Below are 64,201 nucleotides of genomic sequence, written 5' to 3'. Positions count from 1 at the left end.
GTGCAGAGTGGATAGACAAGGCTGAGGTGGGCACAAAGTGGGCTCAGTCAGGCCAGCTGCACCCAGGCCACCCTGATGGGGTGAATTACCACACAGCTTGTGGCACATGGTATCTCATGGGGCTTTGTTGCCCCTCTAGCACAGCTGCAGCCCAACCCAGCCCCTCTCCATGACACTGATCAGCCCCCTCTACTTGCAAGGCGCTTGCCATGGCTGGGGTGGTTTGCAGCTATTGACTAAAGGGACTGGATCAATACACAATCTGTCCTGCCTTTGTGGTTGGGAATCCTTCAAAAAACAGTTAAATGCTTGGACAGGCCCAAAGGAGGATGTTGCAGCTGGGGTTCATGACCCTGGCAGATGCCTGCTCCTGTGAGGCCACGCTGCCTTTCCCAAATAACCCCACGGGGGGATTCCCAGCTCATGGGAAGGATTGAACGGCACAGGCGGGGCTCGGATGCCAGCACAGGGGTATCAGCTTACCATCCTGAGGCAAGGCAGCCCCGTGTACAGACCCAGCAGCTACCATCTGGAATAATCTTCATTTTGGGCTGTGATTCCAACCTTAGGCCTTTCAGATGCACCAGTGTCCCAGGAGAGATGAAAGCACCGAGCCATCCAACATCCTCCATGCCAGAGCTGTACAGAGCTGCTTGGAGGTCAGAACCACAGCCTCTAATCCAAGAGGCTCTGTGGTCCACGATGCTTTTAAAACTTTTTTTTACCTGTTAATTTTCCTAGGAGAAGCCTGTGGCTTAGAGGGTTAGTAAGAGCATCCACTAAACGGGGAGGCAAATGGCACAGATGGGTTTCAATGCCACAGCTTCCTGCTAGAATTTCCAAGGCATTTTTGTCAGCTTATGCTGACAGCTTAAATCTTTCAGCCAATCCTGTGTCAGTCAACCTGCAGCTCGTAATGCCCAGCCTGAGTGGAAAGAGAAGAAGCAACTTCTAAAAATCGCAGCTCCGAGTCTCACTGCCAGCTCGGGGCAAGGCAAGGAGCTGAACAGACCCAGAGAGAGGGCAGGGTATGGGATACAGGGGAAGAGCAGGTGGGGGGGAAGATGCCTTTGGCAAGGAGAAAAACAACAGAATAATGGAATTTTTTCCTGTGGTTGTTTGAGTTGTTTCTCAAATGGGGACTCCCTGTGAAACACGGGCACTTCTCAAGGATCTTTCCCGGCGATGCCCTATCACTGGTGATGCTCTACCATTAAAATCACCATTACTGATCTACTAAACAAAACACACCCTTGCCTCAAGCCTGGCTGGTGCACCAACCTCCCCTTCATGGTGCTGATGTTGGAAAAGCAGAACTCCACCAAACCCCTGAAACAAGAAGTTCCAAAACGTTGACCCAAGAGTGAGGATCAGCTGCACAACACCCTCCAGAAAGAAGAATCACCTGGCACATCTCTGGAGTGATTAGAGCCCAAAAACAAGGTGATTTCCTAAAACTTCAGGTCTGTGTTTTGTGCAGAGCTCAGACATCTGGCAGAAGCATGAGGGGCCAGTGGTGGCCAGCTCTGTCCCCACTGCTGGCCAGCGAGCTGTGCTCATTGAAACACTGACCATGATTCTCATGCAAATGGCTGGACTGCGAGAACAGATGTGAAACGTTTGTTTCTGCTCTTGCTGGCTTGTAAAGAAATAATGCAACTGGAATGGGGTTAAAAAAGGGGCCAAGCAGGGTGTGGGGAGAAAGTTTATAACAATGGCTCTCCCTTGGTGGCCCAAAGTGATGGAGTTTATGTCAGGCTGTGCCAAATTCCTATCTCTAAGTGAATTGGACCAGGCCTGTCAGGCTTTGAGGTAGGGGCAATACACAAATATTATAAATACGGGGAAGTGTAGAAGCTGTGTCATGTCCAGTGTGGAGCCATCAATCATCCTCTTCCCGTCCTCAGTTTATAAAGTGGTTTTTGATGGTGCTTAGACAGTTTACGCCGGCCGTGTGGACTGGCTGGAAAAGCTGACTGCATGCTCCAAGTATGTCGTGTCTGCTCTTGGGGAGCAACGGTGATGAGGTGCCCTGGCAGGTTTTGTTGATATTAGCAGTCAGAAAGAAGTAAAATCCATCGAAGCAAAGAAACAGGCAAGTGGAAAGCACAGCCCATGCCCTGGCTGATCTGATGGCATGGGGTGCCCATCACCTCCCTCTCGACCCCATTGTTCAGTGCACGGGATGGGGAAACCAGGCTGGTAGGAGAAAAAAATCCCAAAGTGACACAGTGATGGTGCTCCAGCTTCTCCGAGACGTTCTTCATTGTGGCTCTGGAGTTGTAGTCACATTCAGATATAGGTGTGTCTTAAATGGGTGTGAGGCCCTTTTTCTGGGAACATCCATGCAGAGAAACCCCTGAAGAAACAGAGCCCTCAGTGAGAACATGCCTGGCAGGCAGATGCTCAGAGCTCACACAGCGCAACCGTGTAGGTGTCCCCCACAACCAAATGCACACCCACACCTCTGCCTGTGCTCCTGAGGGCACTGGAACACAAATATTTACACACAGACAGGAGCATCCCTTGGCACGCACACAGATGGGATCCTGAGCTTCCCTTTTCCCTTCTGTATCCATGTGGATGCCTCTGAGCTGGGACACAAGCTCATGCAGTGAAGGGGAACCTCAAAGCTGAGCTTTTCCCACATTCAGTAGTGCCTGAGCCTTCCCACTGCACTCCTGCAGGTGCTTCTGACAGCTCCCAAGAGGGAGAAAAGGTAAATGTGGAGGCCAGGAAGGGAATAGAGAGAGTGGGAAGGGGAAGCCTGATGACTGGGAGTGCGGCAAAGAGGGCACATCTAATTAGTGCATGGCAGATGCCAAGCCCCTGAATCACAGAATTACAGAACCACAGAATGAACCAGGTTGGAAAAGACCTTTGAGATCATCAAGTCCAACCTATGACCCAATACCTCCTCATCAACCAGCCCACGGCACTGAGTGCCACATCCAGGCTTTTCCTAAACACCTCCAGGGACAGGGACTCCTCCACCTCCCTGGGCAGCCCATCCCAGTGCCCAATCACCCTTTCAGTGAAGAATTTTTTCCTGATGTCCGACCTAAACTTCCCCTGGCGCAGCTTAAGACTGTGTCCTGTGAAGAGACCCCACTGGATAACAACAGATCTGAACTAACCTGTCCTCCTCTCATCCCTCCTCCCCGAGGAGGAGGTGGCCACGTCTCCCTGGGTATGTCCAACTAAGGCTGGTTGGGAGGACCTGTCCAACCTCCCCCCAACCCCACTGCTTCCCTTGGCCAAACCCCACAGGCTGCTGCGTGGAGGAAAAGTGTCTGCTTGTGTTCCGTGAGGCACTAAAAATCATGTTTGGAAACAGCCGAGCTGACGACTGCTTGTGCAGCTCAGTAATTACACACTCGGCGCCGTGCTGAACATGCAAATTAGGCCTAAATTGACGCCGGGATGCTGTGTGCCCAAGCTGACAAATGCTCAGTGCTGGGACTGCCTCCAGCACCTGGGACACTTACTGGAGTAAGGGGTCATGAGCTGCACCTTGCTCTGCTGGTCTCCAGACCCATCCTAGTGGGGCAGCGGGCTGGGAGTGGATCCCCGGCAGAGGGATGTGGACACGCTGCCAAGCACACAGCAGGGCAGTTTGCCCTCCCCCGGGGTTCTCCAGGTGCGTTTAGCCCGGCCCTTGCCACTGCTCAGCCATCCTCAGGGAGCCTCAGTGAGTGCTCCAGGCGTGACTTCACCCTCTGCTGAAGCCCGACCATCTCGGGGCTGGCAGTGGCTTTCAGCAGTGCCTCCCAGGAGCGCCGGCTGTCTGAGGGTGGGGTGCTAAGAACACAGTATTCAGCCCAAACTCTCAGGGTGATGCAAGCAGGCCGAATTTCCCATACAAGGCAGGAATGTGCATCACTTGTTCCCCCTTCCAGCAAGAACTAACGCTGTGTTACTGCTCTGCTTCCTTTTAAAGTGCTCTCTTCAGCCCAGCAAAGCCCATAAGCAGAGCTGTCACCAGCTCAGCCGGGGTGGAACAGGGGGAGCAGCGGTGCAGGGTCTCCAAAGAGGGGGCACCCAGGGATTTGCCGGCTCTGCTGCTGGTGTGCTGGGGGTGCATCACTGCCCCTCTCCCTCTGTGCTTACACCACAGGGCTTGGTGTTTTCTGGGTGTTACAAACACCCCGGGAGCACTGTGGGACTCCGGGCTCCGGTCCTGTTGCTGGGCCAGTTGTTTCCAGCTGTGGTTTCGTCCTTCCTGAAGGGAGTGTGGTATTCCAAAGGTATTGCATGAAAGGAGCAAGGCATGAGGATCAAGTCAGTGCCTTCACATTCAACCTCCACGTGTACCTTTGCTGTACGAAGGGCAAATTTTCCCTAAAGCCTGCTGTGAAGGGAGGAAGCCACGGGTTTTACAGCCAGGCCCTCACTGGTGGGTCTCTGGCTATTTTTTCCAGCCTTTTGGAAGACTGATTCAGCCCTCAGCGCTCTCCAAGCATTGCCTGATACCCAATTAAGTCCATTAAAAGACTGCCCTTAGCTTCAGAGCTGCTCAGTTGAGCCTTCACAGAGAGACAAGGCATTCTGTGGAGCACCAAAGTGAAGCTGGAAGTGATCGACTCTCACCCCCATTTAGGGTACACTTTTTCCCCAGCCTGGTTCTTTGGGGTCATTTTCTCCAACTGGAATGCCCATCCTGGATCAGGGAAACCTTACCAAGAGTGTGTCTTCATCAAAGCCAACCCCACTGCACAAAACACACCACTTTCCCCAAAAGCATATTTTTAGCAGAACCAAGATATTTTATCAACAGTTAGTAGCCAGCCTTCCCTGTGTGTTTAATGCAGAACCATAAATGCAGATTTAGGGTTTAATTTTCCCTGTATTGTTTTCATTGCCTGACTTGGCTTTTTTTTTTTCTTTTTTTTTTTTCTTTTTTTTTTTTTTAATGGAGAATAATATTAAAAAGCACAAAAGGCCTGGAAGGTATTTATTGCTGTTCCAACCCATAGCCACTCACAACTGTATCAAACCCAGCACAAGGAAGCACGCAGCGCACAAATAAAGCGAGACACAAACAAAGGTAATAAAAGAGACAAGTATCTGTTTCAAAAGCACTGGAAGAGCAGCAGGAATGTAACTACTTCATGTTCCAGCTAATATAGCTGTCTGGAGTGATCCTCAGGAAGCTATACCAGGGAGCAGTTTATAGGTTTCCCTTGGAGAGCCCTTGTAAATATTTGCCTGCAGTGGCTGAGGGCTGTTGGGAACACCGGGGAGGGTGTTGGGAACACCCCGGGCTGCCAGCCCCACAACAAAGCCACTGCTTGGGGTGTCCAGAGAGCACCCCCAGCACTGCACCCTGTAGGCATGGATGTGGCTTCACAGACTATTCAGGATGTGCCCAATGCTAGGTTATTCCAGGAGTGGGCTTTCCATGGATGAGAGCTGCTGATGCAGAAGCGCTGGGGTGTAACAGGTTGTTTGAGATGTGAGGCTTTGTGCTGAGCATGGAGCATCCATCCCCATCCCTGCTGCCTGTCCTGGCTCTCTGGTTGGCAGTCCATTGTTTCCCACAGCCCCCTGGTGCCCGGGGAGGGGTGGATGTCATTCCAGCCAACGCAGGGTGATGTGATGCTTTTTCCCATCTGGGAAAAGCCAAGATGAGAGCTGGGCTCAGCACCCAGACCACACAGTGTAGCTCCCTGACCTCTCAGTGTAGTTCTCAGCCCCCTCAGGGCAGCACACAGACCGCTCAATGTAACACCCAGCTCCCATTCCCAGACCTCCCTGTGCAGCTGCTCTCAGGCTCACAGCCCTTTGCACCAAGCAACTCCCACCATGGCCCCACAAATCCAGCCTGCCTGCAGTAAAGGAGTTCTTTACCTGCTCTTGGGGTGCACAGGGGGACATTCAGGGTGCAGAAAGCCTCCCTGGTGTGGACAGGACGGGTGAGTGCTTGCCTGTGGGATGTGCTGACCCAACTAACTTGTGTGTTCCATCTGGGCTAAGGCACCTCGCAGACGTGGTGCCAGTCCCCTGAGGTCACTGGCTGTGCTAAGTGCCACGTAGTGGCTGAGGTCCATGGACTGTCCCTCCTCTGGACCTGCCTCTGGCTGGGCACCAGGGGTGGGCTGGCTGTGCTGGCAAGGTCCCTGGTCACTCGGTGGGCTGCAGAAGGAGCTGGGCTGAGCAGGCACCAGCTGAGTATCACAGCCAAGCACCAAGGCTGCTCTGCCATGTCCCAGCCTGTCCCACCATCACAGCAGCCTGAAGCAGTGATGGGCCACCAAAACCACAGCTGGGAGCTGTGGCTTCAGTCAAGAGGGGAGCAGCACGATCCTGCTGGCCCCAGGGAGCCGTGGCCCACTCCAGCCTTAGGGAAGCTCTGCTGCAGCTGCTTGCACGGGAGGCTGAGCCACCAACGAGCTGACAGCAGGCTCTGCCCTCCTGCACGGCAGAGGCATCCCCCTGAGCGGGATGGCCACTTTGGGAAGGGCAGGTCCCGAGGTCAGGACCTGCCCACAGCAGCCGGGCACCGTGGCTGGCAGCGCTGAGCTCCCGTCAGGGCTCTGAGTCCAGCTCAGTCCCCTCCTCTTACTGGCTCTTATTAATTCATGCTCCTGATCTGAGGCCTCCCAGATGTCCTCATGTCCTGTGCCAGCTCTCTAATCAAGTTGGCCTAATCCCAGCTGGGCAGGAGGTATCACAAACAAGGTGCATGCACTGAGGGCCATGGCCAGGCATCAGGTGCAGAGATACGTGCCCTCCAGCCCCAGCCAAAGCAGGACTCAGATTTCACCCTCTTTCTGCTCACAGGGCTGCTTGCTTTTGGGCACAGGCATTGCAAATGATGCAAAACAGACCAACTCATTTTGCCAGAGTTAAGAGAGTACAGAGTGAAAATAGTCTCTCAAAACTTTTTTAAATATTTTTTTCCTGGTCTACATGGTATTTCCTGTGGATACTTCTGTCCTTCCAAAAGGAAAAAAAAGGTACTAAAAACCAAAGCAAAATCCCATCCCTATGTTTTTAGTGTCTCTGGCTCAATATTTCAAGATACCTTTTCAACAAAACTACCAGAACTGGAGATGCTGATCAGATCTCCAACACCTCTCCATCACCTGTCCCATCTGCTTGGACGCTGTGCTGATGCTCCACGGGAATGCAACTCCTGTTCCCAGGGCCCTCATGGCTCTGCTGCTGCTCTGAACACCCTCAGCTCATGCTGTGCTTAAGGAGGCCCTGCTGGCCCCCTGATAGAAAGACCACCATTCCTTTTTTAATAATTTGACAGCATTTGACTCTGCCAGGCTCTGGGCATCCACACAGACTCTGCCCCGGAAAGCTCAGTGGATTTGGAATCCCCCTGGGAGCCAGCTGGGACAAGGGCAGCAGCAGTGGTGCTCCTGCCACCGCTGCCAGCCCAGGCTGGGGACATCCCAGGACACAGCAGCAGCTCACCCCTGGCATCTCAGCCTGCTCTGGGGCACTCCCCACCATCCTGTCCCAGCACACCTCAGCAGCTCTCGAGAACAGTGCGTGTTCCTACAATCGAAAGGCAAAAAGTCCTTGAACTTTCTGTCTGATTTCAAGGGGCGGAAAGCCCAGGAGATTACTGAGATCAATAGAGGATTTGGGTAGAACAGGACCCGTCATTGCCTCCTCCCTCTCCTCTGGCTCTCAGATCCTTGGCCACTGCTGGCCTGTCCCCATTAGCCATTGTTCCTATTCATTTTAGATGAAGGGGCTTTTGTTGTAGGAGCCTATGTGGGGTCACATCACCCCTTGGTTATCAATCTGTTTCACTCTCCTCTGTCCCATACTCCATCTCCCCAGTACAATGGGATGTTTTCTTCAGCAGCAGCTTCCTGACAGGCAGGGGTTCCCTTTCCCTTCAGACCTTACAATCACTCGTTAAGTTGCACTAGCCTCGGGCTCCCGATCCCTTTTCCACCATACTCCCAGTTTAACCCCTGATCCCAACTGCGCTATGGGTCACTGGGAAAGCGGAAAACATACAGCCATCCCGGTGGGGCCAGCACGGGCTGTGCGTGCACAGAGCATCCAGGGTGGAAGCCTTCCCCTTTCCCAGCTGTAAGAAAAGCACCTGAAAACATCAGATGGCGAAAGCAAAGCCTTCAGCTCCAGTTTGCCAAGGGGACAGCAGATTTCGGTTGCTCAGTTTAAGGCTCTGCAGACTCACGTGCCAAAGGGCTCTTTTGGTAAGCAGGTCTGTTTCTTCAGTGCCCCGCCATGAAAGGCATCCCAAATCAGCCCATTTGGGGTAGGAAACCTTGCTGCTGCTGCTGCTGCTGCTGCTGCGGAAAGGAGGATTTTGGTACCAGCCATGCTGGGAGATGAGCCCCACTCGCCCTCAACAGCAGCACCTGAAATGACTCAAGCAGTGGAGGATCCCTGGGGTGGAGGCAGGGGTGGAGCAAGCAATAAAAGTGTAAATAGATAAAAGAAGAAAGGAACAGCAGAGCAAGGTAAGGAGCAAGTGCAAACAGGACCACAGAGCAAAGCCTGCCAGGACCATCCCAGGGCTGAGCCCACACCAGCAGCAGGATTGGTGCCAGGGAACTGTGAATCATGGCCGTGGTGCACGCCGAGGTGGCCACACTCCCCTCCACCCTGCCAGCACTCTGGGGACAGTGACCAAATGCCCATGGGCCCACCATGGCATGCAGAGCTGCCCTGGACCCCCAGGGATCCAAGCACCCCTGCTGCTGCCAGGCTTTGGGAGAGGCATGCTGAGTCTGTGATGGGTGTAATGAAAGGCTCTGAGATGGGCAGACAGAAATTTAAGGGGAAAAGAAAGAGGCTGCACTGAAAATGTTAAGTCAGTTGTGCAAGAGGCTGAGTAAAATGAAAAGCAACTTTTGCTCCAAGCTCTCAGTCATTAAAAAACCCTTACGTTATCCCTGAGAAGGGTTATTTTTGCAGCAGGGCTAAAATAGATAAGACGTGTAAGTTCTCAGCACTTGATGTCATGATGTCAGCCACATAATTTTACTGGCTTTATAGTACAGCGTTCATCAAACGGTCTCTGTAGCAAGAAAAACTCATCCAAAAATAAGGCCCAAACCAGCCTGCTGCTAATAAAGAATCTCAGATTTGCAGCTGTACTAACAGAGTCCACAGCAGTATGGGTGAAGCTATACACTATTTCCCTGTATTGCCCTTTCTAAAGAATTAAGACATCTTCCTTCTTGGAGAGCTGTTCCTGGCTGCAGAACTAGTGGTGCCTTCAGCCCCAGGAGGCAGAAACCATGAGTCAGGGGCTGTAAAAAAATCACAAGTTTGCCTTAAATATTGTAGGGTTCTTTTAAATATAGATATATTTAGCTTATTGCTTTCTAGACACTGAAACTTTTTATATAGGCTCTGGTCATATTTTCCCAAGTCAGCTAGTGACTCTTTAAAGGAAAGTTGAGATTCACACCAGTATTTCCAGGAAAAATGCTGCAAACATAAGTCTTGCAATGCAATCCCAGCAGATACACACCCTATGCTCTTTCACACCGATTTCACTTCTCTTTTCTGTTTTTCTCCATTTGAAACAACCATTCTTTTTTCGAACAGAAAGTGTAGCCCTGTTCTAAGTGTCTAGGAAAAAAGTATCATAATGAGAATAATAAGAAGTCAAACCACTTTTGCCCTTCTGCAGGGCCCAGCCCAAAGCCCATTGATGTCAGCAAAGTCTTTTCATTGACTTCAATGAGCTGGATCAGAGCACAGATTTAAAAAGGCATTTAGGTTCCTAATGATCTAAGCAGTTGCTTAGAGGTGTTGGGGGCCTAACCTGCTTACAGAGTTTTGTAAATCTGCTTACCTGTTGGAGCACTGAAATACCTGAAAGCTACAGTGTCTTGAAGTCACCAAACACACCAAGATCTAGTAGAATAATTCATTGCAAATAGCATTTGTTATTAATTTTGGTCTGTTTACTATTTGGAAGCACATTTTTATTAGCCAGCCAGCTCTGCAGATGGCTGGTTATAATTCAATGCAATTTTTCTCCCCTCTTTTCATTGCATAATTTGTGGATACACCAGCTTTATTTCCAAGTAGCTGAAGTTTAATTCCTCAGCTAGGTCCACACCAAACGGAAGGGAAAAAAAAAAAATCTAAGTCAAGTGTTTCATGTGCAAGTTTGTTTAAAAATTCTATAATCTATGACAAACATTTCAAATTAAAAGGGCATTCCCACAGGCAATGAAATAACAAAGCCCTTAGAATCAGGCAGCCGAGGCATGAAGCTGTGAGCTATTTCCACATTTTATGTACTCTCAAAGGAGAAGAGCAAATTCCAACCGCAATATCGTGTTGTGTTTTGTAGATATTTCTTACCAGCTGTGGGCCAGATTCTGCAGCCAGCCTAAGGGCAACTTGTGCAAGTTAGAGGGGAAAAGTCTGATTTGGGGTGTTTCTGTGCTGTGTTCAGTACAGAGCTCGGTGTAACTGAGCTGTGACACCGCGAGTGTGTTTCACACCCCTGTCTGTGGCTTCGCTGAGTTTAAGGGGGACCGTTCTTCCATGTAAAGGTATGTCTGTAAGGGTGGATTATTGGGCGTATCAGGAATTTGTTCTCAGGTCCGGCGGGGCTAGTTCAAAAAATCTGAATGGACGGACAGGCAGGTGGACAGCGCGGTCAGCCAAACACCAGCGTCTCGGAAAAGGCCTGCGGATTTCGGCTGCCAAAAGAGGCTGTCCCCGGGCAGCGGGGTGACCCTCTGGGGCTGGAGAGCAGTCAGCACCGAGAGAAAAGCTAACGCAGATCTCCTCCCTGCCCTACGGGATAGACTCAGGGCATCCCTGCGCCCTCCGCGACAGCCTCTGGGGCACCCCCCGCACCTCCCGGCACAGCCTCCGGGGCATTCCTGCATCTGTCTACCTCCGGGACAACCTCCCGGCCATCCACGTAGCCCCTGGGACAGCCTCCCGGCGGGTTCCCGCATCCCCTGGCACATCCCTCAGAACATCCCCGCGCTCCCCCATCACATCCCCCAGAGCGTCCCCGCATCCTCCGGGACAGCTTCCCGGACCCTCCCGCTCCCCCCGTAGGGGCTCGGCACCGGTTCCCCAGCGGGGCCCGCCCGCCCCGGCCGGTCCGGGGGCGGCTTTGCCCCCCGCCTCCGCCGCGCCATTGGCCCCGCTGCCGGCAGCGCTCCGCCCCGCGCCCGGTGATGCCTCCGCCGAAGTTTTCCGCGGCGGGCTCCGCACGTGGGAGCCCCGCGTCGAGCCCCGGTGCCGCTTCCCCGCCGACCCCGGAGCGGCAGCGGGGGCGGCTCCCCGCTCCCCCAAACCCGCCCCCCTGCCCCCGGCGGGGGATGCCCCCCTGAAGCGCCGCTGCGGCGTGGCCCCCGCGCCGGGGATGCGGCAGCGCGCAGCCCCCCGGCACCGCGGAGCGCAGCGCGGAGGGGCCGCGCCGGGGGGCGGCCGCGGAGCATGGCCAGGGCGCCCGGCCGCCGTCTCGGGGTAGCATGGCCGTGAGCGCGGCGGCCGCCCCCGCCGCCGAGCCGCTGCCCCGCAGCATCTTCAAGAAGTTCCTGGTGATGCTCTGCTCCCTGCTCATGTCCCTCTACGTCTTCTACTGCCTGGCCGACCGCTGCCAGACGCTGCCCGGACCCATCATCGCCGCCGGCGCCGCATCAGAGGAGGACGAGGGCGGCGGCGGCGAGTTCCTGGGCGGCTCGGCCGAGCTGCCCCCCTGGCAGGCGGCGGCGGCGCGGCGCAAGCGGCTCCTGCAGCGGCTCAAGCAGCGGCGGCGGCGGCAGGAGGCGGCGCCGGGCGCGGAGGTGCCGGCCGGGGGCGGCGGGAGCCGGGCCGGCGGCTCGGGCGGCGGGGGCGGCGCGGCGGGCACGGCCGGCACCCTGGCTCTGCTGCTGGGCGAGGGCAGCAAGCGGCTGCCGCAGGCCATCATCATCGGCGTGAAGAAGGGGGGGACGCGGGCGCTGCTGGAGTTCCTGCGGGTGCACCCCGACGTGCGCGCCGTCGGCGCCGAGCCTCACTTCTTCGACCGCAACTACGAGCGGGGACTCGCCTGGTACAGGTACGGGACGGGCGGCGGGACGCGGCCGGGGCCGGGGATGCAGCGGTGGGCGAGCCGCCAGTGCCCCCCGCTGGCCGCTGCTCCCGGCAGCCCCGTCTTCGCTCCCCAAACCTCCCGCCGATCCTTTTCTCACCCACCCCGCCAGCCCCTGTCTTCGTTCCTCCGTTCATCGGGCGCTCTTTCCCCCAGCCCCTCGCTCCACCCGTTCTTCCCGTCCCTGCTCCCAAATCCTCCAGCCCTCCTCTCCCCGCGTCCCCCCTCCCCTCCGGCTCCCCGACCCTCCTCTCCCCCTGCCCAGCGCACCCCCAGCCCTCCCGCAGCCCGGGTGTCGCCTGCGGGGGTGGGTGACACACACAAAGGGAGAAGCGGTGGGTGCCCCGCTGGCCTGAGGACTGCGCGGGGATGCTGAGGCAGAGCTAAACCCCGCCACGAGAAGCACAGGCCCCCAATAATCTTTCTTTTTCTCGGCGTTGGGGGGCTCTTTGCAAAACCTGTGGCTGAGCCCTGACTCTCAGCCGAGCCACCCCGCAGCCCCGGCTGCCTCCCCATCGGATCGTCACCTCCCGCAGCTCCCAGCCCAGCGCTGCAGCCGCCAGAAGCCACTTTCCTGTAGCCAGTGTGGACAAAACCCCCCGCCCCTCTTTCCCACGTAAATATTTCAGCATCCCGGTAATAACTAAGCGAAAATGTCGGTTCCAGGACCGTACCCCACACGCTCACCTTGCCTAGGAAATACTAGCAAAAGGTAAACGGGGTGGTTCTTTCAGTGAATTAAGTGTTTTGTTGAACAAGCCAGTAAATGTTAAAGCCAAGAGGGTTCTCACTGAAGTTGTTCAGGTCTTTTTTTGTTGTGTGTTTTAAAGTTGGTAGAGCAGCGTCCTTCCGGCAGATTCCTATGGGAGGGCTTGGTTAGGGTGAGAGTGAAACTGCTGTCTTGCGAAGTGTGCCTTGTGTTTGTGGCTTTCTTGAATGAACGAGCAAACAGGAGAGGGTTTTGGGTACCCCTGGAGCTTTTTTTCCTCTCGTGTTAAGACCAGCTATTAGCAGAGAGAAGAGATTTTGGCTCGGCTTGTGGTGACAGTATTGAAATGTGGAGTAGGGTAGTACTGACAGTCCGAGTGTTTATGTAAAAGTCTTAACACGTGGAAGGGATGAGCTTCCTTGTGTGTCTGCCAATGTCAGAAACACGCTGGGTTTCTGCAGGCTGCAAAGTGTGGGTTCTCTGAGAAGAAAGATCTCCTTTTGTGTGGGCTGAAGCTGTCTACAAAATTGTATTTTTAGTCAGCGCTTATCCAGTTTCCACATGCTGACCCTGTAGCAGAAAGGAAACGTTAAAAATGAATCTGAAAAACCTCAAGAACTCTAATCAAGTCTTGACTTTGAAAAATAAACACATGGCTGTGGGGTGGCATCTACTGAAATTTATGGTGGATATGCAGAAAAGCTCATTTATCAAAGATGCTCTCGAAGCTTTGAGGAGCAGATGGCAGTGGGATAGACCTGCTTCTGGAAGCAGTCCCTGAGCGAGGAGTGCAGACCTAGACAGAGGAGGAGCCACAGGCATTTAGGGCATAGTACAGTCCTCGGTGTCGGGGATTTAATTTTCCAGAGGTTTGGTCTTGATCTTGCAGCTCTTATTCATTGGACGTGCTGTCCCGTGTGCTGTTTGTGTAATCATTATGTTTTAGCAGTTGGCACATGAGCTCTCCCATTAATTGCTGCAGTTTGTTTGTTCTGGTATTTGATGTACTGAGTTTCTTTCTTTTTTTTTCCCTTTTTTTTTTTTTTTTTTTTTATTAGCCCTGTGGAGGCTGAGGTACAGTGAATTCTTTGTATGGGATTATTCCTTTGAGACCTAATCTTGCTGGCGTTGCTTGTATGAGTAATCTTTGCTAACACACGGAGCCCCGGCGCTATGGCAGAGCTGCGGTGCCAGCATTGCTGGTCACCAGTTACCAGCCTGTTACAAAAACTCATTTAAAAACCTACCTGTCTCTCCCCATGGCTCGTTGTAATCTTTGATGAGGGTTCAGTGCTGGGGAAATGGCCAGATGTTTGCCAGAGGTCCCGATTCCTTATCTTTGGCATCAGAGGCTTAGGTTTCATGTGCGCTGCTGTTTCCCAGCAGTCAGACTAAACAGCGTCATTACAAGGTATAAACACTTGGGTTTGTTTTCAGCGCCCGCAGGAAGCCGGCACAGGCAGCCGGCGCTCTGACCCAGGCAACAAAAAGCTGGTGGCTGTTGCAGAAATTGAAAAAGCAGCCAGCCTTTGTAGCTGGTGCTGTTGTCACTGGGGCACGGAGGTGGCTCTCACCAGGACGCTGCACCAGGCAGGGTGCCTGTGGGATTTTGGGCATGAGGAGAGCCCTGGTTCCCCCTGGAAACAAAAGAGAGTGGGGGAACAGGCTGAGCTGTGGCTGCAGCAGTGGGATGATGCTCCTGGAGCAGCCAGTCAGAGGTACCTGTAGAGGCAGTGGCTCGTGAGGCACGGGCTTGGTGACATGTGGGTCACCTGCTGGGGTCCCATGGGCTTGGTGACATGTGGGTCACCTTCTGGGGTCCCATGGGCTTGGTGACATGCATGTCACCTTCTGGGGTGCCATGGGCTTGGTGACATGTGGGTCACCTGCTGGGGTCCCATGGGCTTGGTGACATGCGGGTCACCTGCTGGGGTGCCACCCAGTGCATGGAAACATCACCCAGTAAATCAAACGGGGTAATGGTGTACCTCCCACAGCCCGAGCTGTGCCTGGGTAAGGGACAGCTGTCCCCCCGAGAAGCTGACTTTGTAAAAACCATCTGTGGGATTTAATGTGGTGAGTGTGACACCTCTGTGTGGGCCCGTGTGTGGGTTGAATATCAAGGGGAGTTGTGTGCCGAAAGGAGTTTTTTCTGTTTTGGGTTTGAGTCCCCTCAACCAGTGGGGACAAAAGGAGGGAGGGGGCAGCCCACAATGCTGGCATTGACTTCAGTGCTGCGATCGCTGCTGCAGCCCTGAACAAGGCTATTGAGCTAACAGAGTTCAATAGCAGGTGAGCTTGGGCTCTAATAGAGTTCAACTGCCATCCCCCACCCCAGTACAGCCCGGGGAAAACTCCCAAGAATAGGGGCTGAGCCAGTCATGTAAAAAAAAGTCTGGATTAAAAGAAAATATCTGTGTTTGCGGGTGATACTGCGAATCTGGCTCTTTCCCTCTGATCTTTTGTTAGTCTCGCGCTGATTGAGCTGCCTGTTGGAATGCCATTATACTGTCAGTCACCCCAGGAACATTTATTTCATATGTTTTAATCTCTCTGCTTCTGCAGCTCCAGTGCCACTTTCACTAGAGTGAAGCCGAGTTAATGTCATTAGATTACATCTGATCCAGGGGAAGATGAAAGATAATTCAAAGTTACTCCGTCAGGTTGGGAGTTTAAGTATCCCTCCTCCTCGATGCTTCCAGAGCTGGGGAGTTCTGACTCCTAATTAATGTCCTCTTGGGATTTTTATCCAAGGCTTTTTTTTCCTTGCTTCTTTGTAATCTACGCAACCACTGATACTTCTGAGTCAAAGGGAACAGAGAACATCTCAGCTGCTGAAGAGGTCTGGGATGGAGGAAAAGGAGGATTGTTGGGAGGGGATATGCTCACAGCAGCTGCATCCCACCTCGTGCTGTGTCCCATCCTCTGTGCCTCAAATCAGGGTGTAATCAGAGCCCTGGGGATGGGGGAGTCAGGCTGCTCCTGTAGTAGGGGCTTTGAGGTCGTTGTAATCCAGCCGTGTTTTCTGTGAGTGAGTGTGGGAGGGAGGGTGGGAGTGCCTGTGGATGATGTTGGAGGACATCAGGGCAGTGAATACAGTTTATAGAAGGTGGAGCAGGACCGGGTGGCCTTCAGGAGGAAAGACCTTGTTGCAAACTCCCCTGTGTGAGGGAGATGCTGTGGCAGGAGTTGCCTTTCAGTGATCCTCTCCCCTCCTTTCTTGTGCTGTCCTTGCTGCTTCTGTGAGAAACACCAGCTCTTTGTGTTCAGGGTGTGCCCAGACCAGAACGTGGCTTGTGTTACTGGACATTGAGTTTAAACCAGTTTGGGCTTTCCACTCCCTGCTGCTTGCCTGCCTCCATGTAGGAAGGTCTGGTTTAGCAGTTCCTTCTCCTTGTCCTGGGAACATCTTATCTCCCAAACACATTTGAATTACTAATATCATCAAGCACAGCCTGCAGCAGTTTCTCTGGAAATTGCAGCCTTGGACAGCCCCATGCTGAAGAGGATCAAGGTCCTTGTTTATTTATTAGCTGTGTAATCAAACACCTCCTGTACTGAGCTCACAGGGCCAGGTACTGTATAAAAAGGGAACAAAAGGTGGTCTTGGCCCCAAAGTGCAGATAATTCACTGTAAACAACAGGTGGAGATGGCACAGACAGTGGAGAGTGCATGTGTTGGTTGGGCAGCATGGGTCTCCTGGGCAAGGAGTCCCTGGAGATGGAGGATGAGGTGGGTCTGTGGGTGGCTGAGGGCACCTTTCTTTGCTGAGGAAAAACAAGAGGGAAAAGGAGCTGGAAATGCTGGAGAAATCAGGGCTGGAGTCATTGAATCTGTATGAGACAGTAACTGGTTCTGGTGCTCACGTGTGTTGCTGCTGCCTTTGTGTGCAGTCTGGACATGGATACTCCAAGGAATTTCAGTAGAGATCTGAAGCAGTCTGAGAGTTGGCACCTGGCTGCTGGGGAGATGTCCTGGTGTGCCTCAGTTTGGCCGTGTGTAAAGGGGAAGGGAAGTGACTGCTCTGTGCTGCACGGATGGAACCAGCAGGGCTGTGATGTGACACCTCTCTCCAACACAGACACGAGGAGTTATATGGGCTCTGATGGGCTGTGCTGTGGGTTGAATAACACCCAAAGCAGGTGAACCCCACCAGAGCTGCTGGCAGAACAGCAGTAGCCTTGACACAGCTTTGACTGGCTGTCCTCTTGCACCTGGATGGACTGTGCAGGGATGGCACTGTACAGACACACACTCCTTGCAACATCTTCCTGCAGAGACCTGGGGCTGGGCTCTTTCCTCTCTTACTCCTTAAATAGGGTTATTATTTTTTGGATGGTTCTTTCAAGCATTTTGTATCTCTACCTATCCTTTCTGTTTTCTGTTAATGGACAAGTTCATACCCGGGGTTTGTATCTGTTCCTGATGTTGGAGTGAGCTCCTGAGCTGGTGTATTAGGAGAAGTCAACCACATTCCTATCAGAAAGCGTCAAAATAAATACTTAAGGTTTTATTGGACTCTTCTTTCCAGATGCTGTGGTCTGCACAGGGATAAACTGGGGAGGTTCAGAAGTCTGTAGACCCATCCTCCTCTTCAGTACTGCTTCACACCCTGATCCTGGGGAGAACAGCACCTTTCTCACCCACCTTGTGGCTCTGCCTCGGCCCGAGATGTTTGGAAGTAGAGCTCTCCTGGCCCTGTCTGCTGGTGCTGAGCAATTGTGAAAATACGGCCTTGGCTGTCCAAGATGTTGTCAGTAAAATTCTCGGAGCTGGCTCTCGTGGAGAGCAGCTCAGAGCTCCAGCTGGCTGGGGTGAGAGCTCATGTATGGCAAAAACTGGGACAAACTTTTAGAGAAGCAGCAGATTCACCTGCTTTAACCACTAGGGTTGGATTTTGTGAGTCTCCATCTCTGCACGTAGCCTGTCCTGCTGCCGTGGCTCTGCTGCCCTTGTGGGGACTCCTGGGAGTCATTACATCGAGTCTGGGGTCCAGGGCCGTGCTCTGGCCACACCATCACCACCAGGATGTCTTTCCCACAGCCCAGCTTGGATTTCACCCTGACCTTTTGAAGTTTATAATAGGAGCAGTTAGGTCTGGGGAGGGGGAAGGGAGCTGGTGCATCTCCAAAGAGTTCAGAGCAAAGAACCAGTGATCAGAAAAGCTGAGAATAACCCCCCATGAGCCCCCTCTGTGACGCAGGCATTGAAACTCCTGAGCTGCTAATTATGCCTTTTTTTCCCTGGAGAATTCTGAGGTAACCCAAATGGCTTTCACAGGGAAACAGCAGATGCTGGCGAGGGGCAGCAGGGGCGGGTGTTGTGGCCATAAATCTTTGCAAATTCTCATTACATGCAGGTATTACGGGAGGGAAGTGAATTAGGCTGCAGTTAAATTTGTGTTGCTGGGGTTGGATACCTGGATCTTACCCTGTTACAGAGCCCCAAGTGGGGCAGTGGGGATGTCCAGGCAAGGTCTGGGGCCATGCCAGGGACCATGACAGGGGCTGGTGTTTCTGCCTTTCTCCTGCATCACCCACCTCCTGGGGAAATTCACTTTTTCATGGTTTGGAGTTAAACATGTTCCGCTCCAAACCGCACCCACCTGAGCCCTGTGCCAGGAGCTACGTGAGCAGGATGGTGCCCGCAGTGAGAGTATAAATACACTTGCTCGAGGAAGTGAATTATTCCTGGCATTTCTTCCATTGAATAATGTGATTCTGCAGGAGGAAATTTTTCAGTGAAAGAAATCGCTGGTTCCCTCTGTGCGTGGCGAGACCGACCATCCTTCTTGCTTCCTGGAAGTGAGGAGATGCGTTATGTGCTCTTTCTGTTGCAACACCATCTGTTGCAGAGATATGAAGTTCCCTGCTCAAACTCCCCCAGGCTGCTGGGTATGTCTCTGGTGGGAGATAGAGGAGAAGCTTCTCATTGCTGCCCCAGGGGAGCTTTGGAAGCCTGGTGTGGTTGTTTTCCCCATGGCCGAGCAGCTGTGCCCAAGCATCATGTAAGAAAATCCCACTGGGGTGATTCCAGGCATCTGGGCACCTTTCTTGCACCAACCCCTGCAGTTCATGGATGCCAGCACAGCAGCTTCAGCGGGATGGGATCCTGCCTGGCTCCCAACTCTACCCCTTGACTCCAGTTGCTGAGCACAGCTGGTGGCTGCAAGCTGGGATATTAACAGTTGGATTTCTTTCCACAACCACACCTCCCACATCGTCCCCTGGGGAGAGATGTTCAGGTTCAAGTGCAACATCATGATGAGAAGCTGGCTGTTTATTTACTTAATTATTTATTTCTCTCTCTAGTGGGGTCTTTTTTTTTTTTTTTTTGCTAAAAATTCCTAAAAACCAGGCTGATTTGTTCTGCCATTGCCCGTTGGAAGAGGGCTCCCCCCCATAAACCATGCTCTCTGGGGAAGCCGTTTATGGAAAACCACCAGATCAATAGTTTTGCCTTCTGTGTTTTTCCATGAGTGGCTGTGTGTGCTCACATCTGCAGCTTTCGGCTCTCAGTGTTGCATTCTGTCATTACCATTTCACTTCTGCCTTCATGGTCTTGTTTTGTAACACAGAGCACCTTTTGACATTATTTAAACACTTCTGCACTGTCTGAACGGGACTGCTTGGGAAGCCTGGTTCTGGGGAGAAATCCCAAGCATTGGCTCAGTAGAAGAAGTGAGGAAACATCTGGATTTCCCACCTGGGTGGTGCTCTGTGTCCTGGCTCCTCCAGCAAAGAGTTGGCAAGTGACAGGCTGGAGATGTTGTGCCAAGGAGGTGCCTGGCTCAGCTGAGACACCCAAAACACCCTGCACATCAGTGACCCCACAGTGCTGATGTGCTTCAAGCCCCTGTAGCTTGCCAGCTGGATTTGCTGCTTCTCCCATTTTGCAGCTGGACTTTGGCTCCAGAGTTGTTACCTCAGTCAGAAACCTGCTCCTTAAATCTCTTTGGTTTCCAGCATTGCTGGACTCCAGGTTGTGCCTTGCCAAGTTTTGTTCTAAGCCTCAATAAGAAGATGTTGGGAGGTCTCTGGGTCTTCAGGTTCATCAAGACACAGCTTTCCCCTGCTCCTGGGGTACCTGTGCCCACGACAAGGTCTCCAGGCCTGGATGGGGGAAGCAATTAGTGGGTGCAATTAGTATTGTGCCATCAACGTGCTGTGATTTGCATTGGTAGAACTGGTGGTGACGGGAGGAGCCTGGGTGATGTTCCAGAGACACAAGGGAGGGAGATCTCCCTTCTGTGAGACACAGGCACTGGGTCAGTGGCCTCATCTGGGGTGTTCCTCACTGTCCAAAACCTTGCTGGTAGAAAATGTTGGCAAAGCCATGGCACAGCTCATCCCACCCCCTGTGTCTGGCGGCTGATCCCTGGGTTAGCATTGGGGGGATGGAGGATGCTCCACTCTACCAATGGGGAAAAGAGGCAGAAAAGCACCCAGAGCCTCTGGCAAAGTAAGACTAAGCACATGGGACCTCTTGGCATGTGTTCAGCTAGTGTTGATCTCCCCTAACTGTGGTGAGGAGGGAGCTTGGATGGTACAAGCATCGACCATGGGTGTCCGATGTGTGCTGAGCTTCCCCTGGCACCAGCCACACCCTCTGGCTTGCTCCTCAGCCTGTTGCTTGTGCTGAAGGTCAGGGAAAGTTCCCCTGACTCCTCTCACAAGGGTTGAGGGTGCTAATCCCCACGTCTGGGTTAACTTCCATCTCAGGTACTTCTGGTCTCTGCCCCTAAAAATGAACTCCACGGTTTTGATTGGCTCTGGTGGTCTTTGTTCCCTGTCCATGGACCTGCTGCTGGGCACCACACTGCTGGCAGAGCCCCACCACAGGGCTTGGGGTGCTTGGCTTTTGATTGCTGCCAAGTGGTTGTTCTGAAAGACAGTTTGGGTTTATTTCCTTGCAAAAGCTGCGTGTCCCAGCAAGGCGTAAAGTGAACGCTGTGCAATAATCCCGTCCTCTTGCACTGCTGAACTCTGCTGTGTGCGTACGAATATTTGCCCATAAATGTTTGCTTGGTATTCAGCATTCTTGCACTTGTGTGGCAAAGGTTGTTACTGCCTTCATCACCTCTGAAGGAGGATAAAAACACAAAAGGCAAATCTCATTGCCTGCAGCAAGCAGAGCACAGGCAGTGACACGCAGAGCTGGGCCAGAGGAGCGTGGTTTGGGGTTGACAGCTGGCACAGCCACCTCCTGTGCAGGGCTTGGGGAGCCCTGGCTTCTTCTGCATGTTCATTGCATGGGTCCAGAAGCCTCTGGGAGGAGATTTCATGGGGTGGTTACGAAGGCAGCGGCTGTCCCTCCTACCCCTCTCATGTCTCCATCTGTGCTATCAGCAACAGGTTGGAAAGAAGCAGAATTAGAATTAGAATATGTATTTCTCATACAGTGTGAGATTAAGTTGTGAAACTGGCTGCCACAGGAGGTTTTTAGCTGAAAGAGTCTAAAAAGGGCTCTGGAAGTGCTTGGCAAAGAGCAATGAATGCATCAGGAGCTGCTCAGCGTGATGGACCAGAAGCAAAGTCCAGCTGAGGGAGTTGCTGAGTCTCACCTGGGAGGGACCCAGGGGTCTGCTCCTGCTGCTGGCACAGGAATTAGCTTGTGGATCGCCACGGGGTGACCCAGGGAGGCTCATCTTCCCATAGCTGTTACTGGGGAGAGCTTTGGTTGGTGCTATTTGGTTAAAACTCCAGCTGGTGTACAGGGATGAATTTTCCAGTTGGCACCACGTGGCTGGTGGTTGGTAGTGCACTTTGCACCATGGTCTGGGTAATTTGGGTAGAAATGACCATCAAACCCCTGCTCCCTGTCAGCTCTTGTGCTGCCTGGAGGTCATTAGCCCAACTCCTCTGCCCCCTGCAGACCTGCCTGGGTTTAAGAGCTGCCAGAGGTTTCTGAGCAAGCACAAAAAAGCCCCAAAACACTGCGTGGGTGGCTGTGAATGGCTGAGAGTCAATGTGTATCCCACAAAACACCCAATGTTCCTTGTCCTGCTACTCAGCTGGACCCTCCTTAGGACCAGAGATGGGATTTTTTTGGGCACCTGCAGAGAAAGAGGTCCAGGGCACAGCATGGGCATTGCCATGACCTGGACAGCATGTTCTGTGTCATGTCCTGGGCAGCTGAGGAGGCTTTGGGACACACACAGCTGGCTGGTGGTGAGCAAGGGCCTGATGAACTCACAAAACACTGAGCTGGTTGCTAAAGGTGCAGCTGGGAGAGCTGGGACTGGGCTTGCTGCAGCAGTGAGCACCATGATCTATCCCTCCAGCATTGCCCTCCCCGGCTTGTATTTGCTCTGATGCAGAAGGTGCCCAGAGGCTTGGACATGGGAGTCACATCGGGTTGAAATCTTGTTCCTGCATGCCCAGGGTGTGATCCCTGATCAGCCCAGCGCAGGCCCCCAGAGCTGCCTTTGTCACAAGTCGCGATGCTGCTCTGCCTGCTCCTGGCCCTGCCACCCGCCCTCCCCACCCTGGCAGATCCTCTGGAACGGCCTCTGGAAGAATTTAGTGGGACATGCGAGCAGTTAGAGAGGCCGAGGCAGGGGAAGGACTCCCCAGCCTGACCCAGATGCAGCACACAGCCGTTAATTGAGTTTGACCACTGTCAGTGCCCCGGGTCGGGGTCAGCCCTGGGCGGCACAGCCTGGCCCCGGCGCCAGAGCTGCTTTGTTTGGTGTTGGACAGGTTGAGCTCTGCCCTGACCACACAGGGGGCCGTGGCCCCCTGTCACATCCTGGGGACCCGCTGTCCCCACAGCCCCGTGTGGCGGGGTCAGCGGGATGAGCTGAGCTGGGCCTTTGGAGGGGGCTGCGCCGCGCAGTTTGCAGCTTCATCTGCTCGAGGCTTCCTAATCGTGCTCGAGCTTGTTTGGCCGAGTTACAGCAAACCACTGGGTCACAGCTGATGCTGGGGTGTGTCCCTGCTCTTGGTGCTCCCATCTCTGCTGTCAGGCTGTTCAGGGGGCTTTTAGGGAGTAAATAGCTTTCTGCTATTCGGGGGGCTTTAAGAGAGGAACACCCAGCATTCGTTGTCTTCCCTTGCAGCCTGCCCCAAAAAGGAGGTGGAAGGAGGAATTTGGTGCTTCCTCATTACCTCTTCTGGACCGTGTGCCAGTGCAGCATCTCACTGGAGCCAGGCACCAGCATTGCCCACAGCTGCTTGCAGCAGGAGGAGCCGTGGGCTTGATTTATCCTTCAGGACCCACCGCTGCTCCCAAGCCAAATGTAAAACCTCTAGATACTTTGGTGTATGAGAAATATGCTATCACAGCACTGGAATCTCAAAATATTATTTATTTTGGGACAATATAATCATCTTCCCAGCATGTGCTGCTGCTGCTTTCTCAGCAATGTCCCAGCCCTGCTCTCACTCGGAAGCTGCCTGGGCTCAGTCATGTTATAGCCCTGAGAAGGTAGATGGGAAAGACATCAAGGGTGGTGACTGCAAAGAAAGAATGTGGATGTGTTTCCTCTGGAGTAAATCTGTCTTAAAATTATGAGTGACTCTGGATTTTAAGCCCTGAAAGCAGCATTTGATTTTGTTGGTCAAAGAGAGCAGCCCACACCGAGGTGAAGGAGCCCAAGGTGGGGCGACCTGCAGAGCTGTGCTGCTTCCAGGGATTTCTTGGCCATCACCCCCTTGGCCATCACCCCTGGGGACATGTGGGGGTGAGTGGCTGGAGGAGTCTGGACCCAGGCCCGTGGGTCAGAGAGGCCCAGTTTTTTCCTGGTGATATTCCTGCTGGAGGGGAGGATAAGCCAACATGGCAGATACAGATCTACCTGCACCCCCAGCTTTGGAGCAAAGTGAGGGCAGGGACAGTGGGGACATCCCCCGAGCCCTTCACACTCTCTGCAGAAGGACTTTCAGGCACAAGCCCATGGGTCACCCTGACAATGCTGACTCAGCCATGGGCCCTTCCCTCAGCAGAGATTTCCAGGAATGCCGTCCGTAACATCTCCCACCAGGCAAATCATGGCCATCATATGGTTAGGGAAAAATTGGATTTACCCTGTAATCTAATCAATGTTAAATAACAGTAATTCTAACTGCGAGCTCCGTGTTTAAAGTGCTGTTGGTCTCTGGGGTTCATTGGAGTTATTTAATCTAATGAAATCCCCATTACTGTCTCACGAGGGTGCACCATGGGGATGTCTTTCCTAGGAAGAAAAGCAATGGTTAAAGAATTGGCAGCCAGGGACAAATACCCAGTAGGGGAAAGGGGCTGAGTGCAGTAGGTTGAGGGTTTCCCGTGGCAGGAACTCGGAGCACTTTGGCTGCCTGGTTCCAGTGGTGACTGTCATTGCTCAGGATGTGGGGGTGGCGAGCACATGCCCAGGTTCCTCCCATCACCTTCCTGGGCAGGCTGTACCACACTGGTGCCACCTTTTCCCTTTTCCTGGCCCAGACAGGAGTTAGGAATCTTAACCCATCTCAGTACTCTACCCAGCATCACGCTTGCTGTGCTTCCTGCAGTGGGTTGTTCTCAGCACTGGCTCTCCCTGTGCTGGTCCTGGCTGTGTTGGCCACTGGGCTTTCACAGAATCAGAGAATCAATGGTTTGGGTTGGAAGGGACCTTACAGACCATCTTATTCCAAGCCCCCTGCCATGGGCAGGGACACCTTCCACTAGCCCACATTGCTCCAAGCCCCATCCAACCTGACCTTGAACACTTCCAGGGATTTAAGATGGGTTCCCCCAAACCTGCTGTACTTTTTCCATTTGCATTAGGCACTTTTTCCTAATCTGCTTTATAGACAGAGATAGGACCTCTTCCAGGTCACATTGCCCACGCTGGCTTTGTGACAATCTCTAAGCCTTCAATCGATGACATCACAGCAGAGTCAAGCCGAGCCTATTGCACCAGCTGCTTTCCTGCAGGCTGAGCTTATTGTATTCAAATATCTTGGAATTGTATCAGCAGAAGGCAGGGACTCTGCTGCTGTCAAATACCAGCAGGGCAGCATCCTGTGTACCGGGGGAGTGTTCTTCCCCTGTAGTGCCTGCTCCAGTTTCCCATTATTACTTCTTTAATAAGACTGATACTTACTCTGCATCGCTCATTTGCTGCTAAAATTGGAACCATTAGAGCAGTAAGTGACAATTACCTTTTGAGCAGTGTGGGGCAGGAGCCCAGCGTGGTGCTGCCCCAAAGGAGGGGGATCAAACCTGCCTTTCGGGAGTAAATTCCTGTCTCACTCGGGAGCATCTTTCTCAGGACAGTTGGGATGTCTGTCAGGGTGTCCAGCATCCTCTAGAGGAAGGATTGCACCCATAGGTGCTGGGAGAGGACACATCTGGCTCAATGTCTGTGGATGATGGGGATGAGAGGTTGTGGCTCCATGCTGCTGAGTTATCTTGGGATGTCTCTGAGCTGCCCATCCCCAAGGAGCAGCTTCTTTCCTCGAAAACCATCTCCGTGCTGAAAAAAAAAAAAAAATCAAAAAGGAGCATGTCTGGTAATTTAATCATGTTAAGTGCTCCTAAAATCACATCTGCGCTGCACAGCAGCATGCCAGAGGTCTCTGGAGGAGCAGATGTGGCAGGACCTGCAGGTTTAGGTGCAGAGAGACGGGCCAAAGGAGGGATTTCTGGAGGAGGGAGGGCGAGACGTGCCCCATCCTTCGTGACCACAGCCGGGCAAGCACTGCAGGACCAGCCCTTGCCTGCTGAGAGGTGGCACTCTGTCCTCATGGGTGAGCCTGGCAGGGTCCCCTCGGGTGGCGTGGGAGCACAGGCCAGGCTGGGTGTGCTAACGAGGAGGTCGGGAGCCGCGGGTCCCCGCGGGCAGCGCCGCGGCCACAGCCGGGATGTCTGTGTTCATTATGCACATCCCTTTCACGCCGCCTTCATTATTCGCCTGCTATCTAGTGTCATTAAGATATCAAGTTCATTTAGGTACATCCACATTGGCAGTTTAATTATGTCTGGGTACTACTCTGTATTTTATTCATGGAGTATCTGGGGGCGGTTGTCAAACACAAGACCAGGAGATAAAGGTTGGGTGGCTGCAGAATGCTAATGTCCTGCTGGTTCCCCTTTGACAAATACACATGCCAGTTATTACCAAACTGATTATTTCATTCATTAACACCACATACATCAGCTCCCTTCAGCCGGTATTATTGTATACATTCATCTTTTCATAAACAATTACCTGACAAAGTTGAGAAAGGCAAGTATTGGGGAATTAATGCTCTGCTGGGAAGTTGCTGGTGTGGGTTGGCAACAAGGTGCTGGGGGTGTGTAGAACGCTCCGTTAGCGTGATGGCTTCATTAATCAAATTAGGGACAATAGCATGTCACATGTGTGCCGTGTTTCCCAACAACCCGTTTGCATTGTGACGGGGGCTCAGCGGACGGGGCCCCCTGACCAGTGTGTGGTGATGAGGTGAAGGAAATGAAATCCAAGGGACCCAGTGGGAAGGCTTGGAAAGCAGCCGGACCATGCTCTGCATTTCTCATTATTATTATTTTTAGTAGTGCTATTGTCATTATTGTGATGAGGAATATTTGCATGAAGACAGGTTCTTTGTTTATTGCTTCTGTCTTTTTTCCAGCTTCCCAATGCTGTTTTTTTGGAGCTGGAACCCTCTGCAATAGGATTAGAAATGGTCATAGGAATGATTAGGACATCATGAGCATGTAAGCAGCTGGGGAACAAAGCCCCTGCCGTGTCTTCTTTCTACAGTTTTTGACTGTAAAACGCTGGTGACAGAAAACAAAAATATCAGGGAGATGTGAGCAGTGAAGAGCAACCAAAGTCATGAAATAAGTGATTCCTGCAGCTTTCTTAGAGATGGTGGTGAGACCTGCAGCTTTCTTAGAGATGGTGGTGGAAGGACTGGGGATGCTGCTTGCCCAGATGGAGATGATTCACAGCATCCTCCAGCTCGTTATGTCCAGCACAGTCAGACCTGGAGCTGCCCCCAGCGATCCCCTTGAACACACAGCCCACATAGTTTCAGTGTGGTGTCTTTCTTGAAATACTTTGTACCCTCAAGTGTTTCCCTGGGCAGACTTGCTCCCTCCAACGTGGAGAAGGAGCAGCTGCAGGAGGCCACCAGTACAGCCAGAATCAATTCAGCTTTTCACTCAAGCAGACACGCTTGGAAAGTAATGCTTCAGGGGTCACACTGCTGCACTGCTCCAGCGCAGGATTTGCAAACTAAATAAAGGATCTGAGTGAGTTTTAAGTGCCTAACTCCCTTAGGCCCCTTTGGAAAAAAACCCCACTGGAATAACTAAGAAGCTTTCGCTGTGCGTTTGCAGAAACATTAATCCTCCTTGCTATGTCAAGTCTCTTTGATCACACTTCAAAATCTTCATCTCCAGGGGTCCTGTCTGGGCTTTCCAAAGTGGCTTAAGAGCAGAAGACCTGGGCTCCCAAGACTCAGAATCCTTTTCCAAATGCCTCTGTGGCTCTCCACGTTGGAATGGAGAGATCACACCGTGCCAGGGGTCCCAGTGGTCCCAGTTCCCTGCAAGGTGAGACCCCACCACGGGGTGATGGGTGACTGTCGTGGTGGGCCGTGGTGTCAGCAGAGATTTGAAATCCCTGCTGATGTAAAGAGTATCAGCGTGGGCTTAGCCAGTTCTTCCTGTGTTTCCTTACGTATTTCCAGGGAAGCGTGATGGAGGAGGAAGCACACTCAGGCTGGGTTTTCTCCTTTGGGATGCTGAGAAATGAATGGTGAGGGAGGGTTGGTCTTGGTAAGCAGGCCCGCCCTGGAAAAGGAGAGGCTGGGAGTCATCTTCAGGAGCTGATCTGAAGCATCCAGCCCACTCCAGTTCAGTGCTGAGTGAGGAAGAGGAGTGTTTATTGACCTGGATCCGAATGACTCAGGTTGACTTATGAACCGGCGGCCACTAATTGGGGTTTTTACATCCATCCATATTCTGGAGAACATTTCCTCTTTCTTTCCTTTTTCTTTCTTTTTCCTTTTCACGTTTTTGAGCTGTATTCACTCTGAGCAACCTTGCTGTCACGCTAATGCCCACACCTCGGCCTCCACGTCCCTTCCTTGGGACATGAAGGTGAGCATGGCACAAACCTACAGACCAGCTAGAGCTGAGCTGGCTGCTGTAGCATTTACTCCTGAAATTTAGATCTGCTGCAAACTAAAACTTCCTGAAATCTGTCAGATGACTCCGATACTGGATTAGACAGTGATGCATTCCCTGGGAGAAGGTGGAAGTGCTGAGCACAGGGAAGAGCTCCTGCTGCATAATCTTGTGAGTAGGGGCTAAACTCCCTGCCTTGACTGTGGGGCTGGAGAGACCAGCATCCATCTCTGTGCAGCTTCCTCAGCACTGGCCCTTGTCAGAACTTGCAAATTAGGCCAGGAAGAATCTTTTTAAGCTTTCTATTTCCTGGAGACTTTTGCCCTCTTTGCACTTGACTGCTTTGCTCCAGGAATGAAAGTACGGAGCCCTTTCCCAGCCATTAAAGTTTCATTTAGCAAAAGGACAAAGAATTGGCACAGGAAGGATGAAGAACCACTGCAAGAGTAAACTTGTGTGACTCTATATATTTTAGATCATAGCCTGAGGTCAGGCTCCCTTTTTTGTAACACAGACAGAGGGTTTTTTGGCCATGCAGCAGGAGGAGATGTGTAGTGATACATAAAGAAGTCACTTCTCAGCATAATGGGAGGAACAACCTCTGTTCTCAGCAGCGAGGTCCTTTGAGGTGTCTGGGTCTTCCATAAAACTCTCTGCACGCACAGACACACAAACAGACCTACACACACCACCTCCAGCAGTACAGGGCATGTCACAGGAATTTCCAGAGCTTTATAATAATCTCTGCTGAACTGTCTAGGACTCCACAGCAATATCTTGGAGGACAGATCCTTTTACCTCTGCAGATAAGGGAGAAAATCCATCTCTTTGCTCCCCAAACCCCGGCAGCCAGTTCACAATCTCCAGAGACACAAGGGTGGCCAGAACTCCGCAGGTGTGGCTGTACAGCCCGGTGGGTCCCAGCCTGCTGCACCCACTGCCTGTTTCCAATATTATTTCCCTACCTCCAGCTTCAGCTGCTTTAATTTAGCCAGTTTGGTCCCTGCACTCACTAGGTCCTGATTTTCAGTCTCTGAGATTTGGTGGCATTTCTTCCGAGGGAAGGGGAATGAAGGAACACTGTTTTTTTCACAGATCACCTCAGTTTAGTGGTTTTTCTGTGTCCTTCCAACTTCCAGACAACATTTTATTCCCCTTTACATTGCCTGCCGCTTCTCAACCACCACCCCTCTCTCCAGCTCCAGTTCCCATCCTGACTCCTCTCCCATCCTTCTCTTCTTCCGTGGGAGGAGCACATGCACTGCAGCGAGCGTGCGTGGCTGTGCTTGCACCTCTGAAGAATGAGGCAGGCATGGAAAATGAGCAAATTGCATTATATATTGCAGGCAATAGCGTAGCTCCCAGGGGACAGAGATAATACAGTGAGAGACAAAGGAACAATAGACTTTGCTGGCCTGAGCCCTCACTTGATTGTGGCCTTTTTGGAATTATTCCTGACTTCTTCTGCCTGAGTGGTGAATCGAGCCCCAGAGCTGATAAGGGATCAGGATGTGGGCAGGGGCATCCCCCAGCACCAGGGATGGGGATGATTTATGGCTGGGATGTTTGTGGTTTGTCTTCTGGGCGACTTTGACCGGAGAACTGATGGTTTGGGTTCCCTTTTATTTACTGGTGGGGGCAGATGATTGGCAGTGGGAGGGAAGCAGTGGAGATTCCCTGAGTTTTGGGTCAGAAAGAGGCATTGGGATGAACCTGCTGGCATCAGCCACGCAGGGTGTGTGTCCCCAGGCCACACCTGAGTTAGAGGTGCTGGCAGGACACAACGGGGCTGGTGATCCATGGGTTTGCAGGACACTGAGCTGTCCCTGTGATGGGGGTGGCTCTCCTCAGCAGCCTAGGTGGTGAGAAGCTGTACAAATCAAAGCTCCACCAGCTTTTGGAAAATTCCCATCTGGGATGTTTGCCTGGGGGCTCCCCAAGGTCCCTCTACAGAGACAGCCAAGGCTTTGAGATGTGCTTTGGACTTCCCCTTCCCCTTCCCCTTCCCCTTCCCCTTCCCCTTCCCCTTCCCCTTCCCCTTCCTCCTCTCCTGTCCTCTTCTGTCCTCTTCTGTCCTGTCCTGTCCTCTTCTGTCCTGTCCTGTCCTGTCCTGTCCTGTCCTGTCCTGTCCTGTCCTGTCCTCTCCTCTCCTCTCCTCTCCTCTCCTCTCCTCTCCTCTCCTCTCCTCTCCTCTCCTCTCCGTTTTCCTCTCCTTTTTCCTCTCCTTTTTCCTCTCCTTTTTCCTTTTGATCTTTTTCTTTCCCTCTCTCCCATCTTTATTCTTCTCTTCTGCTTTTTCTGTCTGTCTTTTCTTTCCACCTTTCTGAGACATAAGCAAATTCCAGGAAGGCATCAGTTGTCTTTAACACCCAAAGGAAGAATCGAAGGGAAGGGTTCAATTACTCGCATGAAAAATGAGTCTCCTAACGGAGGTCTATCCATTTGCTAGTTGTGCTTGTTTTAAAACTGAATTATAGAGACTGCGCATTTTTCCAGAGACAAATGCATTAATTTTTCTCAAAACAGACAAGAGTGAAGCAGAGGGAAAATAAGATAATAAGAGTTTCCACAGTGATTTATATGCCTTTGTGAAAAATAATGGGGGCAGACAGCAGTGTGCTCCTGTGGCTGGGAGGAAGGGGCAAGGGGGGTGGCAGGGACAACTGCAAGGAAAACTGCCAGAAGTCCAAGTATGATTGTTGGTTTTAGATGATATAAGATCACTTTATGTCTCTGACTGGCTTGAAAAATCTCTTTTTCTCTCTCTCTCTATATACACATATAAAATATAGACCATACAATGCACTTAAAGCCAGCACTGACTGTAGTGTTTATACAGGAAAGGATTGTGTTTCTGGCCGACCTCTCCCCAGCCCTCCTTCTTCTGACAAAGGATAAACTGGGACCTTTAGAAAACAAAGTGGTGGCTGCAATTTTTAACAGATTTGCTCTTGTATATATTTATACAGGGCAGGGGAGCCCTTCCCCAGGGCCGTCTGCCTGTGCCTGTGGGCAGAAACCAGGGGGGTTGAGTTTATTTTTTTTTTATCTGTTCACTTTGGTTTGATTTATATGGTAAAAGAGATATTTTTATTATAGTGCACAGTAAATTGGGTTTCTTTATTGCTCATGAGAGCTGTTTTCCAAAATTGGACTATTTATGTAGTACACTGATTGCAATGTATTTCTGATCTCGATGTCTAACTGTAGGGAATAAAAAAAAAATTACACTGAATCAGATGTTTTTTAAGAAAACCTGCAGCTTCTCTTGAAATAAGATGGAATGGGTAGCTTTTTCTCGAGGCAAAGATGTGGCACTCAGCAGCTCCCAGGAAATCATCTTGGTTTGGTGACTGAAGGCTTTTGGTGGGAACTGGAGACTCGGGAAGGTTTTGAAGCGGTTTTTGCGGTTTGTCCTTTGGTGTAATCCACAGGAAGCACATCCGGGAGGCCAAAGGCCACCAGGGCTGTGGTACCTCCACTGATGTTTCTCTCCAATTATAGGAGTGATTCAATGAATTAATTCCCAATCGGTTTCCCAGCAGAAAATCCTGCAGCCTTCAGATGGATGTGAGAGTGGAGGGGGGCTGGAAGTGATGCTTTAAAGCAAAACTTAAAGCTGTTCCAGGGCAGATGGTTAATTGTGTAGTTCCATTTATTTGCCTAATGCAAATCATGTCCCGTTTGCCCACGGCACCAGGAGAACCAGATTCCTGTTTGTTTTGCTAAAAGCTGAGGTTTCAGGGAATATTCTGCAGCTCCCATGTGAGCCTCCTGTTTGTGGTCCCAGAGAAGGATGACTGTGCCAGTTTGGCCAAATTTAGAAATATATCCTCTGAGAGAGGGCAGGTTACAAACCACCCTTCTCCCACCAGGTTTGGGGAAAAAAACCTTTTTCCTCGAAGGAAAGTGAAAGAGATAAAAACTATTTATTTAACAAACACACAGGGAAAGGGTAATAATGCTAAATAATACAATCTCTTGCTGTGGAGAAAAATCCTGGGAAAATGTTAGAGTCCTCCCTTTGGTCCTTCTCCTTCGAGCTGGGACGGGGTGGGGTCCCTCCTCCAGGGGCCAGGGCCCTCGGTGGAGAACAGTCCCAACGTGTGTTCTGGTGTTGAAAACAATCCAGCAGAGAAATGGAAAAATCCGAAATTCCAGGAAAAAAACAAAGTTCAGCTCTCTGGAGGAGAAAACCCCCGAAATCTGGCTGAACAAGCAAGCAGGGTGCTTCTCTGCTCCTCTCCCCCAGCAGCAGAATGCAGAAGCCAAAAAAGAATGCAGAGAACGAGAGTGTGTTATCTCTGTCTGCGTCCTTGAGGGGTTTTTTCCTCTCTCTGCTCAGGCTCAGTTTAAGAGCATAGGAAGGTACATATACTAACTGCTGGGCATAGTGCAGTGCTGGGGAATACAACATCAAGTCACCCCAAGACTTGCACAGAGGACAAACAGTGGCTCCCATGGAAAGGGGCTGGGATGGGGATAAGCTGCCAGCGCCCTGTTGGTTTGCAGGATTCAACCTCTCATCCTCATGGCTCCAGACCTGAGAAGGTGCTTGAGCATCCTCTTCTCCCATTCCCAAACCAGGCACCAAGAAGGGTCTGTGGGGCTGGATTCTGCCTGCCTTGGGCCGGGAGGGTGTTTCTCAGGGAACTTCCCAACTTCCCAAAAGGGCCTAATTGATGCCTGTAGAGATTTTTCACAGATTCATGGCTTTTCAAAGGAGAAATTTGCATATTAATAAGAAGCTGTTCAGACTGATTGGCTTAATGTGTTTGGGGTAAGTATAATTAAATGTCAAGGGAAATATATCATGAAGTAATGAAGCTGGAGTTAATTTATCAAAAACCGAATCCTAAAGAGGAGAACACTTCCAATAACAAACAGTTCTTTAACCTTCCTCCTTAAGATGATTTGCTTAGTCAGGGCTGGAATGTGTGGTCTTGGAGATCCTTGAGTGAGAGAGACATGAGCTGGTTTTTGGTTTGGGGCTGGAGGTTTTTCCATACTCCCCCAGTTGGAGACCCTGCTGTCCTGGCTGAGCCCATCAAGAAGGTTCCCCTGGGTCCAGGTGGGGGAAGGGACAGTCCTGGTCCCTCCCAAGACCAGCAGCAGCGCCTGGGAGGTTGTCTGGGAGGTTGTACCCTTGTAAGACTTCAGGGATGCCTTTAGGGCGGAAGAATGAGATTGAGATTTATTTGTATCAGGTGCTGGGCCATTTGTACCCATTTTTTTCTCATCCCACGGTCTTTACTCTTTAAACTTTAGAACATGTGCCATCTCCTGCTCTATTCACATACTAGCTGGGCATAAACCCCAGCCCACACCAGCATATCTTTAAAACAAACACCAATTGCAATGCAGGTGCTGAAACTGGATGGTTTAAGAGGTAGCTGAGGAAGGTGAGGTCCAGGCTGAAGGCTGTGCTGATCCCTGTCAAGGCTGTGACTCCTGGCATCCTTCTGTGTGATGGAAAGAGGTTGTGAGCTCCCACTCCATGGTGCAGACATGCAAGGGACAAACAGGCAAGGACTTCCCAGCAAAACTCTGCTTTAGGTGAGTGCTGGGTTCATGGGATTCATGTCCAGCCATGTCCTCTGCTGTCCTCTTCCAGCAGTGACTGACCCTCGTGCGTGGTGGGATGGCAAAAGGGAGCTCTTGACTTGCACTTGCAAGGGAGAAGGGCAGGCTGCAAGGGTGTGAAAGGATCCTGTCCACTGCCTCAGCTGGAAAATCCTCCTTTGGCAGAGGATGACACAGAGGGGAGTCAGCAGGTTGTAGAGTGATGACAGAATCAGAGCCACAGGATGGGTTGGATTGGCAGGAGCACTAAAGATCATCTTGTTCCAAACCCTTACCATGGGTCACCTTCCACTGTCCCAAGCCCTGTCCAACCTGGCCCTGGACACTTCCAGGGATGGGGCAGCCACAGCTTCTCTGAGCACCCTGTGCCAGGGCCTCCCCACCCTCACAGGGAAGAATTTCTTCTCAATCTCCCATCCATCCCTGCCCTCTGGCAGTTTGAAGCCATTCCCTGTGTCCTGTCCCTCCATGCCTTGTCCCCAGTCCCTCTGCAGCTCTGCTGGAGCCCCTTTAGGCCCTGCAAGGGGCTCTGAGCTCTCCCTGGAGCCTTCTCCTCTCCAGGTGAGCCCCCCCAGCTCTCCCAGCCTGGTTCCAGAGCAGAGGGGCTCCAGCTCTTAGAGCATCTCGTGGCCTCCTCTGCACTCGCTCCTCCAGCACCTCCACATCCTTCTGCTGCTGAGGACCTGAGAGCTGGAGGGAGCTCTGTGGGTGGGGTTGCACTGAGCAGAGCAGGCTCCCCAGACCTGCCCTCCCGTGCTGGTGATGCAGCCCAGGACACAGATGGTTTCTGGGCTGCAGATGCTGAGTCATGTCAGCCTCTCGTCCCTCAGTGATAGTGGCATCTGTAGAAGAGAGCAGGAGTGTCTATTTTCATTAAGAGGCACCACAGTTACAATAAAGCAGCACCAAAAAGTCAACAGAGCCAACCACCAGAAGCCTGAATTTACCCAAGCAAATCTGGCTGGGAAATAAAGAATCACTTTTCATTTGGGAACTACATTGGAAATACGATGAAATCACTGTGAGCCTGATTTTCTCCCTTGTGAGAATCAGCTGGTGCTGCAAGAATTTGGCAGATGGCTCATGCCTTATGTGTGGAGCTCTTCCTGCTGCTGGGGTTCAGCTGTCACTGGGAGAGGTACATGGTGCTGGAGAGACCAGAGGTGGTGAGTGTCGGGTCCAGGTCTGATGGGGACAGGCAGAGTTTGCTCTGCCCCACTCACTGGAGCTGCTGGGAGTGCTGTGAGAGGAGCTTAAAGGGTTAAAGAGCTCATGGCCAGCCCAAGGGGGAAGCACTGCAGAGATGGCTGATGAACCCAGCCCCAACCCCAGCCCTGGTAGAGAAAGATCCTTCAGAAGATGCCTGGTGGTGTCTCCATGCCCATAGTAAGGATGGACACATGTTGAAGGGGCTGTGACCAGGAGCCCTGGGGCTCTTCATCTGCTCCTGGTAGGCAGAGGGCTGGGATTTAGCAGCAATTAGCCATTGGAAAGAAAACAACTACAAAACGCCCCTTTTCCAAACCCCAGCTGGTCAGCCCAGAGGAGGTGGTGGTGCCACCTGTGATTGCCTCAGCTCTGATGAGTTTCTTGTTCCAGCAGAGAAAATCAATGGCTTGCACATCTAATGACATCAGGGAGTTTCTGCTTGTCAATAGCACTTAGGCACTGGAGGTCTCCAGATGTGCTTTCCAGCACCATGGATTTTTGGGGAACCTCTTGGCACGCTTTCCTCTCCCAGCCTGGTCACGGGATGCTGGGACATCGGGATCACTTCTCAGCACCAGGAACCAGGAGGCCCCTGGGCACCTGCCTGAGCACAGGGCTCCCCACTACCTGCTGCCCTCAAAGCAGCAGCTCGGCCCGTCAATAATTAATCAGAGCAATTAGACAGAGGGTTTGCGTGCTGTAATTAGCTCTGAGCCACGCAACCTCCGTCCCCAGGAGGGCAGTGAGGCAGGAGCTGAGCACGGGATGCCCAGTGGGGGCACGGGGCTGGTGAGCAGAGCCCCCTCCTCGCGTGCAGATGCTCCCCTCACTCCACAGCCAGGGGAGCTGACCTGAGGGGGAGCTGACACGAAGTCACCCTGTGCATTCTCTGTGGGGTCTCCTGGGGGTGAGTGAACCCCTTATCTTGGGGACACCGCTGCTTCCTGCCAGCTTGGCTGCCCTGCCCTTGGCCCGGGGTTGTTGCGGCTCCTCCTGACCAAGGTCACAGCCTGAGGTCCAGGAGGAATCTTCGCCTCTGGAGTTATCAGCAACGCCCCCGTGCAAGCTGCATTCTCCACGGCATTCCTTAGGTGGATTTCCCAGCTCCTCAGGAAGGGACAAGGTTTCCTGGCTGTGACCTCGGGACAGGGTGGTACCAGCTGTTACCTCCCTCAGTGCTGCACTGGGAGCTCGGTGCCCCAGTCCATTTTGGAGGCAGTGAGATTCCTGGAGTGCATTTATTTCAACTGCTGAGGTGGTTAAACCCAGTGGAGGAGGGAGTGGAGGTGCCCTTGGCACTTGGTGTGCAGCTGGGAGGGTCTGCTGAGGACCCCTGGCACAGCCCTTGGGTGGACGCCTGTGCCAGGATGTCCATGTGGTGGGCACACGGGTGCTGGGTGGGCATGGCTGCCTGCCCTGTCCCTCTGTCACCCCTGTCCTACTGCGTGGGCTGGATTTGGGGTGGCACTGCTGGCCGTGGTCAGTGCTGGGGGTTCGGATGGGGCCAGAGGGCTGCAGTTGAGGTGGAGGCTTGCACCCGTGTCAGGCTGTCGGTCAGACCTAAACTTCAGAGGGAGCTTAACTGGAAGGAGTGGAGGGAGGGACAGGAAGGCAGCTTTGCTGAGATGCTGCTTGACAGATACGGTGTGGAAACAGCTGCTCTGGCTGCAGACGTGGTGAGATAGATAAATACTGAGCCTTGCTCCAACAAACGCCGGCGTGCACCGTGGGGACGAGCCTGGCAGCTCCCGAGGCCGCTCGCTGAGCGCCAGCAGCAACCAGCGAGGGAGCGGATTCCTGGGGGCAGGAGAGGCTCTGTCTCTTGGAGAGCACTGTGCTCGGGAAGGTGGCACGTTAATGGTGGGCCGTGTTGGTCCCCAGCAGCCATGGCTCTGACCAGGGCTGTACCTGCAGCACCCTGCAGTGACCGTCCCTGCAGCCTGGGCTCTGGCACAGCTGTAGGTCTCCACTCTTGGGGCTGGCTGGCTGCCAGCCACCAGATCTGTTTTTTGGGGTGCTGTTGTGAGTTCCTAGAAGTGTCTCATGTGCTGTGAGGACTGTCCTTTCTATCCCAGCGCAGCTCAGTGCACTGTGCTCACAGAATCCCAGAATGGTTTGGGTTGGAAGGGACACTAGAGCTCATCTCATTCCAGCCCCCTGCCATGGGACACCTTCCACTAGCCCAGGTTGCTCTAAGTCCTCTCCATCCTGGCTTTGAACACTTCCCCGGGCAACCTGTGGCAGGGTCTCACCACTCCCAGAGTAAAGAATTTCTCCTTAATATCTGATCTAAACTTACTTCCTTCATACTTCAGCTCCTTTTGACTACTGGAGATGATAAAAACCTGCGTGCTGGGAGGGACCTCACTGCACTGGGCACAGGGACCATGCCATGGTGGCAGGACAGCCACCTCAGCGCATCCCATGGAAGCAAATATTCCAGGGATCATTCCCTGCTTGTGGAAATGAGGCAGTCCTGCCAGACCCCTTTCTGACCGCAGCCAAGGGAAAGAACCGTGGGTGTTTCAGCAGGTGGTAAGCTCATCCTGCATGGTCTGCAGTGCTTCCCTGGGGTTTGAAGAGCGGAGACAAAGGAAGTTCCAAGGCCCCAACTTGACTGCAGCTGTTTTGTGAAGGTGCAGTGTCCTCTGAGAGATGAGGTTGTGTCATAGATCCCCCCAGTAACACCAAGGTTTCCCTGAGCGTTATCTTTATGCAGAGAGAATGCCTCTACAGCAGGATGGGTAAGGATAGGAGGGACCCAGGGCTCCTTGTCCTCTCCTAGGACTGCTCCTGCCTCCTATTTTGCTCCAAGCTCAGCTTAATCCATCCTCGTTAAAATCAGTGGCAAGGGTGTCCTTTTGCTATTAATGCCAGTTGGATTTGACTTTACATCCAGCAACACAGTGAGTGATTTTCTTTTTTCCTTGCAGACCTCTCTGATCTTTTGCCTCTCTCCTTTCAGCTTCCTCAGTCTCACAGCTTTTCTTGAAGGTTTTTTTTTTTTTTTAAATTTTTCTCAGTTTCCTGAAATGCATCTTTCCTTGTATTGATTTCACCTGAGATCTAAAGGAAGGCAGGGCAGGAGGCTCAGCTCACTCCAATGTACACTCACAGCTCATCAAAGCAAATACAGAGCCTTGGTAGAGCTGCTGCCCCTGGGCTTAGCTGGCCTCATGGGAGGGAGGAATTAATCTCTTTAGGCAGCATTTTTGAATTTATATATACACACACGCTCCTGGTTACATCAAGTTATCACTCTTGCTAGAGCATCTTTCTTTTCAATCATCTCCTGAACATGCTGTAATGGTTCTTCTGGGAGTGTGGGCTGGAGGTGGGGGAAGGGGAGTGCTTGTCAGAGCGAGTTTTGGGTTTTTTATAAATTCCTGTTGCAGAGTCACTACTTAAAATGATTTGGAAGAAAAAGAGAGATGGTGGGGGAAGAAGGAGACAAGTTGCTGGTGACAGCAGCAGCCCAGGAAGCAACACTCACCCCTGTGGGGGTGTGAGGTTGCACCAAGCCACAATGCTGGCTGTGCCTCAGTTTCTCTGTCCTCCTTGTTTGATAGCTTCATGATGGAGAAGGCTCCGTGTTTCCCCCAGGACTGCCAGCTCTGTCACATGCCTGTCACAGTGTCTGGCTCCTTCCTGGAGACAGAAATTCTGGCACTGTTTCTGTGGAGAAGTCAGAGATGAAATAAGCCTCCTCAGACCGTTCATTTTCCCTCTCTGCCCTGCTACTCTACCGTGTCTAGAGGGTCCCTGTGACCCTGTGTTGCATTTCTGGGCACAGATTTGGCCCTTCCTTACCAGAAAGACTTTCCCAGGGGATCCAAGGTCCCACAGCTGATTGCAGAGCTGTCTGGCTCTTTCAGAAAGAGCAGCATTTCTTTGCTCAAAGTTTTCCCTGCAGTGGTGGCACTTCCTTAAAAACAGCACTTGCCACCACCACAGACTTCCTTTCCCACCACTGCTGCAGGCTGGGGTGCTCCAAATCCCAGCCAGACCCTGGACATTGCTCAGGGGGAAAATCAAGCTGCAGCAAACCTGCTGAGCAGGGAAAAACTAGCAGAGGGCGGATTTTCCATTTGCAGTTTGCTTTAAAATGTTTGTTATCACATCCATTGACAGCTCATCCCGAGCCATGAACGCAGGGAGGGTCCTTGGGTGCTCTAACACCTACCCAGGGGTTTTTCCTTCCCGACCATTTCTTTGTGCACATCTCACTGGTTGGACCAGTACCTCAGCACTTTTGGCCTTTGTGGTGTCAGGTGGTGTCAAATTGCACTGTGGAACGATGTGTCTGCTCAGCAAACACCACGCTTATTGTCAGCGGTGATTCCCTTTGTCTTCACGTCCTTCGGGATACAGGAGATTCCTTCATACTCCCCAGCTTGCTTGTTCTCCAGCCTGAATGTCCCAAATTCTTGGCGTTTCCCCCAGACAGAAACCCTCAGCAAAGATCTGGCTTCTCTTGGACCACGTCTTTGCTCAGCCTCTACGTAATGTGGCTGCAAAGGGAATTGCTTTAGGAAAGGCCATTCCTCGCTCTCTCATTGTAACATAACAGCCTGGGGTTGGATTATTATTGCTGCTTTTAGCTGGTGTTGGCTTTTCCTTGTTGCTTTTTTGACAGATGAGTTCGATTTTGCTGGCATATTGCACAGGTTTGCAAACCAGATGTTCCTTCTGCAAGATGGTTGCAGTTCATCTCACACACGGGGTCAAAGCCAGGGGGTCAGGGTGTGGGGGGCTGCAGTTGCCATGAGAACTGCTGGTGGCACGGTGGGGAACCTCAGCAGCGCTGCAGCCACCCCCCATCCATCTCCCATTCCTCCTGGGGAGGATTGGACCTTTAGCAAATCACACCCAAGCCCCTTCCCACTTCGATCTAGGAGAGCTCCCCCAAACAGCCACTGTGTGGAAGAAGGAAATTGCTGAGGTCGGGGGGCTGATGTTGCACATTTTTAGGTGGCATCAACTTGCTGCCTCCTTGGAAATACCAAAAAACAAAGCCTTGCATCCTGGCCCTTGAAATTTCCTCTGTCCTACAGGAAGGGAGTGTTGTTGCTCCAGGAATTCACTGTTATTCCAGGGAATTTAAGCCTCTGTGCAGGAAACCCCAATGCGGGCAGGGAGGAATTTAAAGGGATAGGGCATTAGGATGGTTGAGATGGGCTGTGTTCCTACCATTGCAGGAAGGGAGGTGGGATCCCATCGAGAGGGCAGGCCTTGAACAGGCAAAATGAATTCGGGTCTAATTCCAGGTAAATGGGCAGTGAAAGGAGGTGGGAAATCAAGGATGAGTTCAGGTGTTTGCAGAATCAGAGCATTATGACAAGAAATGCAAGGAGGGAAGGGCTGGGCCAGAGGCTCAGGACCATCCTGCCCTTGATTCCCAGGACATCCCCAGAGCACTGCCCACATCCAGCTCCCCGACCCTGCCCAGGGGCTTTTGGCACTAACATGTCCCTCGTTCCCCCTCTGTCAGGGACCTGATGCCCAGGACGCTGGAGGGGCAGATCACCATGGAGAAGACCCCCAGTTACTTCGTCACCAAGGAGGCCCCAGCCCGCATCTCCTCCATGTCCAAGGGCACAAAGCTCATCGTGGTGGTGCGGGACCCCGTGACCAGAGCCATCTCGGACTACACCCAGACGCTCTCCAAGAAGCCCGACATCCCCACCTTTGAGAGCCTGACCTTCAAAAACAGGACTACGGGTCTGATCGACACCTCGTGGAGCGCCATCCAGATTGGCATCTATGCCAAGCACCTGGAGAACTGGCTCCTCTACTTCCCCATCGGGCAGATCCTCTTTGTCAGTGGGGAGAGGATGATCAGTGACCCCGCGGGGGAGCTGGGCAGGGTCCAGGACTTTCTGGGCCTCAAGAGGATCATCACCGACAAACACTTCTACTTCAACAAAACCAAGGGGTTCCCGTGCCTGAAGAAGGCAGAAGGCAGCAGCAAACCCCACTGCCTGGGGAAGACGAAAGGCAGGACCCACCCTGACATCGACCAGGAGGTGGTGCAGAGGCTGCGGGACTTCTACCGGCCCTTCAACATGAAGTTCTACCAGATGACAGGGCAGGACTTCGGCTGGGACTGATGCTGAAAGAAATAATTTAAGAAAAGGAAAATATAATATAATATATATTTTTTTTACATATCAGTAGAGAGGGGGGAAAATACAGAAAAAAAAAAATAATAGCTGTGCTGAAACATGATTTGCTCTGATTTATTTTTTTCTTTTTTCTTCTTTACACTGTTTTGTTTCCTTTCTTCTCTCAGAGAAGAGGTGCTGTGTCCATCCAGAGAAGGAGGCTGTGAGCTGCAGCCTGGTCCTATTGACATGACCAGCTTCCCTCAACGGGCCCAAGGTTTAGCACTGCCTCTGTGAGAAAACACAGGTGCAAACTTTTTAGAAGTGACAGGGGTGCTTGGGGTAGCTCAGGGTCTTCCTGAAAGTTCAGCCAGGTTTTGGCTTGCAAGTGCCATTTTGGCCAGACCTCACCACTTTTGACAATAAAACAAAGATAGCTTAATACCTAATTTGGCTTTCCAAACGTTACCTTAGGGGATTTTTTTATAGCATGAAACATTTGGTGGATTTTTCTTTCGCTTATCCAATTTTTTGTTTTACTTTTACCCCCCCTTAAGTCAAGCTCTTTTCATCAACCAAACTTATTTTTCCTCTTAAGGAAGCCAAACCCAATAATCCTTTGTTTTGTGACAAAATAATTCTGGTAGCCAAAAGTGAAAGAACACAAAATGATTCTTTGGACTCTCTAATGAAAATTGCCAGGTAGTCAAAAGGCCTCATTCACAAGGGCTGGCTCTAAACCAATGTTCCCTATTGCATCCCTTTTGCTCCTCTGACAGCAAAATGGTTTTCTGAGGGGGTTGTTCTGAGGGGGGGCCCATCTGCAGGGATCTGGGGGATGGGAAGGAAGGTCCACACTGAGATGATGCTCATGGCACACCTTGAAGGTGTTGGGGGACCCACCATCCCACCAGGCATATGCAGGAAACTTCTCGGTGTCCAGTGGACATGATTTAAGCCATAATGATGAATGTTTTGAGTTGGGAGGAAGGGTTGGTTGGGAAAAAGTGAACAATAATCATGTCCAGATAGAAGAATGAGAAAATAATAGTTCTTTCCTAAAGGAGAACTGAGGGGGAAGCAGGAAGGTTGTGAAGGGCTTTAAAAACTGTCAGGCAACACGAATCTCCTTTACCCCGTTCTTTTAGCTGGTGGAAATGTTTCAGTGACACAAATCTGTCCATGAAGCAGAGTCTTTTTATTACCATGGGCTCATTTATCTGCTGCCTCTCGATCTTCAGCATTTCTGAGCTATGGGAGTGCCCAATTATTCCTTGGTGTGGCATAAACAATGTGACAGAGCTCGCTCTCCTGAGTGCAACTTTGAAGAGTACCTGAGGGGATAAAACAAGCTAAGTGGGGATCCCCCAGGAATGTGGTGTGGAAGAAGCCTGGCTGCCTGCATACCAGCCAGGATCTTAATAAAATCCCAGCAGAGCAGAGATTTCAAAGAGTCTGAAGAGAATTGTGTCAGAAGGTACAATTTCACCTGAGAGGGAGAGGCATTTCCACCTTGGCAGGGTAGGAAAAGGGTTTGGTGCCCCTCATGGTGCTGAGTTCCACTGCATGTGTTGAGCCACATCTTCTCCTGGCTGCCCTGAGCCACCTTCCCACTCAACCCTACATGCCTCCTTCTGGTCCCAAAGTTGCTGAGTCCTGGATCCTTCCTATCCCCTGCAGACACAAACCCACAGGGTTTTGCCTGGAAGGCCTGCTCCCAAGGGAATGAAAATAACTTCATTCAACCTGTGAGGTCCCAGGAACTTCTCCCACAGCTGTCATTGCAAAGCTCTGCCTGAGCCCAGGTTTCCATGCCCCAGCTGGTAGAGAGGTGGTGATGGGTTGGTGGCACCAAAGCCAGACTGTGTTCAGCACTCTGTCCTGCTGTGGCACAGCTCGGTGCCACGTTCAAGACCTCCACTGATGCTTTCACCCCTTCCCCCATTTATGTCCCATTTTAAGGCCTTTTTTGGCAATGTCACACCTACATAAACACTTTACCTAATTGCTCTCTGCAGACACCTTGCAGCAGAAAGGCAGATGAGGCACCGCACAGACCCCCAACAGTCCCTTCTCTTACCTGCCTCCCTTCAGCCACTCAGTGTTCATGTTCATGCCAGACATGACACAAGAACATCAGAGATGGTCCCTCCCAGCATCTGCTTTGGTTCCATGAGGTCATGGTCCCTCCCAGCATCTGCAGTTCCAATCAGAAGCTGGGAGAATGTTGGGCTCTGGGTGATGGTCTCCCCAGTGCGTCACTGGAGGTGAGGGGAGCAATCTGCCCATGTTGGCCAGAATGGGCATGAGGTGTAGCCAAAAGGATGGAGGGTAATTATTGGGAAAAATATTCTAAAAGCAAGGCTTGTTGGGGCAGGAATGGGAGATGGACTCCCTCCCACACTGTGCTCTTCCATTCAAATGCAAAAGCCAAGGTGGTAGCGAGGACAAGGCATGGTTCACTCACAGGCATAACCAAACAGTGCCAGCACCAGCAAGGCACAAAGTCTGAGCTCTTTGCAGCTGAAAAGAAGATTTAAGTGTGCCATTTCTTTGGTATTTCAAGGAGAATTAAGGTTGGGATGCCTTTGACAAGTTATTGTGGTTTAAGCCCAGCTGGGATCTCAGCCCCACTCACTCACTCCCCAGGTGGGGTAGAGGAGAGAATTGGAAGAGTAAATCTAAGGACACCTGTGGGTTGAGATAAAGACAGTTTAGTAGGTAAAGCAAGAGCTACACACACAAGCAAAGCAAGCCAAGAAATCAATTCCCGACTTCCCACGGGCAGGCAGGTGCTCAGCCATGCCCAGGACAGCAGGGCTCCCTCACATTTGGAATGGTGACTTGAGAAGACAAACACCATCACTCCAAAAATTTCCTCCTTCCTTCTATCCCCACTTTTATATGCTGAGCATGATGCCATATGGTCTGGAACATGCCTTGCATCAGCTGGGGTCAGCTGTCCTGGCTGTGTCCCCTCCCAGCTCCTTGTGCATCCCCAGCCTCCTCAGGAGGAGCAGAAAAAGCCTTGGTGCTGTGTAGGAACTGCTCAGCCATAATGAAAATATCCCTGGGTTATCAATACTGTTCCCAGCACAAATCCAAACCACAGTGCTATGAACAAAATGAACTCTACCCCAGCCAAAACCAGCAGACAAGTATAAATATTACTTACAAGTATGATGTTTTAAAAAATCAATGTAGTTATATTGCTACTTTCTCCCACAGAGTCACACTTGGACCACTATAAAGCAGCTTTATAGGGCTACAGATTGCTCTCCCCATATTGGACAAGCTACAGCAATACCAAGCATTTCCTACAGCTGAGTATCAGCAACTGCCACCAAATCCCTGCCATTAAATCAGCAGAGCCTTGATACGTACACGAGCCCATCATATGTGCCTTTAAGAACTCTTCCCTGCACATCAAGCTCAGCCACTTCGGAAAACTTTCCCCTAAATATTTCAGTGTTTTAGTCCCCCTCATTTCCAAAGGTTTGACTACCTGGCTGCACACCTTGTAAAACTATTTAGGGATCTGAGACTGTGATTGATTGGTTTTGATCTGGGCCGTAAGTAGTTTCGAAAATCCCTCCACATATGAACAATGGCTTTTAAAAAGAGGTCATGCAACCAAATTGCTTTGAACTCTAATAGCATTTAAGCCTCTAAACTCTTTAGGCTTATTTGAAAATCCAGCCGTGAAGTTTAGATTATTTTAACCTAAGAAGAATTGGAGGTAAACTATTGAAAATCACATCCCTCCTGCGCCTGCAGTGCTGAGCACGTGGATTGCAGGGGAAAGGAAAAGTAGCTATAAATAAAAGAGTGACCTGTATATTGGTTTTCTTTATGAAAGTAAAAGGTAGAAAAATCAAAACATTAACTATGAGAAAATAATTAGGTTACTAAAATGCTTCTGGTCTCAATAATCAAATCTGTCTTTAGGCACTGAGGAGGCTTAGGCTTGTGTGCAATGCAACGTTTGGATTTTAGAACATTTGTTTTAAGGGAAAAAAACCTCACACCAACCTTTGCAAGGCATCCTATCAGCATCAAGTGCCAAATTATAAGGAGGTTTTATACCATGAGGGTGGTGAGGTCTGGGTTTCCTATCCCTGGAAGTGCAGACTGGACTTGCAGCAACCTGGGTTGGTGGAAGGTGTCCCCGCTCACGGCAGGGAATGGAACGAGATGAGCTTTAGGGTCCCTTCCAATCCAAACCATTCCATGGGTCCATGATCTTTGGGGAGACAGACACGGACCCCACTGGCAGCACTGCACAGGTGCCCTTGGCCACCAGGCTGGGGGGCTCTGAGGTCTGCACAGCACCTTGTCCTGCTCCGCAGATGGCACCACAGCCCTCCTGCACTGAAACCACCAGGAGTTTGGGCTCAGGCAGGCTGAGCCCAAGGATTGCCCCAAAGTCTTCAAAAATCACTTTTTTTCCCCACTGCTGTTGACATGCTTTGGCACAGGCTCGTAGAGCCTGGTTCAGAAAGGTCATTGAGGGTGAGACCCCCCCTTTAACCCTCTGCAGCAACAGCTGTCAGCCAAACCTGGAGTGTGGGAAAGCTCTTGGCACTCTGCTTCAACTGAAAATTTCAGAGAAATGGGGTTTTCTTTCCCAGTGTGGTTTGGCAAGGCAAAACCAGATCTTCCTGCTGCTGTGAGATCCATCTCTGCCCTTCCTGGAAGGGCAAGGCCGGGGCTGCTGTGCCCGTGTTATCCTTGGTGCTGATTTTGTGCCGTGGGGAGTTTTATCTGCTGCCTCTCAATGATCTACACAGTTAAAAAGGAATATTACACCAAGGTGCCATGGAGATCAGTGCATGAGGCTCATCTGTGTGGTGTCAGTGTGGCCTTGGGGTGCAGCACTGACAAGTCAAATTTCCAGCAATAATTTGGCCTTTCCTACCCTGCAAAGAGTGATTTTGACTTGCACTGATTCTCAGTTCTGCCACATATGCACTTCACACACTTTGAGTCTCCAGATGAAGGGGAAAAATTGCCCATTTTCCTAACCATTAAAAACTTTCTTGACTGTATGTAACAGTTTGTGGGTTTTCTCTCCTCCCTCCCCTTCACTTGGTGATACTGTCATCCTTCTCCCTTTGGTGCTATTTCAGTATGAAACAAAACAAACTGACTTTAATTTAATTAAAGAATGAAAAAGCACACATTTAATAAAGTTTACGGGTACTGAGAGGCTGTGCTCTCTTTTTGCTGGTGGCAGCAACCTGGAAAGACGGGGTAGGTTTACGAAAAAAACCTGAAAAAAGGGGAAAAACCACAAAATTACTCATTATGTCTGATTTTAGTCTCCTAAACCTGACTCACTCCCCGGCTGTGCCTTCTGTGAACTCTCCAGTGGCATCATTGGCATCATTCCCATGACCTCTTGTCTTCCACCACATCGAGGTCAATGCCATACTCCTTTCTTTAAATTGCAAAAAGCCTCCAACAGTCAAATCTTCCCATCTCCCCCAGTGCTCACTCCTTTGCTGTCCCTGGCCCTGCCACGTCCACAGCATTTCTCCACCGAGATGGATGAATTCCTGCTTCCCCTGACCTGGGTATTTCAGGAACAGTCCCAGCTCACAATGAATTGTGTGAAACCCGAGGGGAAAGGAATTCCTCAAGAAATATATACAGTGGAGAAGCCCCCCCTGTATCAGGTTTGCTGTGTGGTCAAGTAAAGTGATATTCTATTTACTTTTTTAGATGTATAAACAGATTAAGTCCCAGGGAAAATATGCTCCCAAACTTCATAATATTTTATTAAACCACTGAAGTTTAATATAATCTTTTGGCTTCCACAGAAAAATTTTCCATTTCTTTTCTGAGCACCTTTGATTTTATTTTCTTTTAATTACCGTTATCCGGAGTTAACGATGTGGGGTTTGCACTCCACCCAGCAAGGACTATCCAGATTGGAAGTGGGGAATTTTGCTGAAAGACAGAAATATCTGTGTGGCGGTAAGAAGTCAGCGGCACCTGGGCAGAAAACTCTGGAGAAGCCAATGTGCAGAATTAAATTCCCCTCAGCCAGGCAGTAACAAGGCTGCATTCCTCAGCTCACAGCATTTATTACCTAAGACATTGGCCAGCCGTGGCTTTTGTAAAGAGTTTTACCTCCTTCATCTTCCGCCTGTCCACGCGGCCGTGCTGCGCCTCGCTCCCGGAGGCAGCTCAGTGCTCCATGGGGAAAGCTCTCGTGGACTCGGGTCCAACCCTGCCCTCGGCCTCAGCACTGCACCATGAACACAGCCCTGGATCATCACCCAGCTGGGTGTGAAGCTGCAGGAGAAGGCCAGCACTGTGCCGAGCCTCGAGCACACAGTTTGGCCCCTGACCTTCTGATTCTGCTGGCCGAGGAATGCCCTAAAGGCTCGTGGGGAAAGCTGCTGGGAGCCAAGCAAAGCCCCTCAAGAAAGACTCAGCATTCTGGCATCATTAATTAGGAATAATAATGGCCATCATCGTGTCATGGTTCCAAAGACAGCTGGGTGACTTCTGGAGGCCAAATCCGCTGGTGTGAGCCTTACCTGAGGTCCTCAGTGCAGCGGAGGAACTTCAAAAGTTGGTTATCAGCCCCTCGTACGTCTCCCTGCAACTCAGATCAGTCCTGGAAATGGAAGGTCCTTCTTCACAGACACACCAGCCTCTCCCAGTTTCTCCATGAATGCCAAGGCAGTGGTGAGGCTGTGGATTAGACCTTGGCCAGAGTTTTTCCAGCTCATTTCTTTTGTTTCTTTCACCAACCGCTGTGATTTAGGGCGTGTGAGCAACAATCTAAAGGAAATGACCGAGAGGTGTTGGCTGGGGGGCACTTACCTTCCCTTGTACAGGGCTTGTGGAAGAGAATCAATAGATTTTCTATCCAGCTCACTGCTGGGGACCCCCGTGGCTGGGCACAGAGGAAATGGCAACGGAGTGAAAACATTCTCTTGAGAAGGACAGGTTTAAGAGCACAGAGGAAAGCAGCCAAATGCATCGTATTGACAGGGCAAATGCAGTCACCAATCTAATGACTCACCTCTCTGCACACCCACAGCTCTCCAGGGCTCTGCCAGCCCAAAACCACCACCAGTGGCTTCCTGGGATCCACGTGTGTGCTCTGAGCACAGCCTCCCCCTGCAGCTGGGGTAGGCAGGGCTGGTGGAGGCAGAGGGAGCATCCCACCAGGGCCCCCAGCACGTCATCAGCTCAGCAGCATCGCCAGACTTGATGGAATGCCAGGGGCCATTTCCCTACTGGGTTTTAATCAGCTCTGTTAAGTTCAGGCAGGGCCTGTTGGCCAAAGTGAAGCTACAATCCAAGGACTGCAATTTAGGGGCACATCCTATCCCACAGGCACATTTCTACCCACCTGCCATGGGAATTATAAAGACAAAGCCAATGGCAGTGATACACCATGACTTAAAACCCCCTCACTGTGACCCTTTCCTTTGGCTCAAACCCAGTATTGTCCTGACACCAAACTCCTTCAGTTCCCACAATGGGAGGATTCAAGGTTAAATGAAGAAATTGTTTGTATGGCTTCCCCTGGGAGCTGCTGGGGCTCAGGGCATGGCCAGCTCTGCCTGTATAAATTGGATATTAACCCTGTACACCTGAGTGAGCAAGGTGTGAGTTCTCCCTGACCTGCAGTGACCCTGGTGTCTGGAAGATGCTGCTGGTGTAGTAAAGGACTGCACATACACGTCATCACATCTGGGATCATAGCTGGGCTTTCACCAACTTAGAAAAGCTTATAAATGGCAGAATTGAACTTTTTCCAGCAGAGCCTTGTCCCGGATGCAGCATCCCACACCAGATCACAGAATTGTTTGGGTTGGAAAGGACCTTAAAAGATGATCTCATTCCACCCTCCTGCCACGGGCAGGGACACCTTCCACTATCCCAGGTTACTTGAAGTCCTGTCCAACCTGGCCTTGGACATTTCCAGGGATGGGGCAGCCACAGCTTCTCTGGGATCCCAGGGAATGGGCATCCAAAGTCAGAGTCCTGTGTTTGAACCAGCTAAACTCCTCTCAGGAACAATGTGCCCTGGATGGGGAGTGCATGGGGACAGGGAGGGATCCTGGTGCACGTTGGACCCTTGGCATTGTCACTCCAGAGGGCAATGCCACCGAGGAGCCTGCCTGGATGCAACCACTGCCTGGATGGACAAACCAGCCTGGGAAATTCATCCTGGTTTGACACCCCATATTTTACCAGCTTTACTAAAGAGAAAATTGTCATATGCTTCCACTTTTCGAGGAGCTGAGCTGTCCTTTTGCTAGCAGCTGCCAGCATAAATATACATGAGAAACAGGTTTTCAGTTCCTGAAAAATGTCTAAAAATTGTAAACAATCCTCAAGTCATATGGGGATAAACAGTCAGAATTGCAATATTGTTTATAGTTTAAAAAAGCAACAGTTGTCTGAGTTGAGTCAAGCCAAGTCCTTTTGAATAGATAATTTTCAAACATTTGGTTTCAATTTTCCCAAACCTTCAGTAGAGAAGTCCCATTCATGGAATATTTTGCTTACAATTCAAAATGAAAAGTATTGTGGAGCAGAAAACTGGATATTTCTATTTCAAAAAATAAATGGCCTCAGATATTGAACCATCTCGAAAACCCTTTTTAGAAAAAAAGGGGAAACAAAACCACTCAGTCAAGAAGTTTATCCAGGCTGTTCTTCTCCTGCTGAAAGTTCCAGTTTTGCTGAGTTAGTTGTTTGTTTCACTTAACAAACGGGAATGCTCCATCAAAAATACACAATCCTGACAGTCCTGCTTGTCAGGCTGAGAGCAGACACGTCCCTCCCTGTCCCCCACCCTCCAGCCCCTCAGCCTTCCCCCTGCTTCAGCCCCCACTCCAGCACAGAGGTTCTGCAACCAGGGAGAGTGGAAAAGAGAGTTCTTTAATTTCCTCTTTGCCTTAGACTTCATTAGGAAAAATCCAGAGACCCCTCATTGTGCCTGCATTTGCATGTCTTCTGTGGATGTTTAAATTATATTTTCCTGTGGGTTTTTTTTCCCCCTTTTCATGTGTCTTTCCTGTATCACTGACACTGGATTGCTTCCCTGCTCACAATTAATTCCTGAAATAATTTATTTCATTTCTGTCACTGTTTCTCAGCTGGATGGCTCACACAAACAGAATTTGCTAGTTCTGTTGGTAGGAAATTATTTATTTAAGCTATTTGTTGGTATTAGGGATTAATCAGTCAAATTAAATGGCAAGACTACTTTTCCCAGGCTGGATAAGACATCTCTCAGGAAGAAAGAAAAAGTTACTAATAAAGCTTTACTGGATGTGTTTTGGATCCCTCCTAAAATCATAGAATAATTAAGTTTGGAAAAGCCCTCTAAGATCATCAAATCCAACCATTAACCCAGCACTGCCAGGTCCACCACTAAACCATGTCCCCAAGGGCCACAATTGCACCTTTCTTTAACACTTCCATGGATGGTGATTCCACCGCTTCACTGGGCAAAAATGCATCAGATCTGATGGTTTCTTGAACCAGTATTTAGTTCTTTACACAGAGGGTGGGCAGGCCCTGGCACAGGGTGCCCAGAGCAGCTGTGGCTGCCCCTGGATCCCTGGAAATGTCCAAGGCCAGGCTGGATGGGGCTTGGAGCAGCCTGGGATGGTGGAAGGTGTCCCTGCCCAGGGCAAGGAACTGGATGGTCTTAAAGGCCCCTTTCAACAAAAACCATTCTGTGGTTCCAGTAAATCCACTGACATCTTGCTTTGGAACATTGTTTCTGTCCTCTGATCCAGATTTCCTAGACGGACACGGGCGTGAGCTTACGTGCACAGGGGTGTTTGTGTGGGAGACTGGAGCACTTGGAGCTTTGGCAAATCCTCTGTGCAGAGGATCAGAGAGCCCCTGCCCTGAAACACAGCGGAGGCAGCACGGGGGGGAAAAAAAGGGCTCCCAGATGTTTCACTTGACTTTCTATCAGGCTCTTTGCTACCTGTGTGGCCTTGGCAGAGCACTGGGATTTCTTGGATGTGAGCTCCCATGCTCCTGCTGGATCCATCCCAAGGTAGGGAGCTGGCTGGTGGTCAGAGAGGAGAAGCCAAGCTGCAGCTATTTCCTCCTTCCTCTCCCAACCCGTAGGCTGTGCTCCAGTATCTCTGCTGAGAGAAGAAGTTTTTTATTAATCAAATGAAATAAAGATTGGAAGGATCAAAGGGAAGGTTCGAGGCAGCTGCAGGTGGGGAGACCCCACGTAACTGGAGTGAGCAGCTGTCTCTGTAGGGCTCAGTCTTGCAGGAGTGTCATTTGTGCTTCACCCTCCCTTCTCTATTCCATCTCCAGCCTGGCCTTGGAGCAGTGAGGCTTTGCCACCTCTTCCTTCCTCCCAGCCTGTCCCTCCCTCATGCACACACACACTCACTGCGTTTTTGGGAACTGGCTAACACCAGCCATCACACTGGGCACACTGCTCACCCAGAGCTGCCCACACACTACTTAGAGAAAACAGTGACTAATTCTGTCAGATACAGGGTTTGGAGATTTCCATGCCCAGCCCTTGGCCCTCATCCTCTCCTTTACCAACCACCCAAACCCAGAATGAAGCAGATGAATGAGCTCCAGGGTGTAAAAATTACTCTCTGCCTTAGTAATCTCAGTTCCAATTTATTGACATATAAACTACCAGTTTCCTTTGGTTACTCCCTGCTGGAAACTCCTTCTCCAAGCTCTCCTTCCTTTCCAGCACCACCACACCCATGCCCAACCAGACATGACACCAAGAACTCCTGCAACTCTCCATGCACACAGGGTGTAGCTCCATCCTTAGGCTTAGATTTAGGCACTTTGCCCCATGGTCAGTTGGAAGCAGAGACACTCCATCCCCCTCCTGTTCTTTTTGTACAACATCCCACAAGCCCTGAAATAGAGCCAGGTTTGGGAGGTATTGGTAGATGGGCAGACAGCTGATCTCTGCACAGTGCTATGTGAGCCAGCTCAGGAGGATGTTGCATTCCAAGACAGCTGGAGAAAATTTCTGCTTTGACATCAAATTCCTTGCTACCTTTTGGCAGGAGGCTCCCATGCATAAGGTCTTGTTTGAAGGTTCCTGCACTTGGCATCCTTGCACTCAGGTTAGGTACTGCAGAACTCCTCATATCCTCCACATCACCTCACATCCTGCACAGCCAGCTCCTGGTCCTCCTGACTCCCTCTCCCTTGCTGCCAATCACGAGTTGAGTGTCCTGCAGGTGGTGAGTCCAGCAGTCACTGTGGCCAGTTCAAGCTGCAAGGCTCGGTCTCCAAAGAGCCAGAGGAGAGTGTGGATGGAGCTGGCTGGGACTTGGAGGCAGGGAACATCTCCTGCCAGGGCTCTGCGCTGTGTTTCCACATCGAGTCAGCTGTAATGGGAAATGACAGCTCATGAAAACTGCTAGTCATGGCCCTCCAAAGAGTTTGTTACACCCTACTCATCCCAGCCCCTCCATGAGATTCTGTCTGGCTTGAGTCCAAGCACAGAGACAGAAGTGTCTGGAGAATCCGTGGCAGCCCCAGGAGCTGGTGCTGCACCAGGGTTTTCCATCGGTGCATCCCAGCTGCCCATGGAGCACAGCCACGAGCTGGGTCCTGCCTCACTGCAGAGCCAAGGCCCATCCCAGCTCTCCTGTACAGCTCCTAATGTGTTTTTGGAGAGACTCTGATGGTCATCAAGGCCTGTTTGTGCAGGTTTCTTCAGAAATTCCACAAATCACTCCGGGTGTGTGCACGTCTTGGGACACACAGAGCAGGCACAATGTCTACCACTCTGCTGCTTATCTGTGTCTGGCCTCTCTTATCCCTCCAAACCCTGAATGCCTTCTCCAAGCCCAGGGGCTCCTAGACATTCCCCTTTGCTCAAATTTTCCAGCTCTAAAAAACTTTTAGTTAAAAGACTTTTCATTTAAAAGACTTTCGCTTTTCACCACTAACCACTGAGGTGGCTGCCTGCACAAAGGATCCAGAATTTAGGTAGGATCCTGTCTGTAAGGTCCTGGGCAGCTGCACACCTTGAGAGGTAGGCTGAGAAGCTGGAGAAGAATTCAGTGAAGACTCATGACAATGGGTGAAGCCCTGGAAAACCCTGGAAATCCTGCCCTGAATGAAGGAGCCGAGCAAAATCTATCTTACTTAACAGCAACCTTTTCTCAGTCTGTAAGAGAAGAGATCCAAGACCCACAACAACCCAAGCTTTGGTCACTCATTTTGGTGCTAAGTTTGATCATCTAGGTCTGGACTGAGTCATCCTCTGTTGCAAGCTGGCCAGCTGTGCTATGGAGTGGGAATTAATTCTTCTATTTATACCTCACAGTTCTGAGACTTAATGGATGTAAATTACTTTACTCTGCAGAAACGCACCACGTAACTACCAGGAAAAGAATTCCTACCCACAGGCCCTAAGACTGAGAGACAGACAGTCAAATGAAAGGATAAATACAGCTTTTTGAAAACGAAATCTCAAAAAAACCTCAACTCTTACCTCTAAAACCCTGACTGAGACATCATTTTACAAAGAAGGGATACTGAAAGAGAGACATCTCAGCAAGGGTGACTTGGATAATGAGATGGTGGCAGGGGCCAGGGTGAGCTGCCAGTGCCTTTCCTCACAGAGTCCTGTGGTAGTGCCACAGCTGTGACCAGCAGGGAAGGACAGAATTCCTTCACCCCAATCTGACATTTCTGGGCTCATCCATCTCCTGCGACAAGCCCTCCCCTCCCCACCTTTGCACTCATTGGAAATGCTGCCCAGAAGGGTGCTCACCAAAGCTCTGGAGCTGATCCATGCCATGGAGCACCAATGGGGTGCTGTCTGCAGGAATGCTTGTGCTGCATCTGCTGTCAAAGCCAAGGGGAGGACCTGAGATGGACCAAAAGGGTGTCATTATCTTCCTAAAGCCAGGTGCCAAAACTTAATCAGCACCAACCCGAGAAGAAGCAGGAGTGTTTAAAGGTGCCTTGGGATAACATTCCTGAGACAGCATCAATTCAATCCCTGGTATCCTGGAACCCAACAAAGCTTCTTTGTGTGTCTGGCTCTTGAACAAGACAAATCCAGCTCTTCTGGCACACAGCAACACTCAGTCTCCCACTGTGGGGGGACAGGAAGGGGTTCCCAAGAGCCATCACTAATATATTAAGCCAAATACTACCTCACTGTTTTCCTGCCTGCCCATATCCATCTCCTACTCATCTTCCCTTTAGCTTTTTGCTGAGGACCTACAGCAAGTAGATTTTAGCCATCCCCCTTTGCTGCTATTACAGTAGAAACCTCCATGTCCAGAGGAGCTCAGTGTTCAGCTGTTCCATGAGAGTGGGACACTGTGGCTGGGATTTTCAGGGGGGACCTTGAGCTGCTGCTATGGACTCTGAAGAGGAAGGGATCTGTGTCTCTCTGGAAGGATTTCCATTTCCACAGCATCATTAAGAGCCAAAGCCTAGGAAGCAAAATGTCTGTTTGTGGGTAATAAAGGCAGACAGATGCCCCCTGCATGCAAACTGCCAGTGCCTCTGAGACAAGAGGCTCTAAATAAATAATAATAAATCCTAGAGCTGAATGCACAGTTGCTATTTGCATCATAAATAAATGAGGAGGCTTTTATTTACTCATTCTGGAGGCAGAGCACAAACCAGAGGAAATCCTCAGAGCTCCCACACCAGAGATTGTCATTAGCTCAGCACAACCATTCGGTCCCCTTCAGCTCTTTGCCCCTGGAGTGCACCCACTGCTCACCAGTGACAGGGAGAACCCACACAAGGTCTCCATCACTACTGATGGACAGCAGAGCTGTGGAAAGTGACCTGGGTACCCTGGTCAATGGCAAGTTGGACATGAGTCAGCAGTGCCCTGATAAGCCAGGAGGGCCAACCCTGTCCTGGGGGGCATCAGGCTCAGCATTGCCAGCTGGGCCAGGGAGGGGATTGTCTCACTCTGCTCTGGACTGTGGCAGCCTCACCTTGAGTGCTGTGTGCAGTTTTGGACACCACCACAGTAAAAGAAAGACATTAAACTATCAGAAAGCATCCAAAGGAGGCCACAAGGATGGTGAAGGGCCTTGAGGAGAAGCCGTGTGAGGAGCAGCTGAGGGCACTTGGCCTGTTCAGCTGGAGGAGACTGAGGGGAGAGCTCATCGCAGCTGCAGCTTCCTGGGGAACGGCTGCCATGAGGATGGGGGACAGCACAGCCAAAGCAAACTGGTTCGGTTTTCCAGTGAAACATCCCTTTTTAGCTCAAAAAAAAAGGTTGTTTTGCCTTCTGGGACATGCACGTTAGTGTATGGCCTCTTGCTGTAGAAGGAGGGTAGGTTTCCTATAGGCCCTGGTGGGTGATTTGTTCATAGAATTGCAGAATGATTTGGTTTGGAAGGGACCCCAAAGAAAGATTCCATTCCCCTGCCATGGCAGGGACATCTTCCACTATCCCAGGGTGCTCCAAGCTCCGTCCAACCTCACCTTGGACATTGCCAGGGATCCAGGGGCAGCCACAGCTTCTCTGGGCACCCTGTGCCAGGGCCTGCCCACCCTCACAGTCAGGAATTTCTTCATAAAAATCCTGAGTTTGTCCTCCTTCTGCTTTAATTAATTCCCCTTTGTCCCATCACTGCAGGCCCTTGTCCAAAGTCCTTTTCCAGTTCTCTTGGAGCCCCTTTAGGTACTGGAAGGGGCTCTAAGGTCTCCCTGGAACCCTCTCTTCTCCAGGTTGGCACAAGGGTTACTCAGTCAGGAGGAATGCTGCCTTGAACTTCTCCAGGGCACAACACTTTGTAGCTTTATCATTTGCTATTTTTGAACAGCTGAGGTTTGGGCAGCTTCCTAGGTCACAGCAAAATCAAGAAAAACAAAATTTCACCTGGTGGCACTACGGGTGTCATGGACAGCACATGGGTGATGCATTTCAGCTGAAAAGATTAAAGTTTTGCTGTCCTATAAACAACTGGAAAGAGGCTGTGATAATAGGAAATGTCAGAACACTTGCTAACAGCAGAGATTAGTGCCTGCCTGCAGCACATCGTGCTGCCTTTAGCCAGCTTTTTGTATGTCATGTCAGCAGCTACAGACAAGCTGCAAATAGTTTCCTATCTCCTCCAGCCTCCAGGAACTTGACTGACTTCCCTAGAACTGTTTTGGATTTACACTGGCTCTGCTGCAACCAGGATTGAACAGCCAGGGCGGACTGCAGCAAGCTCCAAAAGCTGGGGAGTCAGGTTCTTTACACAACGGGAGGAGGGAGGAAATGCACTTGGGAGCTCTCTCTTTCCTTGGCAGAAACCTGCATCCCTCTTCCAGCTCCAGTAGAGCTGTGGGGATTTTCGGCAGTGAGGCATCGAGTCCTGTGCCCTTGGCAGCCCTGCTGGAGGGTGGAGACGGTGCTGAGAGCAGAGAGCTGGTTCTGACTCCAGCAAGAATTCACTGCCCAGTTTAAGAGAGCAACAGCCAGGTTGTTCCAGCCTGGATGGAAGGTGAACACACCACAGGCCAGACTAGGAGCACCCTCTGCTCACACCCCCCGGTCCCCACCGTGCTCCCTGACGCTGTCACCATCCCGGTGGCAGCAGGGACGGCTGACACACCTCCAGCCACATCGCTGCCTCTTCCACTCGCCTCCACATCCTCCACCACCACTCCACGTCCCTGCCCTTGCCTCCTGAGCCCAGCTCTCCCCACCAGATGCAGCTTTCCTGAAGGCTTCTCGGGGCATCCTTTAATCTCTGCTAGTGGGTGTGATTTTGTCATGCTCATCCCCTTAAAGTCCTCCAAATAATCTTCCATGGTGTTTAGGGCTGCTCTTTTGCACATGAGGGCTCTAAAAACACACAAAGAAACAAAAGAAATCGGCTCCCCAAATTTTTTAAACCAAAGAAATAAACGGTGTGATTAATAATTCTCGAAAAGGCTGTTCATAGTTCGGACTCTATAAAATAGAATCCCATTTAATACACCATCTGAGAATGTGCTGGTTTTCATTTCAGCACAATCAAGACCTAAATCTGTGTCTCGCTCTCCCTCCTCTGAGCTAGAAATGGTTTCATATTCCATCTTGCTTCAAATTGTACACATCAAGTTGATAATGGGACACGGTCTGTTTTGTTGCCAAAACCTGCTCCATAAGATCATCTATTAAACTGCATTTATTTTTTATGACAAACAAGAAAAATGACAAAACAGCTACTGGGCATCTGCTAACGAGGACCAAATGACTCCCCAGGCACTGTTTCTGTTGCACAGGGGCTGTGTTTTCGTCCCCCCACCCACCAGGGATGCCCAAAGGAACACACGGGGCTTTACAAAACCCAGTGTTAGCCCCCGAGAGGTCAAAGCTCTTGCTGGGTATGAAACCCCGGTCAGGAGTTGTGTCCTGGTGGGGTGCAAGCAAGGAAGCTCAGCCCTCATGTGAAATAAGGTGATGGGAGAGACCCTGCCTGGTGTTCAGCCTCTTACCTGGGATGAGGGTGTGGGAAAGACAGACTGGTGAGGGGTGAGTTAAAGCTGAGGCTTTGGAGCGGGTAAGGGGGGAGCTGTGAGAGGAGCTGGCTCCTCAGTCAGCTCAATCCTCCTCCCAGCACCTCCAGCCCCTGGAATGAGACTCCCCCTAGTCCTGAAGGACCCTCAGCTGAACAAGCCATGCCTTTGAGTCCTGACTGCCCCAGGAAAGGCTGGCCTAAAAAACGGATTTGAGGAGCCTGCCAAGCTTGCGGGTGAGCGCAGGAAAATTTCCTTCACTGCCTGGAGCCCCACCAACCCCTCCAAAGCCTTTTAGCAGCACAGACTCTGGGAAGCACCTTCTGCTACCCAACAAGCCCACCCAGGCTGGGTGAAACCCATTTGTATGTCAAGGTGTAGATCACCCAGCCAGCAGGACCTGTTGGTGTGCAGATAATGAAGACAAGAGAACGGTGTCTGACCTGCCTCAGGACCCTGAAGAGGAGCAGAAACCAGGGCCCCAGGCAGTGATGGGGGAGCACCATTGGTTTGGGGGGACCCCAACATGGCCCAACACCTGAGGGCTCGGTGCCAGCAGCACCACTCCAGTGCAGCCCAGGAATGTCAAGCCAGTGGGTGCCCATTTGAGCAAGGAGAGGGACAGACAGGGCTCTGGGCAGCACTACAGAATTTCAGGATCTGGGGCTTTGTCAGAGTTCTGCAGCTGTCCTAGGGGCTAGCAGCACAGTGCAGGGCTGTGCTAGGGTCACTCTTTCCTCCTTCACACCATTTCATCCTTTCTCCTAACTTAGCATGCTCAAAAATGGTTTTAGTTTTCTGTAAAGTGTGACCACCTCCGTGACGACCAGATTTTCCCTCAGCTGCTGGTTAGCAGAGATGTAATATGGTCCCCCTGTACCTACCTGCTCCTCCTCTGTGCCAGCTCCCCCCTGCCCAGCCCCACAGCAGCTTTCTGAGCATGGCAGGGCTGAGCCCATCCCCAGCAGGATATTCCTCCCTTTCTTCCCCACCCTCAGCTTTTGCATGGCAAAGCAGGGAGATGCTGGGAATGCAAAGGCAGTGTCCACCAACTGCTCCTCCTCAGGCCACCAGAGCTGAGGGTGTGGCTCTAACCCAGCCACCCCTTGACTCCAGGTCTGAACCAGCCAGGGTTCCAATCCATTCCTAATGTCCATGTTTTATCCCTGGGGATGATGGCAACGAGGAGATCCTCCAGTGACCAACACAAACGTGCCTCTGGCACTGTGGGCTGGGTTATACAAGTGCCAAGATTTTCAGCTTCAAAGGAAGAAAGCCAACACTGTGTGGAGAGTGGAAGACCTCTCAGAGAAATCCCTTCAGCCTGGTGTTTCTTCTAGTCTGCCAGCCACCAAAACAGCCCTGGGATTTTCCTTATGAGCGTTGACTTTGGAGGTTTCCCTTAGCTGAATCATTACTCATTTGGCACTAAACGACTGTTCTGCCTGGCTCTGTGCCACCACCAAGGCAGTGGCCACATTCTGTAAGGCTTTGGGTTTCCCCATTAGAGGAGAGCGAGCCTGCCCTTGTTTCCTTGGCAGCAAAGCAGGCTGTGACGTGAGATCTGTGGCTAAAAATCACCATAAACCCAATGCTATTTCATTTCAAACGACAGCTCCATTTGCATTGGGGTGGGGATGAAGAAAGGCCTTCCCCTGCCATCCTATTTGTTTATTCTTCCATGCTCATTACTAACGAGCACAACAGCAAGTTTTTAACACTGGGCATGTCAACCCATCCCGTTACAACAAACTCCTGCTGCATTGCACAAGTAGCTAGACACGTGAAAAATTTAACCATGGTTTAATCAACATTAAACTAAAAGTTTAATCAAGACCAACTGTGACATCTTTCCCTAAAAGAATTACAGAGAAGAACTAAAACCCACCAGAGAAAACACTGGTGAAAGGAGCACCCTATACCATTGCACTTCCAACACCTGAGGTGCAAAATGTGTGGCACACACTGCACATTTCCAGTGCCATCAACAACAGGGAAAGCAGATGCTGACATCCAGCTCCCCTCAAGCAGCATCAGCCTCTTCAGCATCCACATTTCACCAGAGCTGTTTTCACCAGAGAATTCTGAAGGAGAAAAATTCACTAGTTACAAGCTGAAACTCAATGGCAGCCAGGCAAATCCTCCCTCTCTGGACCTTTCAAAACACTTTCTGAAGCCCTTGTGCAGCCCAGGTCTCACTCTGCCCACAAGCCCTGATTTATTAACTGTTTTAAAGGACTTTATGGCTGTTTCTGCAGTGGGAGATCACCACAAAGGCACAGGCTGCACTGCTGGCTCGGGGCTGCATGTTTGTTCCTCTCCAAAATTCACAGCCACGCTGATTTTATTCCAAGTAACCAGGGCATCCTACGGTCCAAATGGTTCATTATCTCTGGCTTTCTTTAAAAGGTCAAGAAATAGTCTCTGCTTGGCAGATGGACTGGGGTAGGAGTCGTGGAGTCTCAGGATTTGTAACATAACAAGGTCATTAAATTGCAAACCCCGAGCAGAGGCAACACCAAAAATTTGCCTGAAGTTTTTAAAGAATGAAAAAAAATGAAATCTTTGGAGAAAAGTATTTTTTCACATTTTTTTCCCAAAAAACCGAAAAATTTGGCTCTCAAAGTAAATAACTCTGCTCTCCAAATAACTTCATTTCTCATTCTTTATTTATTTTTTGACCTGTTGCCTCCAGGTCCTCCTTCCTTTTTCTTGTAATTTTTTTTTCCGCTGCAGCTACTGGAGGAACTCTTTTCCTACAAGAAAAGGGTAGGAACTCCCTCCCCCAAAAGTTGCCTATTCAACAGCTGTTCAAATGCCATTGCCTTTGTGCCAGACTGAGAAATTCAAAGCTCATATAAGGACCAAGTACAACCACCAGCTGCAAGTGCAGGCAGAAGCTCCTGGTGCTGCAAGTGAGCATCTTTGGGTCCATGATTATTTTAGGATGGGTTGGCACCCACACCCTGTACTAATGTCCCACCTGGGCACTGGGAATGGGATCACAAAAGTAGAAATAACAGCACAGCATTAAAAATCCACATCCCCTCTTCACCTCTTTGCTCCTGAGTCTTGCTGAATGTTTAAGCTAGAAGAGACCAAATGAAGACAAATGCACTTTATCCTGATGAGTCCCCAGAACACAAAACCTCTGGGAGTTTGCGGTGCTGTCGCAGGGCACGGATCTGGCTGCTGTGAAATCCAGCAACAAAACTCCTTGGCTGGCAAACAAACAGTTTGGCTCCAACCTTCATGGGCTGGGATGCTCAGAGGCTGTTCCCGTACAACCCCGAGTCCTCATTACCCTTTGTAACCCCACAGCTCTCCATGGAGCGTTGGACAGTGATCATGAACGCCAGCCCCAAATTCCCAGCCTGGCAACACTCAGCAGAACTCAGACTTTAACCTCTACAGGGCTTTATGGAGCCCAAACTGAGTTTTATTAACTCCAGTAGCTGCCTGGACAAAGCATTCTTTGTAAACCCCATTAAGTTCCTGCTTTCAGCAAACACTTTTCCCTTCCAAATCGTAATTATCTGCCAACAAAGCAGAAACCACCAGACTGATGGGATCCACTCTCAGGGCTTATAGCACAGGTACCTGTGTCACAGTGGCACAACTGGTCTATTTTTGGAGTCATAGGAGGAGGAGCAGCAGGAAGATGGGTGCAGGGGGAGGTTGCAGGCTGGAGGAAGAGGGGCAGGGGAAGAGATGATCTCTGGGATGATGTTCTTGGCCAGAGCCTCTGCTTTGCCTGCTGCTGAAGTAGCACAGAGGGTGAAGACAGTGGCTGCAGATCCAGAGGTGCTGCTGCAGGCAGGGAAGGAGAGGTGGGTTTGCCAGGCTGGGTTTGCCAGGCGGGGTTTGCCAGGCTGGGTTTGCCAGGCTGGGTTTGCCAGGCGGGGTTTGCCAGGCTGGGTTTGCCAGGCGGGGTTTGCCAGGCTGGGTTGTGCAGCGTTAGCAGCCCTGGGCCTGTTTGCAAAGAGCACTCGTGCCGCTGGCCCAGCTGCAATCTCAGCTGGGTGAGTCAACCTCAGGCTTCCAGTTCCCAAAATGATGAGAGCTGGTCAGGGACAACACCCACAGCTGGTGCATCTGCACAGCAGGAATGCAGGTCTTGCCAGGCTCCGGGGCACACAGGGCTTCAGGTGGCTCCAGGAATGGAAGTTCCATCTTGAACCACAAAATGATGCTCCAGAGGATCACCAAGCCCCACTGAGCCACCCCATGGCTTCAGGACACCCTTGTACACATACCTGACCACTCTGCCACATACAGCCCTGCATTGTCCCAGGAACAGCCAACACATCCAGACCTGTGCTGTCCCCTGTGGGAAAAAGCCCCATGTGATAGATCCCAATGGATCCTGACTGTCAGGGTGTCTGGGGCATGCAGAGGTGGCAGCAGATCTCTCCAGGCTTTACCTGTCCATGGGGACTGAAGTCTGCCCGTGGGTACAAGTTTCAGCATCTGACTCCCCTTCTCCTCAGCCAAGTCAGGACCTCTGAGGAGAGAGATGTTGGTTTGTCTTCTACAGCTTGAAACCTCAGCTGTCCCCAAACTCAGTGGTGTCCTTAAGGCTCCCACATTGCTGTCAGGACTTGGGCAGGGCCACACGAGGCAGTCAGCCCTGCACACACCACTTTGTTGTTGTAGGGTTTTCAAGGCACAGTGGTGTTCTCTACCCACATCAAGAGAGCACATCCCCTCCTCCAGCTCAGGTGTCCATCCTTCCCCTGCCTGAACCCCAGTGGAGATCTGACCTCAGCACTCCATCACCTCCAAAAGGCCACACAGCTCCACCACTTGGGGCAATATTGCCTGAACCCTCCCCTAAAATTTATTTATATGTGGCACAAATATCTTTACACACTTTAGATTAGTTATCCCTGGGACCTGACATCCTTATCCCCGTGCCCCTGTGATATTTGTATTTGCCCCTCAGATTCCCTGACATGCCCACATTGCCCAGCAGCCCCCAGTCCTGGCTGCTCCTGTGCCAGACTCGGATGGGGATGCAGCTATTCACCCCCACCCCCAACCAAATGTACTTGTGCCCTTTCCACTGCACTCGTTCAGCTCCAAGATGGGTGTGTACGCTCCCCATCAGCTCAGAGAAGACTTTCCCCTGGGAGCAAGGACTGGTGGAATCCAGGGAAGCAGCCCTGGGAGCATCCAACCTTGCACGGGGTGTCCTGGCTCCTTTAACTTGTGGCCCAACCTCAACAGGACTTAAATACCATCTTCTTGCTCCCTGCTCCCTTTCTTTTTGTCACCTGCAAATTTAGATTAACAAGGAGGTTTGACAAAGTGCTACTGTATATGTTAATAAACCCATTAGTGTTGTCCCGCCTGACATATAACCTGCAGAGCCTCCAGTGTTTACTAATATGATTGTCAAAGCAGAGGAACATTACTTTTTAATGACATTTCATACCACTTCAGTTGAAGTAATATCCTGAGACACGATAATCAGAAAGCCATTTAGCCACAAAACTATGTGCCGAATCGAGGCTGGTGCATGAAAAATGCTCATTTTGTCAGAATTAAAACATTTGTGTTTGCCTCATAAGTTGTAAGCGCACTTGTGGAGGAGGAACATGATGTGAAATATTCATTGGAAGCAGCTAGGCTCAGGTAAATGGGGCTTCAAAATGAAATGCTGGGAAAGGTTATTATTCTAGTCGCTGTCTCTTTTGCATGTGATACATCAACTGACAATTCAAATGTATGAAATGCTTAATAAAGCAACGAGGCTTTAGACCTTCTCTTTAAAGAACAGTTCTGAGGTGGTATGAGTGGCCATAACCAGCCTGGCTGAATTTATTGCTGCTTTCAGAGTCAGGGAATAGCTGCCAGACAGACTGAGAGGGAGTTTGATTTTATAGTGCACCTCCCATGCTCCAGGGGAGTCCAAAATGCTTTATAAAGGAGTGAGTGTGGTACAAAGACAGCAGCAGCACAGGGACTGCAAGCAGCCCTGCTGCTCTTAATAATGGTTGTCTCCCCAGCTTGGCTGTCCAGGGCTATCTCAGAGCTTTGCACTGAGCTCAAGAGGCAGCAGATTGAGGAGCAAAGGATGCTCATGCAGGGGAAAGCAAACTGGGGAACTCCCTGAAACATCCTCCATGGCCTCAGAGCTGCACTGGAGTCATTGAATAAAACAAAGAAATTATCCTGGTTTGGATAAAGTTACATAAATTCATAAAAAATTAATAATTTATCTTTTTTTGAAATAAAGATCCAAGGGAATCCCTCTTCCAGTGTGGTCAGAAGAACCCTTCTGACAGAAATCGGCGACTGATTTAGTTCAAGTCTCCCGTTGGATGGTGGACAGAGCTGATTAAAGCTTTGCATGTGCTCCTAATAGGAGCAGGATGCCTCTCTGTCATTATTATTAATTATGCTACTGTGAGTACTATCTGTTCATCCATCCACTCATCCTCCTTTCTGGAATCCCAGCACTGGCCACATTTGTATGAATATAAATTCTTACTACCTTTTTGTTCCAGGTTTTTCCAGGGAGAAAAACAAAAACAAAAACAAACCAGACCAAACCCCTCAATTTACAGGATTTTTCAATAACATGTGGGATAGTGTGAGTGTGTCTGGGTGTGTGAGAAAGTGGTGGGAGATGTGTGGGTGTGATGTACATGGGAGCACATTTGGCTGTGACAAATGCACAAAGGGAAGGATAAGCCACAAAAAACTAGACTTTGTGTTTCATGTTGGACCCGCTGGACTCCTACAACCTCCCCCTGCCACAGCAGCATCTGGGTCTGACCCCCTGGGAGCCCTTCTCCCACTCTCACAAGCACATCCCTACCTGGGAGTCAGGTTTTCTTGAACTCTTGGCCACTGGCCCCAAGACAGGCAGAAATTCTCCTTCACCAAATAATTAGACTGTGATAAGAGGAAACAAAGGGCCCTCGGAGCAGTGAGGGCTGCAATAAGGGATGAATTATTAGGCCAAGATGGAAATCTCTTTT

General features: G+C 51.0%; 1 protein-coding gene across 1 annotated transcript; it reads left to right on the top strand.

The window, feature by feature from the left end:
- Positions 1-11,191: 11,191 nt before the first annotated feature.
- HS3ST3A1 (heparan sulfate-glucosamine 3-sulfotransferase 3A1) lies at positions 11,192-41,481 on the top strand. The gene is made up of 2 exons (XM_069032783.1): positions 11,192-12,022; positions 40,130-41,481. The coding sequence occupies exons 1-2, from the start codon at positions 11,454-11,456 to the stop codon at positions 40,746-40,748; spliced, it is 1,188 nt and encodes a 395-aa protein (XP_068888884.1). The 5' UTR covers positions 11,192-11,453; the 3' UTR covers positions 40,749-41,481.
- Positions 41,482-64,201: the final 22,720 nt, after the last annotated feature.

The sequence above is a fragment of the Aphelocoma coerulescens genome, chromosome 18, assembly GCF_041296385.1.
Source record: "Aphelocoma coerulescens isolate FSJ_1873_10779 chromosome 18, UR_Acoe_1.0, whole genome shotgun sequence".
Classification (NCBI taxonomy): Eukaryota; Metazoa; Chordata; class Aves; order Passeriformes; family Corvidae; genus Aphelocoma; species Aphelocoma coerulescens.
The sequence above is the reverse complement of the archived record's forward strand: the minus strand, read 5'-3'. Positions and strand labels throughout refer to the sequence as shown.

What these genes read in the sequence shown, in the direction of transcription:
- HS3ST3A1 (XM_069032783.1), top strand. Translation starts at nt 11,454, where the DNA reads ATGGCCGTGAGCGCGGCGGCCGCCCCCGCCGCCGAGCCGCTGCCCCGC. An exon ending in CGGGGACTCGCCTGGTACAG is followed by an intron (nt 12,023 to 40,129) that starts GTACGGGACGGG and finishes CCCCTCTGTCAG; the next exon opens with GGACCTGATGCCCAGGACGC.